At 36.3% G+C, this 61,253-nt stretch overlaps 1 protein-coding gene across 1 annotated transcript; it reads right to left on the bottom strand.

Moving 5' to 3' along the window:
• Nucleotides 1–679: 679 nt before the first annotated feature.
• Nucleotides 680–60,705, bottom strand: LOC106059067 (uncharacterized). The gene is made up of 16 exons (XM_056028654.1): nucleotides 60,507–60,705; nucleotides 58,148–58,276; nucleotides 42,823–42,981; nucleotides 42,433–42,636; nucleotides 40,980–41,204; nucleotides 36,237–36,431; nucleotides 32,037–32,168; nucleotides 31,244–31,372; nucleotides 24,000–24,152; nucleotides 23,705–23,902; nucleotides 21,344–21,577; nucleotides 16,177–16,374; nucleotides 15,908–16,039; nucleotides 13,998–14,135; nucleotides 7,601–7,738; nucleotides 680–957 (listed from the first exon to the last, which is right to left on the bottom strand). The coding sequence occupies exons 1-16, from the start codon at nucleotides 60,568–60,570 to the stop codon at nucleotides 680–682; spliced, it is 2,706 nt and encodes a 901-aa protein (XP_055884629.1). The 5' UTR covers nucleotides 60,571–60,705.
• Between the last annotated feature and the right edge of the window lie 548 nt (nucleotides 60,706–61,253).

Below are 61,253 nucleotides of genomic sequence, written 5' to 3'. Positions count from 1 at the left end.
TGGCTGTCCAGCAACTTTTTCAAACAAGAACTGTAATTGCTGAGAACGTCTGTGTTGCTCTGTTGCAACAGCAAAGAGGTCACGTCCATTTTGAAGGAGGCAATATCTATGGCTTTAAAGTTTACTAAGGGAAAACGTGTTTTTCTTTGGCCCTTTTGCTTTTGATAGGCGCATTTCAAAGTGTACGCGAAAATGATCAGACAAGCCGCGGTCTAAGACATTGAGTTTGGCTATAAGCTCACTTGCATTTGTAACAATCCAGTATGACCTTTCACGTGTGTTTGAACGTTTATCAGTTGGTCTACGTTGCTATTATTTAGCGCGTTTTTCAGCGACACCGCGTATGTCTCATTTTCACTGTCAAAATGCAAGTTCACATCGCCTAGGACAAATAGATCTTTTGTTGCTATGTAATTGTCAAGGAGGTCTTGAAATTCTTCGATGAAAACTTTTGTTGTCAATTTATTTCTCTTGCTTGGTGGTGGGCGGTACAGGAAAATAAAAGTCAGTGTTCTACTGTGGTGGGAAAGGTGAAACACGCACATCTCAAAGGTGGTGTACGTTGAGCTGTCAGGTCTTATTGTTACATACTTGGCTAGACTATCTCTGTACAGTATTGCTAAACCTCCTCCGCTGCCTGTTTTTCGAGGGAGACTCTTTAAAATAAAGCCTGGTGGCGTTAGCTCAGTGGTTCTTGGCTCATCTCCGACTTTTCAAACCATGTCTCACTAAGGAAAGCGATGTCATAGCTATCGTCAGTGATGGTGTCTGCAAGCTCAAGACTTTTGTTACTGTATGACTGGACGTTGAGGTGCAATATTTGAAGCAGACTGGAGGATGTAGTCACCAGAGGCGTAGCGCATTTTGAAGACACAGGAGGAGTAATATCTATGTCTGTCATACCATGAATAGTAGGCTTCTGATGGGGACATCTGACCTCTGACCGTTTGATGAGTACTAGAGGTAGGGTTGTTAACAATACAGTTTTGTAGTGAACTTCTGAACTCTGTCTTAGAACAAATGACATGGGTGGGGTTATTAACAACACATATAACAGTCCTGGAAATTGTGTGACATGTATCCGTTGAGTTGAATTGCGGTAGGTTATACCATAGTGAGAAACTAGTAAGACGCCCAGGTCGTAGACCCACGCACTGTGGGCAGTTAACGACCAGTTCCAAATCGACGAATATTTCGGGAAAAAAACTCGCTATCTAGACTTCAGATAAGTAACACACATGTACGTAGTAGCAATGATGACACACAGGTTTGTGTTGCAACTGCTATTTAGTGCCCACGGTACACGGTTTTACCAAGCATATCAATCCCTCGGGCTATGAGTATCACTCTGTCACTGTTTATCTAGATACTTGTTAAACAAAAATATAGTAAATTAATACAAAAATTAACTAAATTTAATTAAGTTTACTTACATCTATCGAACTAAATAACCAAACTCTAAAAGGATTATACACAAAACTAATAGTATAAGAAAGATCACTTAGCTTTAGAAAATAGCAACACAAAAATCCTCCAAAACAAAAGACAAAAAAAAAAACACGTCTGCTGCTTGCTGTTGAATACCGAGTTCTTCATAGTTGATATATACATATATATATATATATATATATATAACATGTTTTGTAAATACACATGTAAGATAATGTTATAAATAACATTTTTTTACATTAAAGACTAAAAGAAAAATTACTTTAAAAAATTTGTAAATCCTCTTTCTAGAAGAGAATATTCATGTCGTTTCATTATATAAATAATTAAAAAACGACTTCTGTACGGGAGCTGTATGCAGGAAATTGCTCACAGGGCGTACTATACAAGCGCTATAAAGACACCATTAAGAGCTACTTCAAGGAGTCTGATATTGACATTCAAGGCTGGGAAGCACTAGCTTTCGATCGCTCCTCATGGCGTGAAGCTTTGAGTCTCGGAATCTTGAGATTTCAAGCACGAAGAGTGACCAGCGTGAAAGAGCGCCGAACCAACAAAAAGCTGAGAGCAGAAGCAGGCCTATCTGCAACTGACTTAACCCACTCATGCCACGTATGCGGCCAGCTTTTTAAAGCGAGGATTGGACTTTACAGTCATCTTCGAGTTTTAGGTTATGAGGAATGTGCTCATCTTCGATCACGTAGGGGGAGCTATATAAAAAAAAATATTATTATAAAGATTAGCAGATAGAATAGTTTCTATGTTGGCTTCACAATGTTAAAGATAATTACAGTAAGTCCCAAGAGGACCTTTATGAATAAGATATACAGGCATCCTGTAACATTAATTTTAGCTGGGTTAGTCCCAAGAGGACCTTTATGAAAAACAATTACAGGCAACCTGTAACATTACTTTTGAAATATAATTAATAAAACATACTTCTGTTACAATTAGGACCAGCGTATCCATCTTCACATTCATCGATACACTCTCCGGAGATACGTTCACAACCGCTATTGTTACGACATTGACTGCTACACTTTTCAGAACAGTTGAATCCGTAGTTTCCAAGTGAACAAGCTATAAAGTTGAAACCAACGTTTAAACAAAGAAACAGGACTGAAAAACTCTTTGCAGTGGAACTATGTTCAATAAATAAAAAATGAAGTCATTACTAATAAACAGGATAAGGTAAAAATAACAATAAAAATTAAATATACTTTATGCATAGCTTGCTATGAACGGGAGCAGATGATGAAAAGATCACATGTTTCTATGACCAAATGTTAACAAGATTATTATGCGGTCAGTACAAAGACAAATCGCCTTATTTCCCTAAAATATGAAATGTACAGTTTAGAGTTGGGTGGACTCAGGAGTGGCCTTAAAATTCACTGGAGTTCAAGACCCTCACTCGGTAGCCGAGCTCCTTAGCACTAAGCCACCAAGTCCTGAGCTATAGATGCCAAATATATAAAAATATCATTCTTGAATGTAAGAGATTTCTACCAAGAAACAATTAAATGGTGAAAGATAACTTTCATAAACTTTTTTTTCCTACATTTTGTACATCAAAATTTTTTTTGGTAACTATTTATTTTTTAGGGATCTAATCGTGATGAAATAAATGGTGGATGGCGAAAAGAACATCTAAATCGACCACCGGCGGACAGTAGCTATACCAGCGGTAGATGTGGCAAAATATGTAGGTCACAGCTTGGGCTGCGTCACAACGGGAAATACTGCATTCCTCGTAAATCTTTGTATTTGAAGAGTAAACTATTTTGTCGGTTAACGGTATGGTCATACATTTGAAAGTTAGTCCCTGATAAAGGCAACACAATTTTACCAAGGACTACTCATTAGTTCTTGTAAATCATATGTCGCGAAACTTAAAACAATAATAATAATAATAATATATATTGTCCATGAGGAAATTTGTCTTACAATTTGTACATCACACCAAACAAAACAGTAACTATGAAAAAAATATGTATATTCATACCTGACTTTCTCATGATCTATGCACTATTAAAGTTTATATCAAATTGTTTCTATTTAATGATATTGTTTTAGGTTTAGAATAAGGCTTCTTGAATTCTCATATAAACTTTAAATAATACAAATTTATATAAAAGATTCTTTATACAACTTATCCTTAAGTACCTAGAACCTAGAATGTAACCCGATTTGCTGAAACAATTAGAAGAATAGTAAATTGGTGGCTGCTAATTTTTTGTGAGCAATTTTATATATTACAAAGTCCTATAAGAATCGCGCGGTGACTGAGTGGTAAACCGCTTGGCTTCCGAGCCAGTAGTCCCGGTTCAAATTCTGGTGAAAATTGAAATTTTTAGTTTCGGGATCTTTATGGCATCTGTGAGTCCCTCCAGCTCTTATGGGTAGCTTACATTAGTTCGGAAATGTAGGCGGTTCGTTGTTGTGCTGGCCACATAACAACTAATCTAGACTAATCTAGAGTTAAACATTGGCTTTTATAGAGTTCATTCTGTGTTGCGCATGCGTGACCCTTTTTCATGAATGAATATAGGCCTATCTCAACAACTTTAGAGAACAGCGAACGAATGTATTAAAAATGCTTTAGAAAAACAAATTTGAATGTTAAATTGATTAAAATATCAAATGAATGCACAATAATTAGTATGTTTATGTGTTAAAGCACAAAACTATCTTTGCGAAATAAGAGTTTTAGACCTAGGCTTAGGAATAGACTCAGTAGAGAGATGTGTTAATGTGTAACCATTTGGTAATGTCTAATGAAAGAATGTTCCCCAGGAAATCTGAAGTCACAGATATAACGAACTAATTAATGCAAAAAATGCTTTTGAAAAACAAATTTGAAGGATAATTTTATTATATAATGAAATCAATGGATCTTCTTTTGTATTTTCATGTGTCAAAGTAAATAACTATCTGCGCAAAGTGTATTTCTTAAAATTAGATCTAGGTCTAAATCCTTTCGATCTTTTCTCATGTCAACATTGTAGACATGGCCTAAATCCATAAAATACTATAGCTGTAATAGAGTCGGACAACTTTATTTTTTTTAGGGTTTTAAGTTTGTTTTAGGGCTACAATACATACACTAAGGTCTAAATTGGTACCCAAGAAACATTCCTGCCAAGTTTTATCAAGATTGGTCAAGCGGTTTTGATGACTATAAGTGACATACATACACCTCACATTCTACTTTATAGTATAGACTAGCCTGGCATTACCCGCTGCCTGCGGGTCTAAGTTTGTGTTTACTAATCTAGTGGATTGGATTTAGGTGTATGTTAAACTTAGCTAATGATCCCTTCACGTTATTTCTCTTTCGCTACGAAAATAAAATTAGTCTTGCGAAAATGGGTTTACCCGAAGCCGATACATTCATATCTATTCAAAACGAAAAGAGCGATAGCTTTGTTAAATGAATGGGATTATAAATTGAACAATTAAACGAAATAATTTTTAGTACGCGATTCACGAAAGAATATAGATCTACATCTAGGCCTATCTCAACCCGGCTTCGCAGCTTTCGTAAACGAATGCAGTCTATTAAAAATGCTTTAGAAAACCAAATTTGAATGTTTATTTGATCAAAATATGAAATGAATGGACTATAATTAGTATGTTCATGTGTTAAAGTATAAAACTATCTGTGCTAAGAGAAGTTTTATCATCTTAGAGTTGAATTAGAGCTTTAGATCTAGGGATGGGATTATAAAGTAAACAATTAAACGAATTAATTTTTAGTAAGCGATTCATTACGGTAGGCCTATTGTCTAATGAAAGAATGTTTGTCAGGAAATCTGCAGTCACAGATATAACGAACTAATTAATTCAAAAAATGCTTTTGAAACACAAAATTGAAGGTTAATTTTATTATATAATAAAATCAATGGATCTTCTTTTGTATTTTCATGTGTCAAAGTAAAAAACTATCTGCGCAAAGTGTATTTCTAAAAATTAGATCTAGGTCTAAATCCTTTCGATGTTTTCTCATGTCAACATTGTAGACATGGCCTAGATCCATAAAATACTATAGCTGTAATAGAGTCTGACAACTTTTTTTTTTTAGAGTCTTAAGTTTGTTTTAGGGCTACAATACATACAGTAAGGTCTAAGTTGGTACCTAAGAAACATTCCTGTCAAGTTTTATCAAGATTGGTCAAGCGGTTTTGATGTCTATAAGTAACATACATACACCTCACATTCTACTTTATAGTATAGATAAACATTTATATAATTTAAAAAAAAAATCTGCTGTAAATATTATATCGTTTCTCACTATCCAGGCTGTCTGCAAACTGCACCACAAAACACTACCAACTTAAAGAACTTGACAACTCAAAGCTAAAAAAAAATCACAGCCAATACTGTAAAATTGGCAACACAAGACTGTACAATTGGCAACACAAGACTGTACAATAGGCAACACAAGACTGTACAATTGGCAACACAAGACTGTACAAATAGTTCTTCGTGAACAACCGCCGTATCAACTCTTGCATTTGACTCTCCGCCTCGTGACGGACTTGCTCTGGGTTCAACAGTTCAGGACTAACTTCACACACAAGATCAAGACGCCGTCTCCTACTAGCGAGGTGTCCTGGCTGTACTTGACAGTACTCGCACTGAACCGTCTTAATGCGCCGTATACCGCTGAACCAGGTCGTCTGTAGTGAACCAGACTGTACTAAGCCGTCGTACTAAACCGAATTTACTGTGACACCTTCGCTCTTTATATAGGGTCCCTAATGGCCTTCTAGGACCGCTCGACAATTCTGGTTGATCACACGACTACATCCTTCATGACGCTCCAAGCTCTATTCACAAACAGAGTCTTCCCGAACCGTCGAGGTTGACCGTCACAACTCATCACGGTTGACTGCTCGTCTAGCGCTGAACTGGGACGATTTACCACGGCTGTCTACTAACACCACTACCCCATCTGTGCCACCAACAGGTTTATAATATATATATATATATATATATATATATATATATATATATATAAATTATATATATATATATTTGTATATATATATAATTATTTTGCACTATTTCAAATCACATTTTTGGTAGTCAACCCACCTTCCAGATAAAGCCCAGTATTTCTAAAAGGAAAACATTATTAAACAGTGTTTTTAAGTTGTGTACTCTAAAATATTTATATCCAGGTATCTGGGGCAATCAAGGAGGATATGTTCCACGGTGAGATAAGAGTCACAGTACACACACTGTGGGGGAGGGGTCCTCTCTCTCTGCAGCTCAAAGAAGTGTGTGATGTAGGTGAGGCTAATCCTAAGTCGTGCTTCCACGCCACCAACTTAAAGAACCTTAGATGTGGACCGCCATCTGACTTCCGCCACAACCCGTCCAAGCTTGTTGCGGGACTGATTCAGGGTCTTTTAGCATTTAATCATCTATTTTATCTCAAGGGTAGAGCAACAAAGGAAGGATCGCAATATTTCCCGCTGTAAACCATAGCATATAGCAATTAAAGTTATAAGACTATCTGTTGATCACAGCCGTCTCAGGCTTATGGGTGCCTGGTCGTGCGGTTCGCGCACTGGACTGTCGTTCAGATTTATGGATGGTCCAGGGTTCAAACCCTGCTCGCTCCCATCCCCCGTCGTCCTGCAGGAGGTTTGGACTAGGAAGTAATTGTCTTTAACTCTGAAGGAACATCCGAAATATGCAAAACATTTTAGAAACATTTTACAAACATTTCATGTGCCACTGTGAATGACATTTAGCGTAAAGAGTAGTAATGGCCGGTACAAGCCAATAATCACTATACAAATACTGAGCAATGAGCACAGGCTGGAGGAAATGTCAAAGAAAAGATTACACTTATAAATCAGGCCGATCCACAAAGTCATCACTCAATGTGTGTTATGAAAATGATACCTACTAAGGTAAAATATTTTAGGCCGATATCAATTAGATACAGAACTATAATCATACAAGCATTCTCTTCAACTTGCCCAAACAGCGCAAAGCTAAAAAATATATTTACAATGTTTCAAATATTCATAAAACAATTGTTTGGTTTTGTTTTGTTTTTATCAATCACTCCACGAGATAACACAAATCTTATGATCTAAAAGATTATTAAGAAAAATCGATCAAATATACTTACATTCCATACAGTCTGGTGGTTTGTATCCTTCATTACAGCCTCCATAACAGTCCCCTGTCTCTTGGTCACAAGTTTGGTTAGCACAATTTAGACTACAACTTTCGTTACAAAACTCACCCCAGTAGCTATTGTCACATCCTAAGGTAAATCAAAGTAAAGCGATATCAATTAAAAAAAATATTTAATAATACTGTTAGAACCTGTCATGCACACAGCCATCCAAGATAGTGCAGAAAGTGCGCACTATTAGAGACTAGATTGAGACATAAGTTTACATTAGGAAGAAGCTAAAAAATTTTCGCCCAAGTCTATAGCTTATAAAGAGAGTATATAGTTGAGTTTCCTCCCTTAAGTTATTACAACTGTGTTGCGAACTATTTTTGACAAGTTTGGTTAAGCATATGAGAGTGCACTTCTCTTAAATTTTGTATGTGTGTGTGCGCTGAGGGAGGCAAGCATTTTATTTGTAATTTAATTTTTTTAAAATTAAATGATGGAGGAAATGAATGAAGGTTTTGTTGAAATGCAAGAAGAAGTATTTTGAGTACACTAAAATTTACTTCCATATCCAATGAACTGAAGATCGACACACATACTATTGATTACGTTAAATAAGTCATAGATTTGATTATCGACATCTGTGTACATAGTATATGAGTACAGCGTGTCATAATTTTTTTTATACTTATAATTTATATGATAGCTGTACTGCATAGTCTAAGACTATTGCTAAATATTCTCATTTTTCTATGAAACAGTAGATCTAATACATTAAAATAGATTTATATCTTCTTCTTCTTCTTCTTGAAAATAGAGCTGAGCTTTCGGCTCTTGGAACTCTAGGCCAGCAAAAGTGAACAAGAGCTCCCTATCACCGGCCTGAATGAGAACAGTGTACTGTCTGGCGAGTGGGTCAGACTCACGGAAAGAGGCCGCGTACACTAAGATATAACAATAGTAGATGGTTCATAAACTCAATATAATTAAGAGGTGAGATTATATGAGGTAATTTGTCTTAAGTGAATAATGTGACAAACCTAAGATGCTGTTGATTTGGTTATGGCGATCTAGGTAGAGGTGTTTCTAGAGTTATTTCCGTCATAGCTGAAGTTTCAGTAACACAAGCACAACATAAAGACCCTATCCCAAGATCCAAAGACCTTCCTTCGTTAAACAGTAGTAGGAGAAAGAAAAAGAGGCAGAGAAAGCCACGGGAAGACCACATTAAAGAATGGACAGGTCCGTCATTGAAATAGATTGTATTTAAAGCAAACGAGAGAGAGGGGTGGAGAAAGACGGTCCACAGATCCACATTATTATGGTACGATAAGGAATTTGGTGCAAATAGTTATTTGTTTCTTAAACAGGGAAAGTTTTGACAATATAAATTAATATAGACTCGGAAAAGGAAATAACTTCATGTAGCTTGAAAACATGTATATCTATTGTTGTCGGATTTCCGAATTCTGAAAAGTAGCATGATCTTCAGTCTTAGAGATTAAATAAAACTACACTGCTGTATAATAAAGTGCACAAAATTGCAAGTCACAAATTTTCGTTTAATAAAACTCTTTTATCGGCCAGTCTATATTAATTTATGTCTATGGTTTTGACATAGAGACAATGAAGCGACAAATTAAAATTACGACTAGAATTAAACGTAAGGTCGGCTTTAGTTTTTTGAAGTAAAGATTGAAGTAAAGATTCATCTTGGCGACATTCGACGTACCCTTCATTAAGTATTAAAGTATTTTCGGCATCATTTATCAGCATCGAGTACCTTTGTATATTGTATATTTAAAACCCCTCTACATTTTTGTTTACGACAAACCCTCTATTCAATCAAAGATTAAAGCATACAACAGTCACCAGATTCTATCAGCGTAGCTAAGAGGGGTGTTGTGTTTAAAAACCCACTACAGAAGACTTTTAGTTTAAACCCCCTCCGAGGTTTTAAGTTTAAAACCCCCTCCAGCGGGATTTGAAGCTAAAAATAACCTCTTCAAAATAAAATTTAAGCAAACTACACACACAAAATTCTATGAGTGTAACCAAAGGAGGTTATAATGAGTTTTACCCCCCTCCCAAGATGGCTCGAAGTCTAAAACCCCCTCTCCAGATGGTTTTGAGTTAAACCCTCGCACCTACAGATAGTTTTGTGGTTAAACCCCCCCCCCCTCTTTATTATTATTCTAAAGCAAACTAGAGTGACCAAATTCTCTGAGTGTAGCGAAGGGGTATTTAGTTTGTTTACAAAGAAAAACCTTTAGAGTTTTTTTTAGTTTAAACCCTACCCCAACACATAAAACTTCCCTTTGCGATATAAAATCTAAAGCAAACTAGTCAACTAATTCCATTAGCGTAGCCAAGAAAGGTTGCACATTTCTACTAGTCGCTGGGCTTCATTAATAAGATGCAGTAAATGTAGATTTTGTTTTTGAATTAAACTTTTAATAACAGAATCAAGATACCCAAGAATATGCCGGAAATAAATATTGGCGGTGGGGCTCCTCCCCGAACGCTGCTGGGGGAGCTCAAAACGCTGGCAAGGGCAGTCTTTCCACTAAATCTAGAAATAACGTATTCTTGGGTAAATAAAACGCCTTCCAAAAGAATGAAGGGTCAGAATATAATAACGATTAACCACGTACACACACACACATAGCTTGGGGGGGGGGAATTCGAAAATAATTCCTGGCTACGCCCATGCTAAGGACGGACACCAAATAATTGCAAGAACTGTGCAATTCGAAAGTATTTCAAAGCTTATAGCAACTCACTTTGTATGTCTGGTAAACATTTAGAACACGTTGTTTCTCTCACACCTATTCACTAATTAACTCTTTCTCTCCTAACTGACGATACCAGCGTTGATTCCACCAGAATGTGGTATATAATTACGGAGAGAAACAGTTAAGTTGATACTTTGAAAATTTTTTTATTTTTTCTTAACCCAAACATGAATCAATAAAAATTAGTCAATTAATTACCGATAATTAATTTCTTTTTTTTTTTTTATACCAGCATGGATAATTACTCCTTCAGCTAATTATGTTTCTTTTTGTTTCCGTTAGATAATTAGATACAACACAAAACTATTTCTTTAAACGACGGCGTGAAATCAAGTTCAAAGCTTTGAAACTTGGTTAAATACAAGAAGAAATTCATTGAAAAATTAACCATAAAAAATAATTTTGAGAATGATAACTTGACTGACATAAGATATTGTTGTAAATAATATCTTAGTATATAAATAAATGCGATCAGTTATCCACCTAAGATTAAGGAACACCTTAAATAGTTCTGTACAAACATAGCTGTGTTTGTTTACGCCCACTGTTTGTAAATTCTTCAGTCTTGTTTAAGTGTTATCTTGACTTTCTATCTAGTTCTAAAAGTTTCCAAAGAACGTTAATTAAGGTCTTCTAGTTAGTACAGTCCAACAGTCACAACATTTGTTTTCTTTGCATCCGCACACACACAAAGTGAATTATTATTTTGAAGAGGTCGTGTAGCCCTGGTCAAAAGTGACATATACACACATGTGATAACATTATACAAATAATAATTTCTCTGTCAAGACCACATGAAATATTTCCAAACTTCAATAGGGACCACCCGTAAAAATAGGGGGGGGGGACAGGGTCTGTTAAGTATGGCTATTGAATGGCTATTGAATGAAACGAATACTAGAATGGACAGAAGAATAATCTTTTTATTGTGACAAAACATTTCAATAGATGAAACAACCGAAGAATAAGAGACAAAAAATACATGAAGAAATGAGGTGAAGTGACTTCCATTATAAAATGTATCACATACTTTCATTACAAAGTGGAGGTATATATCCAGGTTTACATCCTCCAGCACATGATCCACTGTGCTGATCACATTGTGAGGTTTTGCAGTTTTAACTACAGTTTCGTTTACATACATCTCCCCACATACCTTTCTTACAACCTGAAAGATAAATATTTAATATTACTATCTGGATATGACTCGTTGCATAGAGAGAAGAGTCTAGGTATTACTGATCGGATCGGATTCAGATCTATGTCTAACAAGGCGAATGTTCCCGTATCATTTTTATTTATATTTTGCCACACAAATAAAAATTGAGTGTGAAAATGGGTTTACTTGTTTAGCCGACATATTGATATCTAATATAAAATACCTTGAAATCGGGTTTATCCGATTGTTAAAAAGTTTCGTTCTTTAATAGAGATACATGTAGTGTATTTTTTTATTTATTTTTTTTATTTTAGAGCATTTCGGTTATGAGGGAAATTAAACATACACCACGGTCTTAGCTATGTTAAAAGGAACATGTATGCCAAGTCTCATTAATATTGGTCAAACGGTGTTGATTTCTAAGCGGGACATACATACATGCTCCCTACATTTCACCTTACATTGTATGTTAATTCAACGCTTTATTTTCCTGAGGAAATTTGGTTTATTAATCTTAACAAAGCAGTATAAAAACAACCGAATTTTACACAAATACACAAAATACAAAATATACATTCATACCGTACTATAATAATATGCATTTTTAAATTTTCATATGTCTGTTCTTTTAATATGACAATTTTAGTCTGAAAAGAGGAGAATATATGAGCAGTGCCTTTATATTGAAAATAATAAATCTAATAGTCACAAATGTATTGCCATGATCCAGATGTATCAAAGGGAAGGGCGATTCCGAATAATGTTTAAGGTGTTCACTGAGAGAGTATCATACCCGGGGGCAGGGTTTGTACCGCCATTGAGACAAAAACCTGTAACAGTGTCAGAATCTAGAACAAACAGTCTATAATAATCTAACAGGCTAGAACAGTCTATATCAGTCCGACTGACTAGAACAGTCTAGGGCAGTATTACAGGCTAGAACAGTTTAGAACAGTCTAACAGACTAGAACAGTCTAGAACAGTCTAATAGACTAGAACAGTCTAGAACAGTCTAACAGACTAGAACAGTCTAGAACAGTCTAACAGACTAGAACAGTATAGAACAGTCTAACAGTCTAGAACAGTCTAACAGACTAGAACAGTCTAACAGAATAGAACAGTCTAGAATAGTCTAACAGTCTAGAACAGTCTAACAGACTAGAACAGTCTAACAGTCTAGAACAGTCTAACAGACTAGAACAGTCTAACAGTCTAGAACAGTCTAACAGACTAGAACAGTCTAACAGACAAGAACAGTCTAACAGACTAGAACAGTCTAACAGACTAGAACAGTCTAGAACAGTCTAACAGACTAGAACAGTATAACAGACTAGAACAGTCTAGAACATTCTAACAGTCTAGAACAGTCTAACAGACTAGAACAGTCTAGAACAGTCTAACAGTCTAGAACAGTCTAACAGACTAGAACAGTCTAACAGACTAGAACAGTCTAGAACAGTCTAACAGTCTAGAACAGTCTAACAGACTAGAACAGTCTAACAGACTAAAACAATCAAGTAGTCAAGAAAAGTCAAACAGTCTACATCAGTCTAGAACAGTCTAACATTTAACATACTAAACAAGGTTACAAAAGACAGTTTGTGTGGAAACACAAACTCAAAATCGGCCCCCGAAGTGGTCCACCCAGGCAGGCTTCAATATTTTCAGAAAGAACATCCAAATGAAATTATATCAAAGACAAATGAGAGATAAGAATGGAGAAAGAAGGTTAACAGATCTTGTGTAGTGCCCCAACGGTCCCGCAGATCAAAGGATAGGTGAAAGTGAATGTAAAGTTAGATGCGAACCTGCCTAACTAGTTCCTCTTTTAGACCTTGTGGTCTATAGGGCAGATGATGTAAAGTTCATCTGTTTTTTGTGGCCTACGGTTAACGGTTAACGAGGGCGTCATGTAGCCATCACAACGACCAACCGCTTTTACTTTTCCCCAACTAATGTCAGGTACCCATTAGGGCTCTCCTTTAAAATAAAAGTCTCCTAAAAAATATATGAATGGATACAATGTAGCATGTATTCATATTTAATCAGTGTAAAAATTAATGTGGAATTTTGTTTAATGCACCCCTTAGAAAGTATTTATAATATTGATGTAATGTTTGGTTGTTTAAGTAGTTTTTCTTAATACTAATTAAAGTATGAAAAGTCTTATAAAAAATAGATTTTTTTTTCACAATGCCTCTATTTGACTAGTACCATCGTGAGTAGGGTAAAACCATGGACATGGATCTTAAATAATGTTAATTAATTCTGGTAGGTTGTTTGTAGTACTACTACACTCTCTCCCAATAATAATATAATCGTGGGTGTACTTCAACATTTCCTATACATTGCTAATTGTTACTTTGGTATTAAACTCTTTACTTTACATAAATGAAAAATTAAATAAATTAGCGTATTATCAGATTAAAAATTAAAAATAATTTACGTTTATCACAAGTTCCCGAGTAAGTTCCATTTCCACTACATTCAAGACATTCACCAGTTTGAGAGTCACATTCGTTGTTTGTGCAGTTGTCGGAGCAATGCTTAGTGCAGTTAATACCATACTCTGTTTTTTCACATGCTGGAATTTTTTAAAAAAGGAAAATTAAGTCTGACATGATATTTGTTCTGGTACAATTATATAGGATAAATGCAAAGAGCAGAACCCAAAAATATACGTTGCCTTTATGGACCTCACCAAATCCTTCGACGCGGCTCAGATGCCCACCTACGTTCCTATCCATTCTCAAGTAGTTTTATGTTGGATAAAAAGATCAGACACAATGGTGACCTATCTGATTCCATCCCAATAAAAATTGGCATGTTTGTAAAATGTTTTACATATTTCGGATGTTCCTTCAGAGTTGAACATAGTTTACTTCCTAGTCCAAACCTGCCGCAGGATGACAGGGGATGGGAGCCGGCACGACACTCCAGCGCGAAAACCGCACTACCAGGCAGCCATCCATGAAGCGTGAGGCATGAAGCGGTACTGTGCACTTGCTCCATTTCTATTCGCTATCTTCTTTGGCGTAATTCTGAATCAAATCTCGTGGCTGTCACAAGAAGGCATCGCACAGAAGGCAATGTATTCAATCTTCGACGTCTTCTGTCCGTTACAAAAACAAAGATGATTGCGCCCTGCTAGCTCACAATGAACATGATCTCCAGATCAAGGTTAACGAATTTGCATATGCTGCCGCCTATTTCGGTTTAACTATAAACCACGGCAAAAGGATGTCACCCAATAAAACCTACTCAGCGCCTAAGGTCACCTTAAATGGACAGCTCCATATCGTGGTAGACCACATCACATATCTAGGAATTATAGTACAAAATGTCTTCATCTGTTCACCCTTGGAAAAGAAACCAGCAACAGAGCTAGGCAGGCCTTAGAGTGGAACCTCCAGGGAACAAGACGCAGAGGAAGACCAAAAAGAACATGGCGACGCAGTGTACTTGAAGAAGCAGAGAAGACCGGTTAGAGCTGAGAAACCATCAAAAAGCTAGCAAGACACCGTGGAGAGTGGCGTGTTTTTGTCGAGGCCCTATGTTCCATGAGGAACTCAAAGGAGTGATGATGATGATGATGATGATGATAGTATAAAATGAAGCCTTGCTTTCAATGGAAGTTGTTAACCGTCTGGCCAGGGTCAGTAGTACCTTTGGACGCCCTCAGACGAGAGTTTGGCGGAATAAATAGCTCCCCGTGCCTACAATAATCAATGACTACCAAGCGGCGGTTCTCTCAACCCTTCAATATAGATGTATATATATATAACAGCAATGTCTTCGATTCTGATGATTAAGGACGAGTGCAGTGTTTTACAGGAATACGCAGGCCCAGTTGTGACATGCATATTTCCCGCATTTTGTTCAGACAAAGTCGTTGTCCATTGGCGGTCTATTAAAGTTTTCTTTCCGTCTTCTGCGCCTGTCTTAAATAATGGCTTTCTTTTAAGTCTCAAATGTTTGTCCCGCAGCCTTTCTAAGAGCTCTCCAACTGTCTCTTTTCAGAGGCCAGCTGCTGCCAGCTACTTTCCTTTATGCAAGTGAGGGAGAAAGGGCGACTGATTTGATCTTTATAGTTCTAACGGGGTACCGCACATTTCAAGAGAGTGAGAGAGAGAGAGAGAAAGAGAGAGAAATGGAGAGAAATAGAGAAAGAGAGAGAGAGAAAGAGAGAGAAAGAGAGAGAGAGAAAGATAGTGAGAGAGAGAGAGAAAGAGAGAGAGAGAGAAAGAGAGAGAGAGAAAGAGTGAGAGAGAGTGAGAGAGAAAGAGAGAGAGAGAGTGTATATTTTTTGGTAGCTTGTCTATGATAATTGATAATTTCAACCGATATTATACATACGTTGATCACAAGATGGAGGATTAGTAAAACCCAGACATAAATTGACACATCGTCCATCTTCCACGTGACATTCATTAGGGCAGTCTTGAGAGCAATTAGTACAGGCTAATCCCCAGGTCCCAGTTGGACACTCTACAAAATAAATATACATTTTATCATGTAATAGTTTTACATCAGTGTGGTTTAATAATGAAAGTTTTATTGAAAAGATGTATTTTAACAAGTGAAAATTAAAAAATGCATATTCTACTTATAATTGTTTAACTTACCCCCATAAATTTCAACTTCGCAAATATTTAGGTAATTTTTCCTAGTTATTGTTACATTCGAAACTATATTCTTTCTTGGATCTAACAATCGATAAATTTTCTTTTCAACTGCTACATTTTTGTCTTTAAAATAAAATGATTTATCAGTCTTCGGAAAAGTAGTTAAAGTGAATCCAATCAAATTTTCAACCTTGTGATCTGAAAAAAAAAATCAGCATTTTTTTTTTAAAGAACATTCGCTTGCTGTACATCTTAGAAAAATAAAATGCATTTTCTTATTTATAATATCAAATTAAATTAATCCACGACACCGATAAATCTTGCAGACATATAAGTTAACAAGTTACAAAGAGAGTTTATGTTATCACAAAATCTAAAGGCAAACCCATCGTGTTTCACTAATGGAGAAGGAATATTCAAGTCATAGTTTTATTTTGATCAATAAAAGTCATAAAATTTAAAAATCAATGAGCGGCCTGATAATAAAATAAAAAATATGTTATCTCTTTAAAATTTAAATCTTTAAAAATGAATAAAAAAAAACATAAGTACTTTTACAATAGGTTGTTTTTTTTTATATTAACATTAAATAAAGTTCCCTTTCAGACTTGTTGATCTATGGAGCATATGATGGTAAGGTCGTCTGTTTCTATGGCACACGGTCAACAAGAGTGTCATGCATAACGACCAACATCCTTTACTTTTCTCCAACTATGGTCAGGTACCCATTAGAGCTGGGTGGACTCAAGAGCGCCCTGAATATCTCATTCTTCACCAGGATTCGAACCCGAAACCCCAGTTCGGAAGCCAAGCAATTTACCACTCAGCCACGTGCCTCAATGTATTCATTTAGCGTACATGTATGCTAAAAATTATAACCTTTTCCATACATTCAAAAAAACAGAATATTGTACGTAATAAAGAGAAAGTAAAAAAACATTTATTCTTCTTACAAAATTAGATAAATTGGCAACACGAAAAAAAAAAAAACAATTCTTGACCTACTTGATGTAGTGAACTAAAATGACAGGGGTCACACAAAGTTAGACTTTCACCTCGCAAATAAAATTAATATCGCCCCTCCCATTTGTCTAGATCAAGATCTAGAATTAGAACTAGATTTAGAACTAGATCTAGAATCTAGATTAGATCTAGAATCTAGATTAGATCTAGAATCTTGATATATAATCTAGATCTGGACTAGCATTCGTATGAATTTACACGATTAATCTTAAAATTACTAGACTTAGGCCAATGTTATGATCAGGAATATTAGGCTTTTTGGTACCGGGTAATGGAGAAGGCCTACTATGCTGTCCGTATTCGATTCACTTCTTAATGAGATACTATTGTTTACATAATAAATAAATCTGCACCCTTAAGCTAAATATACAATCATACTTGACTACTGGCGCCATTTTAATGTTGCCTGATCCAGATAAATGTTTTTATCTATAGTGTGATGCTTCGGACAAGGCTGTTGCAGTTGCGGCTCTATACTTCTACAGTACTTGGGAAACAAATTGCATCCTGTCCGTTTCCTCAGCAGAAAATTACTCCCACGAGAATGTAAATACAGCATAATGGAGCGTGAGTTGTTAGCATTAACATGGGGAATTAAGAAGTTGGAACACTTCTTGTATTCACGTAAGTTCATTGTTTGGACTGATCACCTGAATCTAAAGTATCTTAAATCTGCAACCACACATGCTGGTATTACTAGATGGATATTATACCTTATGGACTTTGACTTTGAAATACAGCACATAAAAGGTAAAGACAACTTTAGGGCTGACCCATTGTCTAGGCTGACAGTTTGAACTCACATGATTGTCTCTGATTTAAGCATACCTGGTATTGAAATGTTTTCAGACAATGCACTTCTCAGCAATCCAGTATGTTTGTTCAAATAAAATTATCTCCTCGAAGAAGTTACTACTATTATTGCTATTGCTAAAATACATTGACCGAACTATTCATCTCTGTGTCTTCTAATTGTACTTTGCAAGAAGCATCGTCTCATTCATATTTGAGAAACATCGGAGGTCAAGTCTTAAACTTTATATTTACAAACAATGGACAGTATTTTGTAATCTGACATCAATTTGTGAAGGAACTGTACAAGTGGAACAGATGTAGATTAGTTTAGTTATTAGTTTAGTTATTAGTTTAGTTATTAGTTTAGTTATTAGTTTAGTTATTAGTTTAGTTATTAGTTTAGTTATTAGTTTAGTTATTAGTTTAGTTATTTCATATGCATTGATGGACTTGTTTGGTTTAATGGAAAGATGTTATTTAACCTTGGTTAGGCCAATAATAGAATATGCATCCTCTGTTTGGGACCCCTCAACTCAAGAAAACATTAAGAAACTAGAACAGACACAAAATAGAGCAGTGCGATTCATAACAAACGAATATTCACATTTGACTAGAGTAACACCTTTAGTACAATCACTACATTTAGAAAGCCTTCAGGACAGAAGGCTCAAAAGTAAAGTAGCAATAATACATAAAACACTGAACCATAATCTTCAAATACAAAAACAAAATTTAATAAAATACTCTGAAAGACACAAAGATAAAGGCACATTCCTCGTCCCATATGCTAGGACAAATTTGTACAAATACTCCTTCTTCCCTAGTGCTATTAGAGCATGGAATGGGTTGCCTGAGCTAGCCAGGAAAACCAGTGACTTGGCAGAATTCAAGTCATTGGTTAATATGCATGACTAAATGCATGACGCGTAGGACGTAATCATCTTCTTTTTTGAAGTAACGTCTGTATTATATAAGATAAGATAAGATAATTGATGTATTTTATAAAGTTTTGATGCATTTGATGAGATTTATTTATTTAATACTTAAACACATGGGTATAGTTTGTGGAATCGCAACAAATTACTTGTGTAAACATAATAAGATGCACTGTGTATTCTTAAGTATTATTTTTTTAATACCATGTGTACTTCAACAATCAATGTCACTAATTAAATTTTAGTGTATATAATATATACTTAGATTTTAAAGGAAAATCTAGGGGAATTAAGTGGGAGATGTCAAGAGCAGGGGTGTATAAGATGTGAGATTGTAAGTGTGTGTTTGTTTATTTTAGTAGTTGTGAGTGGGTGGACTGTTTAGGCACGGCGTTTTCCAAGGGGGAACAATACGGTTTCTAGAGGTCAGTCTAGTCAGTTGGAGAGCTGATCTGGTCTTGGTCAGAATGGACCTCATTCACCAATCGTAAACAAACAACATTTAGTCACGTGATCTTATTGATAAAACAACGGGAAAAACTGTCACGTGACAACCATCATGAATTAAACATGAGATCGTAAATTCTACAGAAGAGATAGAGCACCACGAGGCTAAATGTTGTTTGTTTACGATTGGTGAATGAGGTCCATTGTGTTTTGAAGGGGATGTATTTTTCATGTATGGTATCGGGGGGTAATGTTTGCGCTCTCATTGACTAATTACCTATTACTTATGATCTAGACTGTATGTTACCTAGCGATATGTGTTTGGTACCTTTTAAACCTATTAAGAATTACTGAGAACAATTTGTATAGCATAGAAGTTAGTGTTTCTAAGTAGTAACAAAGTTACTTAAGCTAGATAGCTATAAACGATAACTACAGGCAACATTCATCTATCAGACTTACACCTCACTGATTGAATCATACCCCTACACGAGCTATATACCTGTATTGAACTAACCTCACTGATTGAATCATACCTCTACACGAGCTATATACTTGTATTGAACTAACCTCACTGATTGAATCATGCCCCTAAACGAGCTATATACTTGTATTGAACTAACCTCACTGATTGAATCATACCCCTACACGAGCTATATACTTGTATTGAACTAACCTCACTGATTGAATCATGCCCCTACACGAGCTATATACTTGTATTGAACTAACCTCACTGATTGAATCATACCCCTACACGAGCTATATACTTGTACTGAAATAACCTCAATGATTGAATCATACCCCTACACGAGCTATATACTTGTATTGAACTAACCTCACTGATTGAATCACGCCCCTACACGAGCTATATACTTGTATTGAACTAACATCACTGATTGAATCATACCCCTACACGAGCTATATACTTGCATTGAACTAACCTCACTGATTGAATCACGCCCCTACACGAGCTATATACTTGTATTGAACTAACCTCACTGATTGAATCATACCCCTACACGAGCTATATACTTGTATTGAACTAACCTAACTGATTGAATCACGCCCCTACACGAGCTATATACTTGTATTGAACTAACCTCACTGATTGAATCATACCCCTACACGAGCTATATACTTGTATTGAACTAACCTCACTGATTGAATCATACCCCTACACGAGCTATATACTTGTATTGAACTAACCTCACTGATTGAATCATACCCCTACACGAGCTATATACTTGTACTGAACTAACCTCAATGATTGAATCATACCCCTACACGAGCTATATACTTGTATTGAACTAACCTCAATAATTGAATCATACCCCTACACGAGCTATATACTTGTATTGAACTAATACCTATGAAAGTTCCATACAGCATGTTAAAATATTTCCAACAGAGCTTTCCAGGAAAGCAAGTGAAAACAGGTTTTATTGGGTGAACTCTGGAGCTTGACTCCTGTTTCTTTTTTTTTATGTGTATAGATAAAACAAAGAAGCGGCAGCGTATGCGAATTCGTTGACTGCTTTGACTTTTTTTTTTAATCAAAAAATGATTTGATGAATCTTTCTTTAGATTACTAACGCAATGTTTTCAAGTCTTTCTGCCATTGTGTTTTGTTAAAAGTAGAAAAACAAAGCCAATGTTTTAACCTAGAAATATTGCATCACTTAATGTTTCGTTGTAAAGACTTAATGAATATACTAGTTAAAATATTAATATCTGAACTTAACTTTTTGAGAATTTACATGCCAATAATACTTTTAGGCAAAAGATGCAAGTAAACGACTCGACTTGGGCTGCGATTTTCTAGACTGTATCTTATCTTACAAAATACAGACGTTATTTTAAAAAAGAAGAAGATTTTCTTCATACGCGTGTTCTGTATGGAAACTTTCTATTCTAATTGCCATGTAGATTGACATTTAGAACTACTCAGCACGATATAATTATATTACCTCTCCTGTCATATAAAACATATTCTGTGATCAGATGAGGAAGAAACTGAACACTCCAAAATGGGTTTTTGTCGCCAACAGCAGTGTGTGCACAGCTCTTTTCTTTAAACGTAAAATACTTGGCATCTAATTTCCCATCTACAGCGTTAGAGCTTTGTGCAGCGTCTTCCTTGCTCCTTGCACTACTATAGGTTCCTGACTGCGATGTGTTCTGTTTTAAAGCAACATTGCGACCTACAAATATACATACATTTAAAGTCATATAATATTGACATTAGTGCGTTAATGTATTGAGATGCAATTACAGGATTGCTTCAAACTTATTATGCCAAAAGAGAATATACACAATCAGAGAAAGCACATCTTCAACAAAATCTCATTAGAGCTATCACTTTCAGACAATGAGATGTATGAGACCAGTTGATGTTAAGTGCATCATGACTTTTTTTTTTGACGGTTTTTGAGGAAATCATGAGGCCAGTACAATGCCCACCTCTTTTACTTCAGCAATATATTTAGGTTACCCATGCAAATAGGTAGGAATCAGGTGCTTATAAAAATTCCTGTCGTTATCAAAAACAGTCTTCATATGTATCAAACTCAAGACCCCAGTAAGAAAGCAGAATGTTTTACAACCCAACCACCTCGCCACAACATAAATGTATGTTTAACAAAATAAAAGATAATTAAATCCTATTCTTTCTTTCGCTTATTTATTCTCTTTTTTTTTTTTTTTGGTACAATTGTGTCTTGTCCAATAATATTTTTAAAAGCTCCAATCTCCGTGAGACTTCGATAAGCGTGATTTATGACAGTGCCTGTTTGTTAATATAATAATAAAATATGCATAAATTCACTAGATTTATTTTCAAGTTTGTAGTTTTAGAATCAAAGCTTGTTTATCATGAGCTGCAAAAATGTACATTAGACTTTGTGTTGAGTGTGTGAAGGATCAGTACATCGTTTCAAAGCAGCATGTTGTATTTGTTAATACAAGTTAAGTTAATTTCAAATCCAATTTTATATCTTATCTGAAAGGTTACAGACGTCACTTCAAAAGATAAGATAATTACGTCCCACCCATTCCATGTGTCAATCTTGTCATGCATATTAATCAATGACTTAAACTCTCAAGTCTTTGATTTTCCTGGCTGATTCAGGCAACCCATTCGATTCTCTAATAGCACTAGGAGACACTTGTACTAATGTGTCATATATAATGTTAGGCACTTAGCTTATATTTTAGTTAGGAAGAGATGCACCATAGTAGACGTATATTGAACTGGACTAGTGACGCTTTGACTTTGTTGGGTGAGACAGAAAATCATTTAGTGATAGGATTCTATATGGTAAAGACGTGTTTTATTGAGAGATTTAGACTGTGGTCTTTTCATGGATTAAACACTTGTTAAACTGTTCAACGGATTTCAAACTCATCTCTCTACTTGTTAAATTGATGTTGTCAGTCTGTGTTAATAGTAAACTACACTGGAATACAGCCAAACAAGAAACATACATCTACTGAGTAATTTGTCATAATCTGACAAGCATCAACAGTTGACTACAATACTGACTGGCATTCGTCACAATACAGACTTGCATTCCTCACAATACAGACTGGCATTCCTCACAATACAGACTGACATTCATCACAATACAGACTGGCATTCATCACAATACAGACTGACATTCATCACAATACAGACTGGCATTCCTCACAATACAGACTGACATTCATCACAATACAGACTGGCATTCATCACAATACAGACTGACATTCATCACAATACAGACTGACATTCATCACAATACAGACTGGCATTCATCACAATTACAGACTGACATTCATCACAATACAGACTGGCATTCATCACTATACAGACTGGCATTCCTCACAATACAGACTGGCATTCCTCACAATACAGACTGCTGGCATTCATCACAATACAGACTGGCATCTATCACAATACAGACTGGCATCCATCACAATACAGACTGGCATCCATCACAATACAGACTGGCATTCATCACAATACAGACTGGCATTCATCACAATACAGATTGGCATTCATCAAAATAAGTAAGAGATTAACAGATAAGCATCAAATTTATTTTAAATTGGGGGGGGGGGGGGGAAACCTGTTTTGAAACGAAAGAGAAAACTTTTAGAAAACTTCAATGTGATACACTTTAGAAGACCTAATGTAGAATTAAATTAAAGCTAAAATAATTTTTAAAAGTATAATACGCTAGGGCAACAAAGACACTAAATAAATATTCTGGATAGCCCGCTTTTTGTTTTTCGCCTCTTATGTTATTTAAAAAAAATACGTAAAACAAATAGCAATATTATGAATCTACCTCCATTGACATTTAAAGTGCACAGTGAGAGTATGGCTTTCCCTGTTAGTGTCAGTTGATGAAATGTGTCGTTTAAGTCACACCAAATGTCCATCGTTTTAGAATCGACTAAATACAATCGTTGATTCTGACAGGCTAGGAATTGAGTACTTTGTTTCTCATTCTTTTGAAACTGAATTTTTAGGTCAGTAATAAATGCTGGAATACAAAAAACAAAGTTAAATGATTTTTTCAGTTTTGATAAATTATATTGCTGCAATAAATCCATAATTATATATATATACATAATACTTACTTTCATTTTTGACGACTATTCTAAGCCAAGTGAAGACGTAAGCCTCATTCCAACGTAATATGATAGAATCAGGCTTGGATGTTATACAAGTGTCATCATTGTTGTCAAATATTACTCTATTGGCTTCAAGGCTTACCAAGTACATGAGATCACCTTTAAATACAATGTAGATGTATGGTCTAAATAAAAGAAACTTTACAAGTAGCTAGAATGTATAAGTATGTGAGATACTCTTTAAACAGTTTAGATGGAGAGTCGTTCATTTTTAAGTCAGTCCTCCTTATCGTCAAATATCAAGACTCAGAGATTCTCTTGAAAAGGAAACAGAGGAAGATTTCAATAGCGACGAAGGCAATGAAAGGTGTCCAATGGATGCGGATACATTAGGTGTCAAACTTGTGATGATTAATTTGATATGTATGAATGTGTCTTAATACAATGCTTATCTTTTCCTTGTATATATATATTTAAAAGCACAAACGGAATCACCTGCTGGGGAAACATAAAATGACTAGATCTACATACACTGAAGAAACTTCTAAATTCTTCTTTTTTTCTTTCTTTAATGAACTCCTTCAAAACATTAATTCAATAATTCACAATACAGCATTACTTGAAATATATTCTTAAACAACCGATGAAATAATATAGTCACAATGTAATAGCAATTAACTATACTGATACAACTGAACAAATGAGTTTTTTGTATCTATTTATCATAAACTTCACTTTCATTAATAATCTACTTTAAACATGTAAATATAATAACTTGTGGACCTGTAACAACTTCAGAATCTCAAGGAGGGCAATTACTCACGGACCACGGCTAAATAATTCCCCCCCCCCCACCCCCCAATTTAAACCTTTTTAAATCGTCTTTTCTAGAATCATAGAAACTTCTGTCCCAAATATTTCTCCGATCTATCAACTTATAGTAGCTGACGTATGCAACTTTTTTCTGACCTCTGATTGGTTAATTTTAATTAATATGTATTTACTTAGTGAACTTATTTTGACCTAAACCTTTCAGGAAAGAGGTAGAATGAGGTCACAGTAGCGATTCGTGACATTAGCTGCATTGGACACGGCTATATTTTGATATGAACAATGCGAATGCTAAACTACCAAATTATTTATCCTTAATTAATTATCCTTAAAAGAATATTGTCGTGCGCGCGTGAAGTTTTATTTACATTTAATATTGGTGTTTTAGAGTAGAGGAAGTAGTTTCTTTTAAGTGCGTTTTGTTGTCTAGAATATTGTGTGTGTGTGTGTTTACGTCATCCTTAGTTCCCGCAAGAGAGAGAGAGAGAGAGAGCTTCTTTTGTGAGCTAGATAGCTGGTTGTTGTTTTCCCCTTGTAAGGGTACGTAAGTACATAGTTGTATTAAGTAGGCTGATCTTTCGGTACGGGGTCGCTATTGAAAAGTTCTTTCTTGTAGCGGCATCGCTAGATCTAGGTTTTCTTTTCGTTTCAGGGTGTTAGGCTTTGGGCTACGGGAAAGTGTGTCGACTTTCCGCCTTGGAGTTTTGCAGTAACTCTTGTTGTTGAGGTGTAGGGAGTTGAGGTTACGTTGGGCGCCGAGATGGAATGTGAGCGTGAAGGTGTGTTATGTAAATTTATTGGCGTGATGTTAGACTAATTATTTATTCATTGATGACTTCAATGATAGTGATGTATAATGTATATGTAAATATGTTGATAACTTCTAATTAACTATTATTAAATATTGTTCATATTGATAACTGTGGTTATTCACTAACTGTGCAGTTCAATAACTGTTATTCTATGTTCGCATTTTACATGCCATTACTTTTATGTTCTTGTGTTACTCTGTTCAGGCTGGGGATAAGGGACCATCCTATCATCCCCTACTTAAGCGGCTAAAACCCCACCTGACAGAAATGGGGGCTCGTCGAAACAATATGTAAATGTAAACGTTGTGACCTTTGTGTCCGTGAGTTGACCGCTAAGGCCAACATAAGATATATGACATATATGTAATGTTCATGTATTAAATAAAATTAAATACATTTAAACCGTTTGAGCGGTCTAATGCTTTATGTACAGCACAAGATTGATTAGCTGGGCATCCCTTGTATTTTGCCTAATGAGCTTAGTTCCCATGTGTTTTGGTAAACTTAGAGTGTGTAATTACTCTTTGAAACTATTGTAACCTGTTCTTTTATTTATTGTCACCAACGCCTGAATCCTCTGACTCTGAGCGGCAACGTGTGAGTGGATCGAGTGCCTGTCGAAGGGATCGACCTGAAACTGTGTGTCTTGCTGGCTGGTGTACCGGAACCGTCCTGAAGTTCGAACCGTTGGTCTGCTCCATTGGCTGTGGCTGTCTGTGGCTTTTCTCTTTTGCGGAGCCGGGAGTGAGGCGATTTTCTTCCGACGCGGGATACTGAGCAGATAAGTCCTTGGCCCTGTTTTTGTCGATGCGCCCGTGATTTCAGTTCGCCCATTGTAATTAAGTAATAATATATTTCTCTCTATGATTTAACTTTGGTTTGCTAAGGCCAACATAAGATATATGACATATATGTAATGTTCATGTATTAAATAAAATTAAATACATTTAAACCGTTTGAGCGGTCTAATGCTTTATGTACAGCACAAGATTGATTAGCTGGGCATCCCTTGTATTTTGCCTAATGAGCTTAGTTCCCATGTGTTTTGGTAAACTTAGAGTGTGTAATTACTCTTTGAAACTATTGTAACCTGTTCTTTTATTTATTGTCACCAACGCCTGAATCCTCTGACTCTGAGCGGCAACGTGTGAGTGGATCGAGTGCCTGTCGAAGGGATCGACCTGAAACTGTGTGTCTTGCTGGCTGGTGTACCGGAACCGTCCTGAAGTTCGAACCGTTGGTCTGCTCCATTGGCTGTGGCTGTCTGTGGCTTTTCTCTTTTGCGGAGCCGGGAGTGAGGCGATTTTCTTCCGACGCGGGATACTGAGCAGATAAGTCCTTGGCCCTGTTTTTGTCGATGCGCCCGTGATTTCAGTTCGCCCATTGTAATTAAGTAATAATATATTTCTCTCTATGATTTAACTTTGGTTTGTTAGTGATAGTTATACTGTAAGTAGTATTTAATAGTCTGTGTGATGGAGACGAGGTTGACCCTAACCGCCCAGTTCATCAGTGACGGCCGTGCTCTCGGGTATGATGGTGAGAGGTTGGAGAGGTATGTGACAGAGCAGAAGGCTGACTATGAGAGAGCTAAGAAGGAGGAGTTTGAAAGAGAGACGGCTAGGCTTGAGCGAGAGGAGAGATTAAAGAAAGAGGCGAAGGCAGAAGAGGAGAGATTAAAGAAAGAGGCGCGGGCTGAGGAGAAAGCCAGACTTGAGCGTGAAGAGAGGTTGAGAAAAGAGGCGAAGGCAGGGGAAGAGCGGCTAAGAAGAGAGGCGAAGGCAGATGAGGCCGCCAGACATGAACGGGAGGAGAAGGCCAGGCGTGAGGAACACGAAAGGTGGAAGGAGAGAGATGCTAGAGAGGAGCTCAAGAGAAAAGATGAACTGGAGTTGGCACGGCTTAAAGAGAAGTCGGCGCCAGAGGCAGGTGCAGTGGTAGGTCAGGCAGTTGAGGTGCGACAAAAGAGTGTCTTGGACAGGCTAGACAAGAACTTCCAAGGCATGAAGGAAGAGGACGATCTTCTGGCGTACCTGACGCACTTTGAGGCCGTAGCAGCAAGGTGCAAGATTGAGAGTAAAGAGTGGGCCCTACTGTTGTCATACAAGCTGACGACACCTCTCAAAAACTTTATGTTGAGGGACAGTCTGTTCCTTAGCGACAAATATGAGGATGTCAAAACGGCACTTCTCCGCCACGCAGACATCAATGCGGAGACATGCCGCAAAAGGTTCCACCGGGTTAAACCACGGCAGAATGACTTCCGTGGGTATATGACCGAGTTGAGGACCGCACTGGACAACTGGTGTAAAATGGCTGAGGTCGGTAAGACAGTAGAAGAGATCATAGATCTTTTCATTAAAAATAGGATACTAAAAAGCGTATCAAAAGAGGTGTACAGGCAGCTCGTGTTAAACAAACGCAGCACAGTAGAAAATATGTTGGAGGTGATTGAAGGTTTCAAGGTTGCTGGTTCTGAGGTAGCAATAAGAAAGGAAGAAAGTGTGTATGTGGCAGCAGCATGTTGTGAGCCTGTGATTAAGCAGAGTCCAATGGTTAAAAGAAAGGTAATTGTTTGTTTCAGTTGTGGGGAGCAAGGTCATAAATCAGCTGAGTGCCCTAATGAATTTGGTGCCCAAAATAATGAGACTGATGTTGAGGATGTAAATCCCAATGATAGTAGTAATGACCAAGATCAGCGATCTAGACATAGATGACTAGAGGGTCGTCGCGATTCGGAAGGTCGCCGTGGGTATAAGCTGATGCCGGATCGCTATACTGTAACTGTCAGAAATTTGCCATTCAATATTAATTGGCAAAAGCTTAAGGATAGGTTTAGGGAGTATGGTTTGTTTGGTTTTGTGGAGGTATTAGAGGCAAATGGGAAGTCCATGGGTATTGGACATGTAAGGTTTAAGAACTTAGCAGACGTTGCTAGGGCGGTTAAATATTTGGACAGGTCGAAATTTGGTAATAAAAGTATTGTGGTAGTCCCTCATCGTGTGAGCGCGAGAGGTTGACGAGAGGGTTAAGTTGGAAAGCTGGTAGCATTGGTAAATTTTGCGGGCGTGGTTTGATAGGCTAGCACACACATGAAAGTATTGCGTTAATATTTGGTTGAGTCATTGGTAGGAGAGTAAAATGTAAATGATGAAGCTCATGTAATAGAGCATATACTATCGTAATAGTACAATCTTATCCTATTTGAATTTAGCAATTGGATCTGGGTTACGAATCTAGTTGTATTTTCTGTCGTATAGGATGAAGATCATTAATGACATGCTGAATTGTACCGCGGGTGGTATAATATTAGCATTATATTGTTCAACTGGTTTTCTTTTTAAAGATATCTAGGTTAAATGAATGTTTAAGGCTGAAGTGATACCTGAGCAGGAGGAATTGTTTAACAAATTGTATAAGGCCAAATATTTTACTTTAGTTGATCTTATTAAAGGTTACTGGCAGATTCCCATTAGTGAGGAAAGTAAACCATACACAGCTTTTCGTGTATTGGGGGAACATTATATGTTTCACTATTTACCTTTTGGGTTAAGTGGGGCCCCAAATCATTTTAATAGGGTCGTTAAACGTATGTTGCAAGGTTTGCAAAACGTTGTATTTTATTTTGATGATATATGTATCTTCAGTGAAGATTGGGATACACATTTGAAAAGTGTCCGTAATGTTTTCGGCGCTCTTAGGGAAAATGGTTTTACGTTAAAGCCAGCCAAATTAGAAGTGGGGTTTACTAATGTTAAGTTTCTCGGACATAATGTAGGGCAGGGGGTTGTTAAGCCTGATCCTAGTAATGTTAAGAAAATTCTAGAGTTTAAAACGCCCACAACAAAAAAGGAGATTCGTGGCCTCATTGGGTTGGTGAATTATTACAGCAGGTTCATACCGAGATTCTCTGATCTAGTGTACCCTTTTACTGATCTATTGTGTCGGGGTCGGTCTGTTAAGGTGCACTGGAATCATGAGTGCGCGGAGGCTTTGAGCAGGGTGCAGGCGTATCTGTGTAGGTACCCCATTCTTCGTTTGCCTGATCCTTCATTGCCATTTTTTCTTCAGACCGATGCTTCAGACAAAGGAATCTCCGGTATATTGAGTCAGTGCGTGAATGGTGTTCTGCATCCCGTCAAGTATGTGAGTCGCAAGTTGTTGCCTCGGGAGCAGAGGTATTCCATCATCGAGAGAGAAGGCTTGGCTATCGTATTTGCCATTAGAAAACTTGACCGATATCTTTGTGGAAAGACGTTCCACCTTCAGACGGACCACAAGGCCTTGGCTTATCTTCGGAGCACGAACTTTACAAACCACCGTGTTACGAGGTGGGCGCTGATGCTCCAGGACTATTCCTTCGACGTGTGTCACATCAAAGGAGAGGACAATATACTTGCAGACTTGTGCTCAAGACTGGTGTGATTCGCACAAAAAGACTATTTTATTATAGCTATTGCTTGATATATATGAATATGTATGTGATATGTATTGCTTGTTTTATTATGCATTGTAATGTTATAATGTTTTATGATAGATGTTGTTCTTTGCGACACCATCTATGAATAATTATGTAATTTCGGCTTTATGAAGGTTCTATTCTTCGGCTTCAATGTTGGGCAATGTGTCCTAATTTCTTTTGCTGTCTCTATACTTCAGTTTTCATTTTCTTTTTTGAAGACTGGACTTGTCTTCGCAAGATCCAGTTAGGGGGAGAGGGGGGATGTCGTGCGCGCGTGAAGTTTTATTTACATTTAATATTGGTGTTTTAGAGTAGAGGAAGTAGTTTCTTTTAAGTGCGTTTTGTTGTCTAGAATATTGTGTGTGTGTGTGTTTACGTCATCCTTAGTTCCCGCAAGAGAGAGAGAGAGAGAGCTTCTTTTGTGAGCTAGATAGCTGGTTGTTGTTTTCCCCTTGTAAGGGTACGTAAGTACATAGTTGTATTAAGTAGGCTGATCTTTCGGTACGGGGGTCGCTATTGAAAAGTTCTTTCTTGTAGCGGCATCGCTAGATCTAGGTTTTCTTTTCGTTTCAGGGTGTTAGGCTTTGGGCTACGGGAAAGTGTGTCGACTTTCCGCCTTGGAGTTTTGCAGTAACTCTTGTTGTTGAGGTGTAGGGAGTTGAGGTTACGTTGGGCGCCGAGATGGAGTGTGAGCGTGAAGGTGTGTTATGTAAATTTATTGGCGTGATGTTAGACTAATTATTTATTCATTGATGACTTCAATGATAGTGATGTATAATGTATATGTAAATATATTGATAACTTCTAATTAACTATTATTAAATATTGTTCATATTGATAACTGTGGTTATTCACTAACTGTGCAGTTCAATAACTGTTATTCTATGTTCGCATTTTACATGCCATTACTTTTATGTTCTTGTGTTACTCTGTTCAGGCTGGGGATAAGGGACCATCCTATCATCCCCTACTTAAGCGGCTAAAACCCCACCTGACAAATATGACACTTGACAGCAACCAAACGACCCATTTACGTTGGTGCAGCAAAAGATCAGCAATCATTTCTTTCACTTGAGGAACATTACTACTATAACTTTTTGTTCCTAATATATAACGTTAGTGTTTTAAGGATTTTTTTTACTTACGATATTGACACTTGTAACCAAACCATCCGTCACTACACATGTTGTTTGTGCAATATCCTGAAGTGTCACATTTATCTTCACAATGACATTTGTATTTGCATCCATCTCCAAACCATCCGCTGTCACATGCTAGAAATAAGTCAGACATTTTGAGATTCACAGTGGGGATAGAAAAAAAAGTGTAAATATTTAGATGTAAGCGTAATCTCACACACCTAAAATTATTCACACATTTTTCTTTGACCACTTCATCTCACTAGTATCACAGAATGATACAAACTACCGTAGTATTGTAACAAAGTAATTAATATTGTGATATATTTCAATAGTACCGATACAACTGTATAGTCAATTGCAATCAAGGTTTAAGAACATTTTAATAGGGATTATTACTTTCAATATTTCCAAATAATCATTTTAGAGGAGTTTTATGATCTAGAATCACATTTTATAAAGTCATATTAGCATTATATATTTACAATAATAGTAAAACAGTTTCAAATTTTCAATAGCTTTTAGTTGTTTTTTTCGATTAAATTAAACGAAATTTTAAATTGATTGTAAAGTTATAATATATTCTTTATTTTCTAAATTTTGTTAACATAATAATACACATTTTAAATGTAGCAAATTTTTCTTACAAATAAAAAAAAAATGTATGTTTTTGTCAAACACATCTTTGAATAAATTTCAGAAATTAGTATATTTGTAACTAATAAAGCACTGCGAGTCTTAATAACATATTTTGTGTAATTGTGTCCTTAAAATTAGAAGGTAATTATTAAACACATACTCTGATTGCAAAAAGGTGGGTTACTAAAACCTGGACATAATATTTCACAGCTTCCATCATCCACTTGGCAATTGTGAGGGCATTGTGCCGTGCACTGAGAGCAATTTAATCCCCATGTTCCTGGAGGACATTCTAGAAGAGAATTTTACAATATACCATCAAAATGTAAAAATGTTAGTAATTCTTTTACTTTTTATATATTAAATTATTAGTATATATATATATATATATATATATATATATATATATATATATATATATATGTATATATATATATATATATATATATATATATATATATATATATATATATATATATATATATATGTATATATATACTAGCCTGACATTACCCGCGGCCTGCGGGTCTAAGTTTGTGTCTACTAATCAAGTGGATTGGATTTAGATTATGTTAAACTTAGCTAATGATCCTTTCAAGTTTTTTCTCTTTCGCTACGAAAATAAAATTAGGTTTGCGATTAGCTAATGATCCTTTCAAGTTTTTTCTCTTTTGCTAAGAAAATAAAATTAGGTTTGCGAAAATGGGTTTACCCGAAGCCGATAAATTCATATCTATAAAAAACAAAAAAAGAGATAGCTTTGTTAAATGAATGGGATTATAAAGTGAACAATTAAACGAAATAATTTTTAGTACACGATTCATGAATGAATATAGATCTAGGCCTATCTCAATTCGGCTTCGCAGCTTTCGTAAACGAATGTAGTCTCTTAAAAATGCTTTAGAAAACCAAATTTGAATGTTTATTTGATCAAAATATGAAATGAATGGACTATAATTAGTATGTTCATGTGTTAAAGTATAAAACTATCTGTGCGAAGAGAAGTTTTATCATCTTTGAGTTGAATTAGAGTTTTAGATCTAGGGATGGGATTATAAAGTAAACATGTAAAAGGAATGAATTTTTAGTACGCGATTCATTACGGTATTGTCAAATAAAAGAATGTTCGCCAGGAAATCTGTAGTCACAGATATAACGAACTAATTAATTCAAAAAATGCTTTTGAAACACAAAATTGAAGGTTAATTTTATTACATAATGAAATCAATGGATCTTCTTTTGTATTTTCATGTGTCAAAGTAAAAAACTATCTGTGCAAAGTGTATTTCTTAAAATTAGATCTAGGTCTAAATCCTTTCTATCTTTTCTCATGTCAACATTGTAGACATGGCCTAGATGTTAAACGTAGCTAATGATCCTTTCACGTTATTTCTCTTTAGCTACGAAAATAAAATTAGTTTTGCGAAAATAGGTTTACCCGAGGCCGATACATTCATATCTATTCAAAACGAAAAGAGCGATAGCTTTGTTAAATGAATGGGATTATAAAGTGAACAATTAAACGAAATAATATTTTGTACGCGATTCATGAATGAATGTAGATATAGGCCTATCTCAACTCGGCTTCGCGGCTTTCGTAACTGAATGTAGCTTTAGAAAACCACATTTGAATGTTTATTTGATCAAAATATGAAGTGAATGGACTTTAATTAATATGTTTATGTGTTAAAGTATAAAACTATCTGTGCGAAGAGAAGTTTTATCATCTTAGTGTTGAATTAGAGTTTTAGATCTAGGGATGGGATTATAAAGTAAACAATTAAACGAAATAATTTTTAGTACGCGATTCATAAATGAATATAGATCTAGGCCTTTAACTCGGCTTCGCAGCTTTCGTAAACGAATGTAGCTTTAGAAAACCAAATTTGAATGTTTATTTGATCAAAATATGAAATGAATGGACTTTAATTAATATGTTTATGTGTTAAAGTATAAAACTATCTGTACGAAGAGAAGTTTTATCATCTTAGAGTTGAATTAGAGTTTTAGATCTAGGGATGGGATTATAAAGTAAACAATTAAACGAATTAATATTTAGTACGCGATTCATTACGGTATTGTCTAATGAAAGAATGTTCGTCAGGAAATCTGTAGTCAAAGATATAAGGAACTAATTTATGTAAAAAATGCTTTTGAAACACAAAATTGAAGGTTAATTTTATTATATAATGAAATCAATGGATCTTCTTTTGTATTTTCAAATGTCAAAGTAAAAAACTATCTGCGCAAAGTGTATTTCTTAAAATTAGATCTAGATCTAAATCCTTTCGATCTTTTCTCATGTCAACATTGTAGACATGGCCTAGATCCATAAAATACTATAGCTTTGATAGAGTCGGACAACTTTATTTTTTTTGAGGGTCTGTCAAGGTCTTCTTCCACTATACATATGTATGTGTCATGCTAAATGTACCCAAGTCCTGGATAATACCATAATGACACGTACAATGACAAAATAAGATTCAGAATGCCACTTTACTGACATATAACATGTTTAATTACATTATTTTCACTATAATACAGAAAAATAGTTAGAGTCTACACTTAGACTATATATATCCAAAAAGTCCAACTGTCCTGGACTAGGAACAAAAACACACTGCCTTATCATGAGTTACATTGTTCAACAAAACATCTCACCAAATAAAAACAACCCAAAACAATAACAGTTTTGAAATCAACCACCTGAATTGCCCCCCTTCTCCTCTACAGTAAACAGGAGACACAGGCTGACCAGAACTCAGTCCTGACAGGGTCTTAAGTTTGTTTTAGGGCTACAATACATACACTACGGTCTAAGTTGGTACCCAAGGAACATTCCTGCCTAGTTTTATCAAGATTGGTCAAGCGGTTTTGATGTCTATAAGTAACATACATCCATACATACATACATACACCACACATTCTACTTTATAATATATACTAGCCTGACATTACCCGCGGCCTGCGGGTCTAAGTTTGTGTTTACTAATCTAGTGGATTGGATTTAGATGTATGTTAAACTTAGCTAATGATCCTTTCAAGTTTTTTCTCTTTCGCTACGAAAATAAAATTAGTTTTGCGAAAATGGGTTTACCCGAAGCCGATACATTCATATCTATTAAAAACGAAAAGAGCGATCGCTTTGTTAAATAAATGGGATTATAAAGTGAACAATTAAACGAAATAATTTTTAGTACGCGATTCATGAATGAATATAGATCTAGGCCATTTCTAGGCCTATCTCAACTCGGCTTCGCAGCTTTCGTAAACGAATGTAGTCTTTTAAAAATGCTTTAGAAAACCAAATTTGAATGTTTATTTGATCAAAATATGAAATGAATGGACTTTAATTAGTATGTTTATGTGTTAAAGTATAAAACTATCTGTGCGAAGAGAAGTTTTATTATCTTAGAGTTGAATTAGAGTTTTAGATCTAGGGATGGTATTATAAAGTAAACAATTAAACGAAATAATTTTTAGTACGCGATTCATGAATGAATATAGATCTAGGCCTATCTCAACTCGGCTCGGCTTCGCAGCTTTTGTAAACGAACGTAGTCTCTTAAAAATAATGCTTTAGAAAACCAAATTTGAATGTTTATTTGATCAAAATATGAAATGAATGGATTATAATTAGTATGTTCATGTGTTAAAGTATAAAACTATCTGTGCGAAGAGAAGTTTTATCATCTTAGAGTTGAATTAGAGTTTTAGATCTAGGGATAGGATTATAAAGTAAACAATTAAACGAATTAATTTTTAGTACGCGATTCATTACGGTATTGTCTAATGAAAGAATGTTCGCCAGGAAATCTGTAGTCACAGATATCAGAACTAATTTATGTAAAAAATGCTTTTGAAACTTAAAATTGAAGGTTTATTTTATTATATAATGAAATCAATGGATCTTCTTTTGTATTTTCATGTGTCAAAGTAAAAAACTATCTGCGAAAAGTGTATTTCTTAAAATTAGATCTAGGTCTAAATCCTTTCTATCTTTTCTCATGTCAACATTGTTAACCATGGCCTAGATCCATAAAATACTATAGCTGTAATAGAGTCGGATAACTTTTTTTTTTTTTTAAAGGGTCTTAAGTTTGTTTTAGGGCTACAATACATACACTACGGTCTAAGTTAGTACCCAAGGAACATTCCTGCCTAGTTTAATCAAGATTGGTCAAGCGGTTTTGATGTCTATAAATATCATACATACATACACCTCACATTCTACTTTATAATATATATATATATATATATATATATATATATATATATATATATATATATATATATATATATATATATATATATATATATAATCAAAAATGAAACTAATATTGTAATTTAATTCACAAACCTCCATAAACCTCGACTTCACAAACATTTAGTGTACCATCTCTATATATTGTTACATTAGAAACAGGACTTTTATGTGGATGAGGGATTGTATAAATTCTCTTTGGTAGTTTTAGTTTCTCGTCTATATATTCAAATTGTATTTCATTCCCAGTGGAAGCAGTTAATTTGAATCCATTCAAATTCTCGGCCCCGTCTGCAACACAATAATACATATTTACAAATGCATTCGTTTTTTAATTTTTAAAAAAATATTTAGAATTTAAAAGCAACGGAACTAATTTCAAACACAGTTCTGGCCAGGCTTTAAAAATACATTTTAATTCTTATACACAAACAGTGAACGTCAATCAAGAATCACGAGACGTAGAATTATTGTTTAAATTATTTAAAAATACAATAATTGTTCTAACTTGTTTTCCATAAAAAGATATTAAAAAAAAACATATCACAGTGTAAGTATAATTTTGTGTCTTGTAAAATCATAGCCTATGTTTAGTTACGATAGACAGTAGCTCAGAATGAGTGAGATAATCCTTTTGTAACAGATATACATACATTTAGTAATATTACAATTGACTACTCCACTGTTGTGATAAATTCATTTGAATTAGTAACAAGAAAATACTAAACATTACAATATTCTAATAATACGCCAAAAGCTTATACACTAATGGAAAACATATATATAATTAATGACTAGTATATACATTACAGGGATAAATGGATGGTTGGATAGATAGATATGGCTATAGATATATAGATATGGATATATATATATATATCATGGGCGTAACCATGAGGGGTTGGGGTTCAAAACAACCCCCCCCCCCCCCCCGAAATGAAATCCCCCCTCCCCCGCAGGGGATCGGAATTTAGTGACTAATTTTTTGCTTTGATTTTGTTTATTTTAGGTTAGATTTTAATACTACACCATCACTTGCCCCAGCGCAGTCAAGGGGGTTTTGGAGTTAAATTCCCATTTTCTATACAACAACAAAAAATACAAAAGACAATCCCCAAATTTCAATAGCACAGCTATGAATAATTATGATTTAATACCCCCTCCGAAATTTACGATAAAACCCCATTCTTCAAGATGAAAAAAGTAAATTACACACTAAAAATTCTATGAGCGTAGCCAAATGGGTTTTGAGTTTAAACCCCTTTCTGCGGGGTTTGAAGCTAAACAATACCTTTTCAATATTAAAAAAAAATCAAATAACACTTACTAAAATCTATGAGCGGAACCAAAAGGGCTTTGAGTTTAACTTCCCCCCCCCCCCGCTTTTCAGCGGGTTTGAAGCTATATAATACTTCTTCTATAGGAAAAAGTAAATTACACACTCAAAAATTTATGAGCGTAACCAATGGGGGTTTGAGTTTAAACCTCCCTTTCAGCGGGGTTTGATGATAAAAAATACCCCTTCAATATAAAAAAAAAGCAAATTACACACTAAAATTCTTTAAGCGTAGCAAAGTCAATGGGGGTTTTTGAGTTTAAACCACCCTCCTCCAGATGACTTTTTAAAAATTTTAAAACCCCCTCCAGATTGTTTTGAGTTTAAAATCCCACTACAGAGGGTTTTGAGGTTAAAAACCTTTCTTTTCAATAGTATTCTAAATCAAACTACAGTCACCAAGTTCTATGAGCGTAGCTAAATGGTTTTTGAATTTAAAAAACAAAACAACTTCGGAGATTTTTAAGCTTAAAACCCTTCAACAGATAATTCGGATGATAAAACTTCCCTTTTCGATATGACATCTAAAGCAAACTACCGTCAGCTAATTCCAAGAGCGTAGTCAAGAGAGGTTACGTATTTCTACCATTGGCTCTGCTTCATTAATAAAGTGCAGTGAATAGTCCACTATTGAAATTGAAAAACACTAAACGTGGCTCAACAAAGATGGTTAGACGGATTTTAAGTGTCAGTTATAGAGGAAATCCTACGCCAAACTGGGAGTCAACCACTTAGTAAGGTTGTGATAGTGCGTCGCATGAGGTTTTCGGATCATGTTCTCAAACAAAAGAAACAACGCATAATAAGAGGTTCGATGACATCCTAGTATAAATTGGCGCTACACTTCATGGAGGTCCTCACAGCAAGTGGGAAGAGGCTTTAGACATTACCAGTGCCATATTTTTTATGGAAACAGCTTGCCGCCCAATGCGCCTAATGGCGCGGGAGGGTCTAAGTCAGTAAGAAAAGCACATACAGTTTTTGAAATAAAACTTTTTAATAACAGGATAATGCACCGTGGATGCCTCAGAATAAGCTATGTTGGCTTCAATACCAGAAATATCGCTAGGCGGCAGGGGGTGGCCACGCGTTTGGGGAAATCCCACAGTTTCCCCAGAACTACTTGCTAGCAAGTGTGAGGAATCTACAATTTTCCCACTAAGTCCAGGAAGAGCCTATCGTAGAGAACGATAAACGTCTTCCGTAATATTGAAGGGTCGGAATGTAATAAAGATTAATTATGTACTCACACACACATATACACACACACACACACACACACACATATATATATATATATATATAAGGCGCTTAACCCTTAACCAGTACTCTTCGGGCAGGAGGGGCTCGTTAGCCATGGCTGGCTTACCACCTAGGAGAAGGAAAACTCTGAATTCAAACCTCTGTTGCCTTGCAGCTATACCCAATCATGGGAAAGGCTTCGGGAGTCAACCCTGAGGAAAAATCTGAAGCTGGCGACACTAATGCAGTTTGCAGCACCCAGTGCTACACTCTGGCAGAACCTGCGACGCTGCTGAACTCAAACTGTATCGGCACTGCCTTTCCTTTGGATACATCAGCTGCGTGTGGTCGACATCGTTCCAGTCATTCGTGACTTAACCCTTATAGTGCTGAGCTGTTTTACAATGAGTGCATATAAATGGAATAACAATTCTGATGTTTAGAGGCTAATCTACCACACGCGTTTAAAGGGTTAAGGACGCCATTTAGTATTATATATATATATATATATATATATATATATATATATATACAGGTCTAGATATGGGTATAGATATAGATAGATAAAATAGAAATAAAGAAATGGATATAGATCCATATGTACTAGCCAGATATGACCCAGGGTCTGTGGTCCTTAGTTTAGGTGTTACTGATCGACTTGATTGAATTTCGATCTATGTCCAACATAAAGAATGTTACTTCAATTTTTTTTTACATATAGTCACAAAATAAAAATAAATGTGAAAATCAATTTATCCTTTCAGCCGATATATTCAGAAACAAATCTAATATACTGTGTTCTTTAATTCGAGATTATCAAGTTTAATTATTGTGTATACTTAGATAACATAAATTTCGCATACATGAGAATCTTGCGTTTGAAATCACGCTGGTGCTGTATTATTTTCTTGGTAACAGTATCTCAGGCGTAACAGTTTATCTTTGTATTGAATCTGTACTATCGCTAGTTAGTTGCTCTTTATCTTGTTTTGTTTTAAATAAGTTTTGTGCAGCTTTTATGGGGTGAAAGTCTAATGTTTCTTCCATGATCTTATCTTATCTTATATAATGCAGACGTCACTTAAAAAAAAGAAGATGATTACGTCCTACGCGTCATGCATTCAGTCATGCATATTAACCAATGACTTAAATTCTGCCAAGTCATTGGCTTTCCTGGCTGACTCAGTCAATTCATTCCATACTCTAATACCACTAGGGAAGAAGGAACATTTGTATCAATTTGTCCTAGCATATGGAACGATGAATGTGCCTTTATCTTTGTGTCTTTTAGAGTATTTTATTAGATTTTGATTTTGTATTTGAAGATTATGGTTCAGTGTTTTATGTATAATTGCTACTTTATTTTTGAGTCTTCTGCCCTGAAGCCTTTCTAAATTTAGGGATTTTACTAAAGGTGTTTCTCTAGTCAAATGTGAATATTCGTTTGTTATAAATCTTACTGCTTTATTTTGTGTCTGTTCCAGTTTCTTAAATTTTTCTTGAGTTGAGGGGTCCCAAACGGAGGATGCATATTCTATTATTGGCCTAACCAAGGTTAAATAACATTTTTTTTAATGTTCTTATTTGATTTATAGAAATATATTTTAATAAATCATAATGCTCTGTTTTATTTATTTTTTTAATAGTTTCATCAATATGCGGATTCCATGACAGTTTTTCATTTCTTATAACACCTAGGTATTTTTGCGTTTTTAGTCTGTGTTACTGGTTTACCATGAATAAGATAAGTGGAATTAATTTGTTTTAGTTTTAGATGATTTGTTGCTAGAGACTGAAGAGCTACGCAAATTTGATCCTGTGCTGCTACAAAAAGCACACAACTTTTATCATAGACCAAAAAAAAAAAAAAAACCTAGCCTAATCCACACTTCTTTACTTTTTTCACCTGATACACAAAAAAGTTTTCTATTTATAGTTTTCTATTTATAGTTTTCTATTTATAGTTTTCTATTTATAGTTTTAGGCCATGTATAAAAAAAAATCTCTACTATAAATAAAATTATTAGTTGTTTTTTTTTACTTGTAGGGCCCTCTGGGAGTGTAATGGGTATTAAACATACACTACTGTCTCCTCCATGATTTAAGAGACAGTTATGCCAAGTTTGATCCAGATTGGTCAAATAATAAGAATAGAGCTTAAAGTTTTTATCCAATTCAATTTGAAAGAAATCTCAATAGCTTTCTTTGTCTCATTGCGCGTTAACTTATATAATAATCAAATCTGTTTACTTTTGTATTACCTTGTCGGTCATAGAGAACATATCCCGTAACAACACGGTGAGGAAACTTGACACTCCAAAATTGTTTCCTGTTACCAGAATAAGGGTGAGCACAACTTTTCTCTTTGAAACTGTAAAGAGCTTTCCCATCCACTGCGTTAGAACTGTTGGAATATTCTTCTGTGTGCGATCTATCAGTATACGTACCTGATTGAGTTGTGTTTTGTTTTAAGGCGACATTGCGACCTGAAACAAGAAGTTAATGTCAATGAAAAAAACAACATTCCAGCTCAATAGATGCAGTGCTGACTAAGTCTAGGTTGACAACCCAATTTCTTGATGGAACAAATCTACAAATCTGAAATTGATCTGTTTCAGTGCCTAGATGATAGATCTAGAGATCTACCTCTATCTCATTAGATTTAGATCTAGATGATGTAGAGACAGCTAAACTAGTTCTAGATCTACATTGAACATTAGCTGGGGGTGGAGCTGCTTCATCAGCTGATAAACTTCATCATTAGTAGACCTAGCCCAAGATTCTAGATCTATAAATTAATTTACTAGATCTAGCTAGACTATATAATTAGATTTATCAATATCACCATCAGATGAAACAAAATCACTGTCATCTGAATTATTATACTTCTTCATCAAAGAAATATTTAGATCTACAAAGTTTATTTGGCCTTGGTTGAAGCTCCATGTTAAAAAAAACACGCACACAGAAAAAATAAATGTCATCTCTTTACAAACTTCGTACGTACATAATAAAAACACGTTAAATGAAGGAAATTCCGAATGTTTAGCAAAGGGAAACTATTCTAGATAAAAAATTAAGCAATAAAAAACATGAATTGGAGAAATAGAAACGAAGAAATACATTTTAAATAGCCGATGCCTTCAGCGTTGGTCCGATTTTTTTCCCCTTTTTTAAAATCAACGTCCTGTGCGCTGTTGCGGAGCCCAAGAGATAAAAGGAGTAGAATAAATTAGTATTGATGAGCAATAAAAAGGTATCCTATCACATAATACATTGATTTTAGCTGAAAATCAGTCGTGAAGATGTGTGCATAGATATTATTGTAAAAAAAAATTGCTTTTGTATAGATAATATTCATGCTTATAGGATGCTCCGAGAGCTTTGGTTCAATCTGTTTTGTGGACCAGTAAAGAAACGATGAATGTATCTGGCAGGTGGTTTTCCGATCTGCCTTTATGCACTCAGTAAACATAACTCGGAATCCTAATTTTGTACTGTGGATCATATTGCCACACGTATCACAATATGATTTTAAATTCTATTAATGTTCTGAGGACTCAATAAGTTACAAACAGTAACATATATGCATTTAGTATATTAAATATTTTTTATCTTTTTAACCAGTCGTATCAATGAATCATAAACTATTCACAAACAACAAGGCAATACTAATATTTCTTTAAAAAAATAATAAAACATAATTTATTTTACCTCCGTTAATATTTAAAGTACAAATCCACTGGATTGTCTTTCCTTTTAATACCAGCTCTTTGAAAGTTCCATTAAAATCACACCTAACGTCGATCGTCTGTGGTTTTATAACGTAGAAGAGCTTATTCTGGCAAGGGACATAACTCACAGTTTTGTTTATGTCTCGTCGAAACAGAATTTGTAGATCAGTGATTAATTCTGAAACTGCCATGAAATTTATTTTTATGAAGTATTCCGACACATCGCATAGGTTAGCTGTTTTAGTTGAATATTATGTACATTTTATATTATTAAAAAATCCTATTATTAGTTTCATTTCAAGGAGTATTTTCTTCAAAACTAAATGGCGTTTATATATTGTGAAAATATAAAATCATATAATACACTTACTCTCCTGTCCAAGGGCTATTCTCAGCCAAGTAAAAACGTACAAGTCGTCCCACTGGAGTGTGATATTATCGTTATTACTATCTAATTCTATGCAAGTTTTAGTGTCTATGTTGCCTCTGTTTTTATTGATGTTATTCTTCGACAAATGCACCAGATCACCTGTTGTAGGAAAAGACGATAACCAATTAAATGACTAATTAAATTGCTTTTTAAGCATCACCACCGTATACAAAACACGTATAATGTAAAAGAACTAGTCGACCCACGGCGTAGCAGTCGCCGCTGTTTTACCGGAAGTATTCAAGTAGGCAGCGTATTGTCGAGTGGGAGTGTATGACTGTGCTTTCATTAGTAAGAACATTGGACAGGGCCTCGCCAAATTTCCCAATTTTGCATAAAAGCTTACAGCCATCTTTCGAAGTTCGAGAGCAACAGTTTCGTCGATGACATTTTTCCAGAAATATGCGACTGATAGAAATAAACAGTTTCCTGATGCAGGAATTTCGACTACATTGTTGACTCCACGAACTATATTTTGGCCATGGTTAGGAAACAAAGGGCAATAGGAAGGGGCAAAATCAAAACAAAGCTACAGAAAAAAAAAAAAAACCTGCAACTATTTTAATGACACCAGATATTGACGTGTGTAAAAAAAAATGCACACTTAAAGGTAGTCAAATATATTTGTATAACTCTGCCATGCGCACCGCCGTCCAGGCTAGTGCAGAAGGTGCGCACTTTTAGTGACTAGATTAGGAAGGATGTTGACATTAGGGAGAAGAACGATTTCCGCCCAAGTCAAGAGCCGAAATGAAAAGACTGTGCTAGAGATAGATGTTGTTATAATGTCTTTGTGATGTCCTGTGAATAAACATCCTTGCCTCCTTGAGATGCAATATATTACTAGTTGAAAGAAAAGAAATTATAGCTTTTATATAGCGCTACTTTCATGCTTATAGCATGCTTAGAGCGCTTTGGTCCAATCTCAGTTGTGGACCATTGTGGGGGAGGGGTATCTAGGAGTTGGTTTTCCGTGCTGCCTTCATGCGCTCAGTAAACACAACTCTGCCCGAGTCGGGTGTCGAACCTCGAGCCCCCTTCATAGGTAGCCAAGACAATCTAAGTTCAAGCGCACTTAGCCTCTCGACACGCTCCCACAGCGTAGCATACGCCGCTATTTTGCTGGGCCGGTTTAGGCCAATGCAACGTATGCGACCGCATGGGGCCCCGCACTTTCATAGGACCCGCACTTTCATAGGACCTGCGCTAATTCAAAGTGTATAAATTATTGATTTTTTTTTTTAAATTAATTTCCCGCTCCCTCCTGTCGATTTATCAGGAGCTCCTGGAAATCTTTCGAAATTGCAAAATATAAGAAAAAGTCATTAAAATATACGGAAATATATAGACAAAAATGGTCATTTTGTGGTGTCTTTCAATATGAAAAACGCCAATCCTAAGCGCGATAATTAAAAAAAGACATTATGCTATAGCCGTAATTATCTAATCTGATGAAAGAAGCTTCTCGCGCCTCAAACTAAGGAATAATTACTTGAGGTCAACAGTTCTCAAAGATAGATTGAAACATTTGGTAATTCTTGCTATTGAACGTGATCTATGTAGGAAACAGAATTATTATGATATAGTGTATGACTTTGCTACACGCATGGCTCGTAAAGTAATTATGTACCTAGTAAAGAATTAATAAATTCATAGACGAAATTATTTTCTAATACAAACTCTTAAATTTCACTTATTATCCGCTTCCCTACCCAAACTTTGCGAAGCGAAATCCGTTTCGCATAGGGCCCCACAATGGTGAAGTTCGGCGCTGCTATTCAGTGTTTGTAAAATGTTTGTTTGTAAAATAATTATTTAAATTATAAAATACGACATAAGACATATGATTGCTTTATTGATCCTTGCTCGTTCTCCCAACCCTTTCCTTTTGTTTCTTGAGTCGTGCGCTCTGTCGCCTCGAAAGTTGCATGGGGTAACTCAAGTCGACTTGCAGAAATGAAAAGATAAAAAGAGTTATCTTTCCATGACTTTTTCGTGGTGTACATAATTATAAATATAGATATATGAAAAAAAAACATAGACATAAATAAATATAGACTGACCGATAAAGTTTTATGAAACGAAAATTTGTGACTTACAATTTTGTGTGCTTTATTCATAGACATAAATAAATATAGACTGGCTGAAGGAAGTAACTTCATGTAACTTGAAAACATGTATATCTATTGTTGTCGGATTTCCGAATTATGAAAAATTGCATGATCTTCACGCTGAGAGATTAAAAAAAAAACACTAGTGAAAATATTGTAATACTTATATCGGTTACAGCTGAAATAGTTATGAATACTTAACTTTTATACTGCTCATAAATGCACCATAATAAAGTACACAAAATTGCAATTCACAAATTTTCGTTTCATAAAAGTCTTTAATCGGCCAGTCTATATTTATTTATGTCTATGACTTTATTATACAGCAGTGTAGTTTTGTTTAATCTCTAAGACTAAAGATCATACAACTTTTCATAATTCGGAAATCCGAATACAATAGATATACATCTTTTCAAGTTACATGAAGTTACTTCCTTTTTCCAGTCTATATTTATTTATGTCTATGGAAAAAAAAAACAATCCGCCATTGTACAACTGATCAACCTTTGTAAGCTAGATAAATTTGCTTTTAAAAACTAAAGGATTTTGGATTTCTAAAAATGGAGCATTTTTTAGCCCGGCCCTTTTCCCTCATTCCCTGAAAACAAAATCTGGTTGAGCAAATGTATGGGAGAGTTTAAATAACTTCTAATGATATGCCTATATATCTAAAACTAGAAGACGATAATGTTCTTTAACGTCTCTAATATAAAGCAGTGATGCCAAACCTAATTCCACTTGCGGGCCCTTTAAGTTTCGACATTCGTGTCACGGGCCACTTGACCGAAAATTTACAAAAACGAAAAGAAATTGACCTAAACAATTTGTTTTGTAAAACTTTTACATCTAGTAATTACATTAATTAATGAGATACTGGAAATGTATCATTTTTTAAGCGTTAGATGCTGTCTTCATTTACCAGCTTAAAATATGACCAACATTGTAAATAGCTTAACCAACGACTCATTTTTGTATCTCATGTTGGTAAATATTGGCATCGATCCTCTAGGTGTAATTTAATCATCTTAGATTCGCTGCTCAAGCTAAGAATGTTTTATAATCCTTTTATATAGTTTTGTGCTCTAAAACAGCCACACTTTACAAAACAAATTTATTGGTTTATTATCATGTTTCCACACAAAAAAATAATGATCCGTTTACTTTTCCTGGTAGATTTTAAATTCAAAACTCCACTTGTAGGCTCTTCAGCGCTCCCATTTCATAAACCTACACATTTTAAATGTCTTGGTACCAATCCATCAAAGACAAAAATATAGTAGGTAAACATACACTATTCAAACTTTTTTTTTTTTTTTTGAAAAAAAAAAAGGGGGAGGGACATTATGTACCGACGTTTCGGCGGGCCGGATGAAAGCAAGTCGCGGGCCGGATATAGGCCGCGGGCCGTATTTTGGGCATCATTGATATAAAGATTCTGAGGAAAAATCCGCTAACTAGTTTGGTTAAAATAAATATTCTAACACCAATTTCAATTTACAAAGATAATATTAAAAAATAAAAAATTATCCTAGAGTGTTCTAATACATGGTCATTGTTTTCCCAAAGTTAAAATCCTAATGGCAAATTTCAAGAAACAGACACAGACTGTTTAAGTTAACTGAAACTTGTAATAATACATTCTAATCACGAAGTAACTAGTGGCTCCACAAGCAGATCTAATAATTATAATAGAAATATCTTGTTATTTATTTCATTTTTAGCGGCCCCCGAAAGGGGAAAAGACGCTATTAGTTTTGTGTGAAATGTCTGTTCGTTTGTCCGTCTGTCCGTCTGTCCAGTTTAGATCTCGTAAACTAGAATAGATATTGAAAATCCGTCATCACAATATTTTAGACCATTCAAAGTTCTGATGCAACGGCTACTTTTTTCTTTTCTGAAAGCGAAAAATCTAATTTTTAAAATCAGTTATGCAAGCAGTTTTTTAAAGAGAAAAAGCTAATTAGTATGCATTATAAGTTAGACCTAATAGTAATCTTGTAAACATCAATAACCTGAACTTTTGTCTATTTATAATATCATACAAAAGGTTGAGCTTTTTCAAAACAAGACATCAGTTAGGCCAGGGGAGGCGCGGTGGCTGAGGGGTACTTGGCTTCCGAACCGGAGGTCCCGGGTTCGAATCCTGGTACAGACTGGGATTTTCAACTTTGGAATCTTTGGGCGCCTCTGAATCCTCTCAGCTCTAATGGGTACCTGACATTAATGGGGGAAAAGTAAAGGCGGTTGGTCGTTGTGCTGGCTACATGACACTCTCGTTAACCGTAGGCCACAAAAACAGATGAACTTTACATCATCTGCCCTATAGACCACAAGGTCTATAAGGGGAACTAGTTAGGCCAGGTTCACATCTAACTTTACATTCACTTTCACCTATCCTTTGAACTGCTGGACCGTTGGGGCACTACACAAGATCTGTTAACCTTTTTTCTCCATTCTTATGTCATGTCTTTGATATAATTTCATTCGGATGTTATTTCTGAAAATATTGAAGCATGCCTGGGTGGACCACTTCGGGGGCCGATTTTGAGCTTGTGTTTCCACACAAATGTCTTTGTAACCTTGTTTTATTTTATATTTTTTGTGCCTTTAATTATTCAATTTACTTTTGGAAATTGTCCCAATTTCGCGTAGGACGTAATCATCTTCTTTTTTGAAGTAACGTCAGTATTATATAAGGTAAGATAATATATTTAAGAACACCCAGAATTACATCATGTATATATTTACACACATTTTTAGATTTCTCAACCAAAATGAAGAGAGGAGTGGAGAACATTATAAACATTATAATAACATGTAAAAAATATCAAAAAGCATTACAAATAAACAAATATATATATATAATTCTCTTCATGGCTCAACAGTAAGGACACCAAGAAGTAATGGTAAGATCACTCTTTTATTTCTTCAAGTCGGTCTAGAGTATCATACGTAACTTTAGATGTGAAAAAAAAAGAGGGGGGGGGGGAAGTAGTATTTACCCGTCACTTAATAGCAGGGCCGGACTTAACCATTGGACCTCATTCGCTAATCGTAAACTAACAACTTTGAGTTACGTGCTTCTCAATCTCTTCTATACAAATTACGATCTAATTTTAATCAACAATGGTTATCACGTGACTGTTTTTTTTTTCGTTGTTTTATAAATATTATCACGTGACCGTTCGTTTTGGTGAATGAGGTGCAAGTCAGACAAGAGTTACCTCGACGTAACTTTAGCGACGAAAAAAAAAGAGGAAAGGGGGAAGAACAAGTAATCTACTCTGTATTCACCCGTCACTAAATAGCAGGGCCGGACATTACCATTATGGGGGCCCAATGCGAAATGGATTTCGCGGACCAAGTTTGGGTAGGGATAAGGATAATAAGTGAAAATTAAGAGTTTGTATTAGAAAATAAATTCGTCTTTGCATTTTGTTCATTCTTTACTACGTATATAATTACTTTACGAGTGAAGTCATACAGTAGATCTTAAATATTCTGTTTCCTTCATAGATCACGCTTAATAGCAAGAATTACCAAATGTTTCAATCTATCTACGAGAATTGTTAACATCAAGTAATTCTTTATTAGTTCGATACACGAGAAGTTTCTTTCACCACATTCCACAATTACGCGTATTTCATAATATCGTGTTTTTTTTTTTAAATCATGCTTAGGATTGAGATTTTTCTCCCAATAAGCAAACTCATTGTCCAGTTACCCGAGTAGAGGTGTGGCTTGAAGTCCAGCCCCTAAATAAGATTAGCTACCAAACAAACTCAGTTCCCATGGCGAGACCTCTAGAAAGTACCTATGTCCATCGTATTTGACTTGTGGTCACCTGTCTATCAATGAACACAATGTGATGGACTAAACAAATAAAAAGGGGGTGGGAGCTGTTCGCCTCTACCTCTTGAGATGTACCCTCACATCTAGACAGACGTCTGGTCAGCGTGACTTAGTCAAGGAATAAAACATGTTGACTAACCCACTCAACGGTCATGAAAAAAATGAAAAATGTGCCAGCCATTGCTGCTCTGTATGTAAAGCGCATATCTATTTATATTAACGCGCCTTGTCTTTATAATAAAAGATGTTTGGTATTTGTTATCCATTACCATCTCGATAGTCCATGGTTCGATCTCTGTGACATTCTCCAACATTCTGGGTAATATTTGGTTTAGGTTGTTATGAATAAAATAAAAACAATCTTAAAAGGGCGAGTAATATTATTCCGGCATCTCCACCTAGCTACACTTTACAAGGCGAATTAACCTTTATACCGTATATATTCCCAATTAGAATCTTTTTAGTCTTTGCCACCCAACTCAGTGGTTAATGGTCATTAGACTTTAACAACCAATTAACTGAACTGACACAAATAGCTGTTAGGCACATAATAGACAACCGATGGCTCTTCAAATTTGTTTTTGAATGATTGGAAATTGTACGAAATACTATAATCACCGACATTCTGTGAAGATAATTGGATTATACAGAACCTTGGTTGAGTTTACAGTTAATCGTCTTTTTTGATTCAAGGACATCGAATGTCATTTTAGTTTTTAGTTTTCTCCTACTATAAATAGAATTTGTCAATTAACTATGGAAGTCTTTTGTTGACTGGCTAGAACTTAGTTTTTGGGGTAATGCTGTGCCAGGACACTTGTTAGTGCAAGTTAGATGTATAAATATTTCTGTGTAACACTCATCCAGGATGACGCTTCAAGCTGGTAGACAAATTACGTGTCGCTATTTTTAACTTAATGGTGTCAGTTTAGTGTCTTTAGACTTCGGCACAAATTATTTTAAAACTCAAGTTTACATAGATTCATAAGTGTCATAAGTGTTAAATTATACACATATAGTACATAAATATACACACACATATTTTTTTAAAAACATTTGACTTGTATAACTATTTTATAGTGTAAAATACATGCTTGACTAACCATGCCGATGTGCTATTTTCTTGTCTGACCACTAAAAATACAACTAACACTATTGCATAACCGTTAAACGTGCAAGGAAAAAAAAACTGGGTGATCTTGTCATTATGGACTGCATACTCAATACACTATATAGTCCCACACGTGTTCGTCTATCTGGCCAGGTTGTTAAAATCATCGGACACAATGGACCTCATTCACCAATCGTAAACAAACAGCATTTAGTCACATGATCTTATTGAGAAAATAACGAAACAAACGGTCACGTGACAACCATCATGAATTGAACATGAGATCGTAAATTATATATAAGAGATAGAGCACCACGTGGCTAAATGTTGTTTGTTTACGGTTGGTGAATGAGGTCCATTGTCTATTTACTTTCTGGGCAGGGAGGGTGTATAACTATTTTAGTGTAAAAATATATCTACGAACATGCTTGACTAGTCACGCCAGTGTGTTATTATCTGGTCTGACCTCTCTACATTAAGCAAACACTATTGTATAACGCTTAATGCAGGGTAGTCTTACAGTATTATCGACTACACACGTACATTACACTAGGCCTACATGTGGCCATGTGTATGTCTAGCTGACCAGGTTGTTAAAATCAGTTGGACATAGTCTATTTACTTTATGGTCAGAGAGGGTGTGGATTAAGATTTTTTTCCAAGTTGGTTACCCTAATGCTTTTAGATCTATATAGGCTTAGCTGTTGATTTAGACTCAATAGATCTCAATAATAAGTCTTTAGACTATAAAAGGGTGTACTTGATGTTCCTGCAGTTAAAAAAATATTGTTTGCCGTAAATGAATTGATTGAAACCACTAAATATTGCCCTAACTCACTAATCATATTCCCACTAGAAACAGAAATTAAACACCCTCCACGTGGCTCACAAATAAAATTCGGAACAACCTCATTCATAATACTGCATAGAAGCTTTTGGCAAAAAATGTTTAACATTTTATAATCCTGCTACTTTCAAGTGCAAATATTTACTCCCATAACTTCTACCAGGATCTTACTTTACCCTCTTCAAAATGCAGACTGACTAAATAGTTGTTAACTGCATCATTTTTTTTTATAATCAAAGTTATTGATATCACATGACCAGAAAACTGGGAGTGCGTTTCAACCCTGACCACATATTGAAAAGTTTTACAAATTTTAATTAAACTTTTTAGTTATTAACTAAAAAAAAATCCATCAATAATAGTAATTTTAAAGCTATTTCTGTTTTTACAGGTTATTTCTGGCCAAACATTAGATTTTGATTTGATTTTTGATTTGAGGCACATCGGCACAATTTAAGCCATGTCGTGCCTGCAGTTCCTTAAGGACTACTCTCTCTCTCTAAACAACAAGGGCCAGATTCTATACAGTCATATAATTAAAATCAAGGTCTATTCACAGTTAAAATAGTAAAGGTAGTAAAAATTTAAATATTTGGTAAAAATCTAATGTAAATAGTGCATGTTCACAAATTCAGAAATCAGATCTTCGTAGATAGCCCCATTTCCCGAATAAAGCCCAGTACCTTCCCAGGGTCGACATTATTAAATAGTGTTTTTAGATTAGTGGCTCTAAAATATTTCGCCCTGACATCCTGGTATCTGGGGCAATCAACGAGGATATGTTCCACGGTGAGGCGAGAGTCACAGTACTCGCAAAGTGGGGGCTCCTCTCTCTTCAGTACAAAAGAGTGCGTGATGTAGGTGTGGCCAATCCTAAGTCTGGACATGGTCGTGCTACCACGCCTTGTCAGACCCTTAGATGTGGGCCGCCACCTGACATCCGCCACAATCTGCCTGAGTTTACTGTGAGTCTCAGCCTCCCATCGGTTCTGCCACTCTCGATAGGTGGCAGAGGCAATACTTTGTCTCGGTTCCGAGTAGGGAATTTGGGTTCCTGACACCGCATGATTTAGGGCTCTCTTTGCTTCTCTGTCTGCGGCTTCGTTTCCCTCAATGCCAACATGGGAGGGGACCCAGATGAAGGTGACATCCCTACGGTCGGCTGTTATTTGGTCCAACAGCTTCAGGCTCTTATGTACCAATGGGATGTCAGTCTTCATCCGCCCCAAAGCTTGCAATGCAGATTTGGAGTCGGAGCAGATTATAAATTTACTCCTTTCTGATGCTTTTACGGCCATAAGTGCAAGCAATATTGCGTGCAATTCGGCCGTAAAGATGGAGCAGCCATCGGGGAGTCTACGGGAGATTGTTTGTTCCGAAAGGAGCAGGCACACGCGACCTTTCCCTCCATTTTGGATCCGTCTGTGTAGATGGTGCCACAATCTCCGTAGCTCTCCTGCAGTTCCCTAAAGTGGACTTGTAGTATGCTTGGGTCTGTATTTTCTTTTTTGAAATTGAGGAGGGATAAATTTAATTTGGGCTTATTCATTAGCCAGGGAGGGTTCTGAGGGGTTTCTATTTTAGAGATTTGGTCAATGGGTGGGGTTAAATTTTGGATGGGTTCTCTCATTCGAAGGCCCAACGGCTGTATGACGTTAGGCCTTCGATTGTATAATTCTACCTCTGTGGGGTTAAATATGGAGTCAAAAGCAGGGTTCCTGGGGTTGGATTTTAGCTTGACTATATACTGCATTGCAAGCTTTTTCATTCTTATATCCATGGGGAGTTCTCCAGCCTCCACATGGAGACTTGGGATAGGTGATGTACGAAACGCGCCGAGACAGAGACGCAGGGCAGCATTTTGTATTGGTTCCAGTATTTTTAGGTACGACTTCCTTGCTGCTCCATATATTATGGATCCGTAGTCTAGCTTGGATCGAATTAGACTCCGATAGAGCAGCAGCAAGGTATCTCTGTCAGCTCCCCAGTCCGTATGGCTGAGTACTCTTAGTATGTTTAATGACTTTTGGCATTTCTTCTTAAATTCTTTAATGTGGGGGAGAAAATTAAATTTGGAATCTAAGGTGAGGCCTAAAAATTTTGTAGTTTTCACGACAGGGATCTTCTTTTTGTGTATAAATAGTTCAGGGTCTGGGTGTAGTCCCCTTAGATTACAAAAATGCATACTAACTGTTTTGGAGTCTGAGAATTTGAAACCATTATAGTTTGCCCAACCCTGAATTTTGTTTAAACATAACTGTAATTTTCTTTCTAAGGTGTTTTTCCCATAAGTGAGGATGACAAAGTCATCAACATACAAAGAGCACTCTATGCCAGGGGGCAGCGCATTTATGATGCTATTTATTTTAATGTTGAACAGGGTGACTGACAGAATGCTGCCCTGGGGTACAACCATTTCCTGGTCATGAGTGTCTGAAGCGGAGTTGCCCACTCGAACCTGAAATTTTCGATCTTTCAGGAATTCCTCCACAAAACGGGGGAGGTGTCCCTTAAGCCCCATAAGCGCCAGGTCACGTAGAATGCCATGTTTCCAGGTTGTGTCCTAGGCCTTTTCTATATCAAAGAATACAGCTACTAGATGTTCTCTTCTGAGTAATGCATTTCTAATATAAGCTTCCAGCCTTACCAGGTGGTCAGTTGTTGTCCGCCCCTGCCGGAATCCGCACTGGTAGTTTGAGATCACTTTATTCCTTTCCAGGTACCAGACCAGCCTACTGTTAATCATTCTTTCCATGGTTTTGCAGATGCAGCTTGTTAGTGCTATTGGTCGATAGTTAGCTGGGTCAGAGCCGTCTCTTCCCGGTTTAGGTATCGGTATAACTGTGGCTTTCCTCCAGCTGTTTGGGAAAGCGCCTGTTTGCCACACACAGTTATAGACCCCTAGCAGGACTGCCAATGAGGGTTCGGGAAGGTGCTTGAGGAACTGGTAATGGATTTCGTCTTCTCCAGGCGCTGTGTCATGTGACTTGTCCAGCGATTCCCTCAGTTCCTCAAGCGAGAACGGTTTGTTGTAGTCTTCATTGTTCTCTGACCTGAAATCAATGGGGTGTCTTTCCTCCCTGGTTTTGACTTTTTGGAACTCTGGCGTGTAGTGTGCAGTGGATGATTTTTCTGCTATTGAGGATGCAAGGCAGTCAGCTATTTCTCTTGGGGACGTGACAGTTCGTCCTTGGTTTTTCAAATGCCCTATTGCATTTGATTCTTTCCCTTTGATTCGCCTTACTGCCTTCCAAACCGCTCTAGAAGAAGTTTTGGCATCCAGACTGCCGACAAAACTTCTCCAGGAATTCCTTTTGGCTGACCGTATGGTTTGTCTAGCCTTTGCTCTAGCTATCCTGAATAGCTTTAGGTTTTCCTGGGAAGGATTCTTTATAAATGCAGTCAGTCGTTTTTTCCTATCACCAATAGCACTTTTGCAAGCTGCATCAAACCATGGTTTGCTAGGCCGTTTTGGATTTGCAGAGGTTAGGGGTACAACTTTCCTGGCTATACTTAGTAGCTTGCTAGCAAAGGTATCAGCTGGGTTCTGTTCATGGAGGATATTTTATGTGATATCCTCGGAGCATCTTTTTTGGAATTGTTCCCAATCGGCCTTATTCAGTTACCACCGCTGAGGTCGTCCCAATGAAGGGAGATTGTTAGTAATGATGATTGGGAAGTGATCACTTCCCCGTAGATCATTGCTAACTGACCATTTAAAATCGTCCAGAAGTCCGGGGACTAATACGGTGAGGTCAATGCATGTGAATGATCCAGTTCCTGGGTGCAAGTAGGTCGGTGATGCATCATTAAGTATGCATAAATCATGTTGGAGGAAGATATCCTCCAGCATACGACCTCTTGTGTCGGTATTGTTGGATCCCCACATGGTGTTATGGGCATTGAAATCCCCAAGGATTAAATAAGGCCGGGGAAGTTGTTTCAATAGGTCCTCCATGTCTGTTCGGTTTAATGGAGCGCCTGGTGGTAGATACAGGCTGCAGCAAGTGATAACCTTGTGAAGGGTTATCCTAGCTGCTACGGCCTGTAGTGTGGTCTGTAGTTCTACCCTCTCATGGGGGATGCTATCCTTCACAAGGATACAGACTCCACCTGATGCTCTCTCTGCATCCTCAACATTCTTGGTGTAAGCACGGTAGCTTCGGAAGCTGATGCAATCTTTCAAAAATGTTTCCTGTAAGCAGACAGCTACAGGAGTCTCAGAGTCCATCAGTAGCTGCATTTCCTCGTAATTGGCCTTGAGGCCTCTACAATTCCACTGTACAATTCTGGAATCCATGGCTTATTCTAGATGACCTACTTGGAGCTATTTGGCCTTGGGAGGCCCCCGGAGGGGTTTCCCTTTATTCCAGTGACCTTGGTATTTTTATTCTTGGGTTTGGATGGAAAGGAGGACAACCCCCTTTTGGGGGAAGTCTTTCTCTCTGGAGAGGAGAGATCCCTCTGGTTAGAGCGGAGCTTATTTCCTCCTCTCTCACCTCGGGCATCCTCTCCGCTTTGATTTCTCCCCTTAGGGAGTTGGTCAACCTCTAGCTCGGTAGAGGTTGGGGTGTCTGGCTGGGTTCTCTGAGGAGAACCTGTGTCAGACATGATGTCTCCGGGTTCTCCCGGAGTATTGGTTTTGACATGCTGCTCAGTCTCCATGCTCTCATCAGCGAGCACAGAGAACCTGTTCTTTAGCATGACAACAGGGCTTTCTTGTTTCTTCAGAGGTGTGTTCTTTGGCGGTGTTTTCTTCTGAGTTGGAGGAGGAGGAGGGGGTGGTGGGGTCAATGTGTCCGTCTGTGTGGCTATGGATCTTCCTTTCTTAGCAACAGCCTGGGCGTAGGTCTTTGTCAAGCCGAATTGGCCCTTGGGTAGGGCCAGTACAGCCGATTTCGCCTGGCTAAAGGTACATCCGTTTCTTGCCTTGTACTCCTGCACGGCAACCTCCTGTTTCCACACAGGGCAGTCCTTGGAGTAGGCTGAGTGGCCAGCTTGACAGTTTGGGCATTTGAACTGGGCTGTGCAGCCCTTGTCCTCATGACCCTCTCCAGCACATCTGGCACACACAGTGTTCCTCTTGCAGACTGCCGCGCCGTGTCCATAACCCTGGCACTTGAAGCACCTCATGGGGTTAGGTATGTAGGGCCTCACTGGAACTCGTAGGTATCCTGCCTTCACATACTCTGGCGGTGTCCTAGTTCCGAATGTGAGGATAATAGTGGCGGTTTTGACCTCCTCACCCTCCCTGCGCCTGGTAATGCGCCGGGCATGGGTGACTCCTTCAATGCCCTCCACTATTTCCTTCTCGGAACATTCCAGTAGGTCCCTAGAGCTGATTACACCTCTGCTGGTGTTCAGACTCTTGTGTGGCATGACTTCCACTTGGAGATCACAGAGTCTTCTGCATCTTAAAAGCCCATCAGAGTGTGTCTTGCTGTCTACTTCTACAAGGAGTTCCATTGATTTGTGTAGCTTAGACACACTCTTGGGCTCTCCCACTACTGACTTGAGTCCCTTATAGATAATAAAAGGGCTCAACTTTGTCAGGCTTTTACCCTCCTCTGTGCACCTAACCACCAGAAATGATGGCCAGGTGGCACAGCTTTTTGGGACCTCCTCTTTTTTATCGTCAATTCGACGTTTCTTGCCCAGACATAGGTCTGGGGCAAGTAGTTTTGTGTGTGTTTTTTGTCCATATATATTTAGGTTAATTCGGCACCTGTGCTCCCCACCCGCCATCGAGTCCAACAAGGGGACGGGCCATTCGGATGTCCAGAATGAGCCTTCCAGGGCTACACAGATGCTATACTCAGTCAGCTGCTACATCGGACATGTGTCCGATACAGCAGCTCCCTGATTGACCCTACAGCCACCGCCCTCCAGCATAGGTCGACGACTGAAAGAAGAATCCAAGAAGAATCGGCATGACCAGCCGGTTGACCCAGAGCGGGCCATCTGGGTCTCAGGTCTAGGGGAACTTGGAGCCAAAGTATTGTGTTGTTGTGGTTTATCCTCAGATAGCCACCACTCAAACACCAGGATCTCTTTATCCCCCCTTACCCGTCGCAGTCCACGGCAAACGGACTGGTCTAGGACGTAGTGAGAATTTAAAGTTAAGGAGACAGTGTGATGATCAATGAAGGCAGACTTAGGAAAAGAGGAGGCAGACACAATGATAGAAAAGAAGTAGGGCACTTTTGAGCTCCAAAAGTGCTAAGGAAAGAGGAGCGCAGTTTAACGTCATGTCTCGGGACGATCCAAGCATTAGAAGATAATGACTCATTTAAATACTTAGGGTAAAACATAACAAAGATGGAGGATAAATAAAAGAGATAAAAACCCGCCTAAGCTGGGCATCTGCTTCCAAGATAAAACTGTGTCAAACCTGAAAGAGTTTTGTGCTTCCCAGTAAAAATTAAAGCGGCATTCTTCCCTAGCGTCTTTGTAGTAAAAATTGCATTGGACACTGAACGCTGAGGCTGAAAGAAGAATCCAACCGTTTAGAGAGTAAATGCTACAGAACAATGCTGAGTATCAGATACAGGGAAAAAAAGCAAAGAACTTCGTAATTTTCAGAGCCGGTCCTAGCATTTGCGGGCCCTATGCGAAACGGATCGCGCGGGGCCTAGTCTGGGTAGGGATAAGCATAATGTCAAAATTATTATTTTTTTAAAATTAGAAATTAGGCCTACTTTCGTCTTTGCAATAATTTTTTATCAAATGAAATGCCACTTTTTATTTATTTGCACCCCAGAATGTCAATTTCGTCTATTCTTCAGGAGATTTAAATAAATTCAAAAAAATTTCATGACTTTATCGTATATTTTGCCTTTTCATGAGATTTCCTGGAGGCCCTGGAAAATTAGGAGGTCGTGAAAACCCTGTTATTTTATATACGTTATAATGGTTTAGTTTAATAATGTACACTTCGAATTAGCACGGGGCCTATGAAAGCGCGGGGCCCATTGCGATCGCATAGGCTGCAGTGGCCTAAGGCCGGCCCTGGTAATGTTACAGGTCAACATTTCGGCAGGCAAAAAAGGAGGAACTTCTCAACGCTGTAAAATGACACAACTGGGATTTTGGAGTCAGATTGTAAGACACGACTCACTATCAAAATTCATTCTTCAAGGCACAGTGAAGGGAGCACGAAGAGGGGATCATTCAAAGAAAAGGTGTCTGGAGAATGTCATGTGTCAATGATTGTACCGTCTTCCCTAAGAACAGCTGCTGACCGGGACAAATGGATTTGGGTACGCGAACTGTCACAGTACACATTAGGAAAAAAATAAAGGGACAGTGATGACTATGGTGATGAACTCAAGATGGCTCACTTACGATATTGACACTTGTAACCAAACCATCCAGGACTACATTTATTATCAACACAGTCTCCTGAAATATCACACGTACTCTCGCAATGGCATTTATATTGACATTTATCTCCAAACCAACCAGTGTCACAACCTGTAATTTAAAAGATGTGAATATTATTTATGCAAGGAAGTTACTAGCTATTATGAGATTATTTTAAAAAGCATTACATAGAATATTTTAAAGTGTGTAATCGCAATATAAACATAAAACACAAATGTCTATTTTGTTTCTCACTATGCATACATAATTGCAAAGCTTATTTTAACTCTATCTATCTGGTACAATTTTTCTACATGATATGTCTCCTACACCCAAGATGAAATAATTTTACATAATTATTTTGTGTACCTGACAAAAAAAGAATCAATAATAAAATTACCCTATAAGCTAGTTAATTTATTGGTTATTAATTTTTCTATTTAGTATCAAAAGAGGGAAAGCAGTGGCGTAGCTAGCAGTGTGCGGGTGATGCGGGCCGCACAGAGCATTAAGTAATGAGGGGCATCAAGCCGAGGATTAATTTGTTAGTAAAAACTACACATTTGTATAACAACGGAAGAAACACTAACAAATGTATTTATTTCGCTGACCCTAACTGCAGATTTAGCTCCCTTCAATATTACTTCCTGGTTTGACAATCAAATTATTAAAATAAAAAAAAACAAAAAAATCCTAAAATTGAAAATGTTTTTCGTATGGAGACACATAAACGACACTTGCACATCTTACGTAAAGAGAAAAAAAAACTTAATAACGTTAAAAAGGTCAAAGTTTAATGAAATATATAACGTCTATCTCTTTCCAATGTATTTTTTAAATGTGTAATACATAGTTGTAAGATATACTTAAGAAAGGGAAATATTTTTTTTAAATAATTAATAATAGTTACTATTATAATAATAATTACTATTCGTGTAACTACTCTAGTTATTTGGTTATCTTCAAGCGCTGTCTAACACGACAGAATAAAAACCCAACTCAACAAGTTGACAGCTTTAGCTTAAAATAATTGCTTTTTCAATGAGTCTAATAAATCAACAACCAAACATTTTAACCAATACTGCCGATTAAGATCTGAACTGCCTTATGGAAATCTATAGGTATTTTAAAGTTGTTCTTGACAATCAAATTATTAAAATAAAAAAAAACAAAAAAATCCTAAAATTGAAAATGTTTTTCGTATGGAGACACATAAACGACACTTGCACATCTTACGTAAAGAGAAAAAAAAACTTAATAACGTTAAAAAGGTCAAAGTTTAATGAAATATATAACGTCTATCTCTTTCCAATGTATTTTTTAAATGTGTAATACATAGTTGTAAGATATACTTAAGAAAGGGAAATATTTTTTTTTAAATAATTAATAATAGTTACTATTATAATAATAATTACTATTCGTGTAACTACTCTAGTTATTTGGTTATCTTCAAGCGCTGTCTAACACGACAGAATAAAAACCCAACTCAACAAGTTGACAGCTTTAGCTTAAAATAATTGCTTTTTCAATGAGTCTAATAAATCAACAACCAAACATTTTAACCAATACTGCCGATTAAGATCTGAACTGCCTTATGGAAATCTATAGGTATTTTAAAGTTGTTCTGGACTCTTACTGGAACCTACAAAATTTTCAATCTTCTTGACTCTAGCACATTTTCGAATACAATATCGAGCACGTCTATTATTGATGATCACACGACCATGTCACAAGTGAATGGCCCGATTAGTGTTCAGATCATCGTGACTTTCCACTCGTGTCGCCACCACAGTTAATTATAATATTATTATTGCTATTAAATATCATTATTTAATTACACAGAGTACATACAGAAAAATTTATCTAATGTTGAATAAATTTGTAAGATACAGGATATAAGGAAATCAATATTTAAAAAAATCGATTCATATATCAGATTAATGTTAATGTTAATGTAAGAAGATTGTATATAAAAGTGTTAACTTTATATATTTTTAAGGTAAATAACTAAACCAAGATTGATTCGTTCTTTTCAAAACCTCCAGCAGGACGCAGGGAAAACAGGAGGAAAGTGAGGAACTCGAGACTATCACGACACTAGTGTAAAGCTCATACCACGTGACATTTATGTCTTTTTAAGAAAGAGAAAACAAAACATTAGATACATACAAGAAGTATACACGCTCTTTATGTGGCAAAATATGTAGGTAACAGCTGGGGCGGCGTAGCCACGTGGAAATTTTACATTCCTCATTAATTTTCGAACTCGAAGACAAGCCTTATTATTAGAAAATATATTTTAAGGCTTTTAATAAATGTAACAAAAATAAATATATCCTACCTCGTGTTAAGACAAATGTATTTCCCATGAAAAACAGCAAACATAGTATAGAAAAAATCAACATGATTAGAATAACATAGGAACGAAGTCACCAGCACTTCAAAGAAATGTTTACTCATAAAAACTTAGCACGTCCACACAGCAGTCTGACTACGATACAACAACGGACAACCCGGAAGGAAAAAGACAAAGCCACTAATAAAAAAACAAAACAACTCCAATTGTATTTCTCAATGATCCAGATGTCCAGTTGTATCTGCTTTAATATAGGAAGACGTAATTATAGCGCTTTATTGTTCTGCGCAGATCTACACTCCCTTGTCACACATCGCAAAAGAGAACACAATTAACATAAAGTAAAATAACACACAATGTCTGCATTTTATCATTTTCTTTTTTTCAACCTTATTACATCAACGCAATATTTAATATTATCAACCCTGTTGATTAAACAGTGTAATACAAAAACTACTGTGTATAATGTACAGCAAATGTACGTAAAATACTGAACCATAATCTTCAAATACAAAAACAAAATCTAATAAAATACTCAGAAAGGCGCCTCTGAGTCCACCCAGCCCTACTGGGTACCTGACATTAGTTGGGGAAAAGTAAAGGCGATTGGTTGTTGTGCTGGCTACATGACACTCTCGTTAACCGTAGGCCACAGAAACAGATGACCTTTACATTATCTGCCTCATAGACCACAAGGTCTGAAAGGGGAACTACTGATTAGAGTCGGTCATA

The sequence above is a fragment of the Biomphalaria glabrata genome, chromosome 5, assembly GCF_947242115.1.
Source record: "Biomphalaria glabrata chromosome 5, xgBioGlab47.1, whole genome shotgun sequence".
NCBI lineage: Eukaryota > Metazoa > Mollusca > Gastropoda > Planorbidae > Biomphalaria > Biomphalaria glabrata.
The sequence above is the reverse complement of the archived record's forward strand: the minus strand, read 5'-3'. Positions and strand labels throughout refer to the sequence as shown.

What these genes read in the sequence shown, in the direction of transcription:
- LOC106059067 (XM_056028654.1), bottom strand. Translation starts at nt 60,570, where the DNA reads ATGTTGATTTTTTCTATACTATGTTTGCTGTTTTTCATGGGAAATACA. An exon ending in TACATTTGTCTTAACACGAG is followed by an intron (nt 58,277 to 60,506) that starts GTAGGATATATT and finishes TTTAAATTACAG; the next exon opens with GTTGTGACACTGGTTGGTTT. An exon ending in CACTTTAAATGTCAATGGAG is followed by an intron (nt 21,578 to 23,704) that starts GTAGATTCATAA and finishes GTATATTTGTAG; the next exon opens with GTCGCAATGTTGCTTTAAAA.